Source organism: Schistocerca piceifrons, chromosome X, assembly GCF_021461385.2.
Source record: "Schistocerca piceifrons isolate TAMUIC-IGC-003096 chromosome X, iqSchPice1.1, whole genome shotgun sequence".
NCBI classification, from domain to species: Eukaryota; Metazoa; Arthropoda; class Insecta; order Orthoptera; family Acrididae; genus Schistocerca; species Schistocerca piceifrons.
Genome location: NC_060149.1, coordinates 287,341,908 through 287,413,996, shown reverse-complemented (window position 1 = coordinate 287,413,996; position 72,089 = coordinate 287,341,908).

Here is a 72,089-nt window from a genome sequence, read left to right as displayed (position 1 = left end):
TTTTACCTACACTGAGCATTTGTGAACATTCTGTTTAATATCCATACAAACTGTTACTTAGGTATTTGTGTGATTTGATTGATCCCAGTTATGGCTCACTGATACTGTAGTCACAGTGTACCATAAAATGGGGTGAAATAATCCAGTTTGCAAATTAAAAACATATTAACACATAATTTTTTTAAAATCTATTTATAGCAAAGGCTGATTGGTTCTGTGTTAGGAGTATCTGTTTATATAATCCTTTTTAATTTACTTATTTTCTCTGTCTTTTTTTTAACCCTTGTATCATTCACCTCAGATAAGGGGCTTGTAAAACCTAGGTATGCTTTTCTAGCAAAAAAATGAAGAAATTGAATTCTGTAGAATTTAGTTACAATGGGGTGAAGTGATACATGTACTGCTTCACCCTGGGTAAGACAATGTTTTAAAAATATTTATTTTTGAAGAAACCCTTTTTAAATGTGTAATAATAATAGCAAGTTAATGATATTAGATATATTCACTACCTTTTACAAGAAATTCAGCTGTATTCATATGTAGGATATGTCTTAGTTGAGTAAAGTTTTCAGTACCTTAAAAAAGCACAACATAACCTATCAAAGTAAAAAATACAACTGAGCAGCAAAATTGGCAGGAAAAAACAGTTGACTGTCACAGGCTTTAGAACAGACCAAATGGTCAGAGAAACATCATTGTTGCCAACATTTACTTTGAGTTGCTAATACAGAGACGTATTATAACAAACATTGTATTTTATATATAAAAACAAAGATGAGGTGACTTACCGAACAAAAGCGCTGGCAGGTCGATAGACACACAAACAAACACAAACATACACACAAAATTCAAGCTTTCGCAACAAACTGTTGCCTCATCAGGAAAGAGGGAAGGAGAGGGGAAGACGAAAGGAAGTGGGTTTTAAGGGAGAGGGTAAGGAGTCATTCCAATCCCGGGAGCGGAAAGACTTACCTTAGGGGGAAAAAAGGACAGGTATACACTCGCACACACGCACATATCCATCCACACATACAGACACAAGCAGACATATTTGTCTGCTTGTCTGCTTGTGTCTGTGTGTCTGTATGTGTGGATGGATATGTGCGTGTGTGCGAGTGTATACCTGTCCTTTTTTCTCCCTAAGGTAAGTCTTTCCGCTCCCGGGATTGGAATGACTCCTTACCCTCTCCCTTAAAACCCACTTCCTTTCGTCTTCCCCTCTCCTTCCCTCTTTCCTGATGAGGCAACAGTTTGTTGCGAAAGCTTGAATTTTGTGTGTATGTTTGTGTTTGTTTGTGTGTCTATCGACCTGCCAGCGCTTTTGTTCGGTAAGTCACCTCATCTTTGTTTTTATATATAATTTTTCCCACGTGGAATGTTTCCTTCCATTATATTGAAACATTGTATTTTGTCTCAGTTCACTCCATTGTGTCACTTCACTCCAGATTAAGGCTGCTTTGTCATATTTTTGAACATTTGAAGATAGATACCAATATTTGCACCACTTTGAAATCATACCAAGAGCTGACTGAATATTTGTACTGAATTTTTCAGGTAGTACTTCATTATCATCAACTGTAAAATGTCTGAGACTACTATTGATATAGACTGAATGTCGTCAATTTACAACAAGAACAGCAAGAGACACAAATACTTACCTGGAACTCACCTGTAACTACTTCTACATTTGTTGATTGTGCACCGTACATGGTAACATGCTGCAGCCTCCCTACCAAGAAATCAGAAATACAGTCACAAATTTGGCTTGATACCCCATGCAATTGTACTTGTGACAGCCAGTGTAAGTGTGGCATCAAAACACATTTTACCAGATGAACAGCAATACAGAGGCATTGGTGGTGTGCAGCCCTGGCATTAAAGTTCCTTGTGGGACAATATTTTTCACTTGCTCTACACATGTACCCTCTAAAATGCTATGTAATATTGATACTGCAAATGATTGTAGTGGTATACGTCTTACATTCATTAGTACTTTTAGTCCTTTCAAGTTCTAACTTGTAGACTAGTATTTCATTCAAGTATCACTAGTATGAGCTGCATTGTGTATATGGTCCAGTATTGATACCACCAAATTAGAAAAATAGAATCATTCCTGCCATGTGTGGAGAGATGCATCTGCTATCCTGGAGAACACATGATATCTTCCAACTCTTGACTGTCTCACAAGGGAACCTCCCCATCACACCCCCCTCAGATTTAGTTATAAGTTGGCACAGTGGATAGGTGTTGAAAAACTGAACACAGATTAATCGAGAAAACAGGAAGAAGTTGTGTGGAACTATGAAAAAAATTAGTAAAATATACAAACTGAGTAGTCCATGTGAAGATAGGCAACATCAAGGACACTCGGAGTCAAGGAGCGCCGTGGTTCTGTGATTAGCGTGAGCAGCTGCGGAATGAGAGGTCCTAGGTTCAAGTCTTCCCTCGAGTGAAGAGTTTAATTTTCTATTTTCAGTTTATGTGACAAACTCTTATGTTTTCATCACTTTTTTGGGAGTGATTATCACATCCACAAGAAAACCTAAATCGGGCAAGGTAGAAGAACCTTTTTACCCATTCACTAAGTGTCCAAGTTAGGTGGGTAGACAACATATTCCTGTCATGATATGAACATGCCATCACAAGTGTCATATAGAATATATCATATGTGTTTTCCTGTGGAGGAATTGGTTGACCAATGACCTTGCGATCAAATGTTTTCGGTTCCCATTGGAGAGGCACGTCCTTTCGTCTACTAATCGCGCGGTTTTGCAGTGCGGTCACAAAACACAGACACTAAACTTATTACAGTGAACAGAGATGTCAATGAACGAACGAACAGATCATAACTTTGCGAAAATAAAGAAAGTAAAATTTTCAGTCGAGGGAAGACTTGAACCAAGGACCTCTCCTTCCGCAGCTACTCTCGCTAACCACGGGACCAAGGCGCTCATGAGCTCACAGTTAAGTTGATGTTGCCTATCTTGCGCATGGACTACTCAGTTTGTATATTTTACTAATTTTTTTCATAGTTCCACACAATGTCTTCCTGTTTTCTTGATTGATCTGTGTTCAGTTTATCAAGGCCTATCCACTGTGCCAACTTATAACTAAATCTGAGGGGGGTGCGATGGGGAGGTTCCCTTGTCAGTATCAACCCACACTTTTTCTATGGTGCTTCAGGTCAGACACTTTTGACAGCCCATCAAGGATTCCAGCCCCAACCTGCAAAGACATACCTCAGCATGTGTATGGGTAAGCCATCTTGCAGAAATTAGATGACCTAGCAGCTGTCATAATCTCACAATGAGTAAGATTACCTGCTTTGTGACCAGAACATACTGATAAGCATTGAGTGTACTATCAATATGAAGAGCCATATGATCTCCCTTGGATGATACGACTTTGTACCAGACTAGTAATGAATTTCTAATGAGTAGAGCTTGTCTGAAGTATATTAATGTCAGAAATAAAGTCAAGTCAGTGACAGCCAAATATGTGAAGGCAGTTGTAGCTTAAAAGTGAAATTTGTGTTAATTTCAATAACAAAGTGCCTCTCAACTGGCATGTAAGTAATGACACTAGGTAAAGTGTTGTCTGTTGTGCAGTTTAACTTCATTTATAGACATACATAAGATAATATGCTGCATATTAACGAAGATGTTAGAAAGACACACAGTAATAAATTAGTACATCTATGTTTGAAAAGCAGTCAACATATAGTAGTGAAAGGGAATGGGAAGATAAACATTGTACTTTTAATTTTCTGGAGGCCTTTATCTTAACAGATGTAGAGTTCACACCTGTGGAAATGTAAGCTTTTAACAAAGTGTTAAAATTTAACTTAGCACCTAACTGTCTGAGCAGCATTGTAAATAAGCTCATAGCTAGTACAAAGACAGCTATAGTCAAACAAAATGGGACAGTGAGCAATATATTGTAAAACTAATAATGGGAGATAGGCAGACAGTGTCTGATGAAAATGATAACAGTATTTTATTCCACTCTTAGAGCACAACCTAAGATACGCAAAGAAAATAACTTTGTCTCTCCAAATGTAACCTTCATTGAAGGAACAGCTTATCTGCTGAGGAAGATACTGAATTCTTTAATTAGAGAATTTTGAGAATCATAAAGGAGTCATACAATCAGGAGGCCCTTGGATGTGCTCAATGAAATTAAAGGTATGTGTATCCTGAATGATGGTGAGCTTGTTTCATTTGGCATTGTGAAGTTGCATAATACTGTAATTGCATTTGAAAGAATTAAGATTTACAAAGATAATTTCTTGAAGTATGATAAAATTTGTGAAACTGAAAGAGATGAAATCATAGAATTACTGCCACTGATATTATATTTTGATTTTCAAAGTGATGTATTCATAGAATGACGGCATTGTGATACGTGGTTGTATACATAAATACCGGTTGACATATTTGGGAACTACACTGAAAATGACTTTTTTCAGAAGTATTAAAAAACTGTGAATAAAATTCTATGTTATAAATGTAGTAAGTCTGCTCATTCAACTACATAGATTTTATCAAGCACAACTGATTTACTATATTGGCGGAAAAAAAAACTGCAACACCAAGGAGGACTTGGGCAACATAAACAAAAGTTGGTAGGCATGTTTCTACATCTGAAAAATGGTCTTTATTAAAATGTTGTGCTATTTGTGTAAAAGAGGTGGTAGTAGAGCAGTTATAAGGATGCAAATCAGGTTTTCTTCAAATACATTCTGTAATGCTCATCAGTGTTAGTTATCTTTGAGATTTGATGTGCTGATTGATGTTAGTCAAGAATGCCTTTAAGGTGACAGACACCATTATCAACACCTCACTGAGTTTGAATGAGGTCATGTAATAGGGCTAGGAGAAGCTAGAAGTTCATTCTGCAATACTACAGAAAGACTTGCCAGGAAAGTAGCCACTATACATCATTGCTGGCAGTGGTGCTCATGGGAACATATGGTCACAAGATGATCAGGTTCAGGAAAGCCATGTGGCATTACCAAGAAGAAAGACCATTATGTTTGGTATATGGCTCTAGTGTATTGTACTGCATCTGCAGCAGCAGTTTTATCAGCAGTTGGCACCACAGTGACACAGTGAACTGTTACAAATTGGTTAAGGACAGCTCCAAGCAAGACACCATGTAGTGTGCATTTTAATGACCCCAAAACACCACCATTTGCAACTTCAGTGGTGTCAGGCATGATCTTGTTGGAGGACAGGATGGAGGTCTGTTGTATTTTCTGATAAAAGCTGGTTCTGCGCCAGTGGCAGTGATTGCCATGTGTTGCTTAGAAGGAAGCCAGTTGAGAACTGGAACCAGCCTGTCATAGTGCTACACACACTCGGCCTATACCTGGAGTTATGGTCTGGGGTGTGATTTTGAATGACAGCAAATTTGTATGTCAATCTGGTGATTAAATCTGTTGTGCTGCCAGTCATGAACAGTGTTCCAGGGGTTTTTTTCCAATGAGGTAACACTCACCCACATGTCACTGTTGTAATCCAACAAGCTCTACAGTGTGCTGACATGTGGCCTGGGCCTGCCCTGTCTCCAATCAAGCACATATGGGGCATCTCCAGATGACAACTCCAGCATCATCCACAACCAGCATTAAACCATCCCTGTATTGACCAACCAAGTACAACAGGTTTGGAGCTTCATCACTCAAACTGACATATGACACCTGTACAACATAATGCATGCACATTTGCATGCTTGTATTCAACATTTTGGTGGTTATGCTGGTTATTATTGTACAAGCATTTCACACTTGCAGTGGCCTATCTTGTGCTTACATTAACCTGTGACCTTACAATGTTAATCACTTAAATATGATACCTTAACAAATATATTCCTAGAATGTCATTATTCTACATCCTTTATTTATTTATTGTTTTGGTTTTCATCAGTGTATTAAATCACAGAAAGTAATCTTCTAGAAATACACTAAACAAATTACTTCTGGAAGTTGTATACTCCATAGGCAATACAGTACTCTGAGTGTTTGTTGAGTAACACACACATCCATGTTGAAGAATGTTGTTTGTAGGATTGACTGAGAAAGACTAAGATAGGAACCATGCTCTCAGTGCACCCATATGCAATCAGTTTATTTTCTGAAAACACAATGGCCAGTTGAAAAGTTGTTAGTCAAACAGACAAATCTATGCACTAGCCGAACATCATTGGTAGGTAACAAAAAAGTCCAAATCACAGTCCAGGGAAAAACCACCTAGTGGAGGGTAGTTGTCAATAGATACACCAGAGTGTGCTGTAAACATTGGCTGGATAAAAAGAAAGAGTATGGTAGTGTACTGTGCCCTTAAACTTGCTGCAGGTTTTTGCTATCTTACCTGGTGCCAACAGACATTTTCTTCAGTACTGCACCTAGAAATGTCAAGAGACATATGCACAATTATAGCAAGTCATCCATTGATACAGCCAGTGGGATTACTAGATCACTCCCCCCTTGAATTGATCCATAGGGCCAAAACCATACTGGGTAGTGCGGGAGCAGACAAGATGGGCATGGCACAGCCCTTTACAAAGGCTGGGGTGTTGTTTTGGATACTATTGGTGATAGAGGAGCCACTCCAGGTTTGGCAGCAGAATGGCAGGATGTAATGGTGGTTGTTTGGACTCATGGTTTGCTGCTGGTCCTATAGAAGTCTGTGGGTCTGACATCAGACCCAACACCAACTAGAGGGCCTCCTGCATAATTTCCAGTTCCAGATACGTAGAAGTTATCAGTAGTAGTTAAAAAAACTTGGATGCAAGGCGCACACCTCCTTCAATGTCATTCTGGAATCGGACCCCACATCTGCTGTTTGTCCTTGTGATGAGAGAGGCAGGCTGCCCCCACCAGTGTGGCAGATGTGGAGGCAGAGGCAGAGCTTGCTCTGGATGGCTGGTTCTGGTGTGGAAAGGATGATTTGAGGTCTAGCAGTCAGGCCCAACTGGCACCTCGCTGGGTGGTGATGGAGCCACATATAAAGCCTTGTGTATATACAAACAAACATGCATGCTCAGACAGGCACGCTCACAACAGATCTAATGAGAAATAAGAGCATCCATACAAGAGTTCCACCAAGATTTGGTCATGGATCCATGTCATCTTATAAGAGGGTATAAAGGAAAGCAGTGCAGAATTGATAGACCTGCATGTTAATACTTTTTCCATCTGCATTTTAAACCTTCGCATTAAATGTTTGGCCAAGCAATTAGAGGCAGCATCAAATGGAGGAACATCACATGGTGCAAAAGCTTTGAAAACCAATGGAAGCAAACTGGTCCATTACCAGTGACCAGAGCTCATTGGGCTCCATCAACAGGGAAAAAAGTGGCCCTGGCCTTAGTGATATTGTCCATCATGGTCTGTTGCATTTTTATGATGTATGGCATATAATAATATTACTTTTGAATGCATTACGGGAACAGCAGTGATCAATGTCTTGTAAATAATTACTATTAAAAACAGTCTTGATCACGATTTATTTTATAAGGTGACCGGTTTCGACCACTACTGTGGTCATCTTCAGACCATTGAGTGGAAACCCCTTTCTGTTGGAGAATCTCCAACAGAAAGGGGTTTCCACTCAATGGTCTGAAGATGACCACAGTAGTGGTCGAAACCGGTCACCTTATAAAATAAATCGTGATCAAGACTGTTTTTAATAGTAAATATAATAATATGCTTCCATAAAAAGTCAAACATATGGCCCCATGGAACAGACATACAAAGTCTGTATGAATCCAGTCCCACAATGCTGGACATACTCTCATACAGCACAAGGGCACCCAAATCATAGTTCGTAGAGGGGTGGGGGGGCTATACCTGCAGGTATAGAGTATTTTTAATATTTTGGAAGATGAAAGGTTATTTGTAAGCAGCTATAAAAAATTCAAGTTCTGATCCAGTTAAAAACCTGCATAATAGTGACTTCTAATTATTTTTTTTTTTTTTTTTTTTAAAGAAAACCACCTGGCTACGCTATATTTTTTTCCTTTCACTGCCACTGGGTATGGGCACCCTCGATATGGCAAGAGGTGAAAACATGTAATGCATCTAGGAGCACTGCTGAACATGATCATTTTGGTGGTGCAGGTGTTATGTTGGTGGGAGGCATGATGTTGCATGGGCATACAGAGCTCAAAATCTTTGAACATGGTACACTTACCAGCCAGCATTATTGTGACACTGTACATCTCCCTCTAGTGCCTCATTTGGCCATGACTTTATTTTCATGGACAGACAACCATATTGAACGGCGCAGGTGGAGTAGTTCTGGGAATGAGTGGGTATTCAATTAATGGACTGGCCTACCCATTCCCGTGGCTTAAATCCCACCAAGCACATGTGTAATGTGTTGGGAAGAAGTACTCCAGCATATTCACATGAACCATTGGCCATCCAGCAGTTCTCAACAGCATTTGAGGAGGAATGGAATGCCCTACCACAAGAGCTCCTTACCAACCTTGTGGCCAGCATGGGAACACATTTCAGAGCATGCATTACCATCTGGGGTGATCACATATCTATTATGAACCATCTCTCACCTTTTGCAATGTCCAGGGGACCCATCATAAATTGTGGTGCCTTCAGTTTAATTATTGTCTTTGAATAAAAGTCTCATTTCTGTTTATTTCATTACCTATTTCTATCAGCAATGTTCTTTAAAGTGCTATAACAGTTTTTCCTTATATATGGTCCAAGTTTTCAGGAGCTAAGCCATTTGCCATTGACACATAATTCAAAAGTTACTTTTATCCTTAAGTTTTGTACACCAGTGTACCCATAAATAAATTCATAGTAAGTCTCCAAATCTCTCCTTTAATCAGAGACAAGAGTTCCAGAGTGGATAATACTTAACAAAAATGTAACTTTCAACAATGTTATACTTACAATTGCAAACCTGAAACCAAAAAAGGAATCATTTATACAAATATTTGTCTATCTAATTTCTTAGTAGAAAAAAATTGATGCTGATCTCAAAATTCAATGTTACACACAATATTTCTCATATATTATCCCATCTGAACAGTGGTGTTTCATGTGCAATAATTGATACATTTCTTACAAAAAATCATTACCACCACACTCATAACATTCAATGAAACAAGACGCAAAATGACTCAATTAACTATTTACTAATCAAAACTGCATATAAAATACCAAAATATACTTGCCAAATTGATAAAAATATAAAGGCTCTAGAATAATATCACATTAATCAACATTTTTCCCTCAAAATATGTTACTGGACAGAAATATTTCACACAAATATTATTTTTCATTTATATGAAAACAATAAAATGTTTTTACATCTAACATCATTCTAAACACGATGCTCTTTGTGGTTGGCCAAAGATTTTAGCAGACTCAGAAGATGATCTCTTATAAAAAATACACATACTTATGACAGTAGCACAGGTATACAACTTGAACATCCCTACAACAAAGACCAAAATTGGAGTGATCCAATCTGGGCCTGTACAATTATCAACAACAGAACAATAGAGCAGGTCAATATACGACACTGCACTGTGATGTTATCTATACATCACATCATTATGTCACTATAAAGCTAAAAAAGTTTCAAAGTTTGTGTGGCCCAGTCAACTGGAACTTTCAGAATAGCAGACAGGAGACACTTGTACTATTTTACAAAGTAATGCAATTCCCAGTATTGTTTTGCAGAAGTCAATGCAACTAAACACCAGAAGGATGGAAAGGGCAGAAATGAGATCCCTTACAAACACAATGGGCAGCAAAAGAAGTGAAGACATCAGGAGTGAACTGAGGACATTTAACCTCAATGAGGAAATAATAAAATATGGAAGGAAATGGAAGGAGCCAGAATACTAAAGATGGTACTCAACTACAAGCTGAAACATCTAAGAAGCATTGTTGAATAACCAAAGAAGAGATGACTAATTCAATACTTTTGGGGATGGAACAAACCAAGAATATTTCCATTCTTGATAATGATGGTGCTTTGTGTCTGTTCTGTCATGGGCAGAGTTCATACAGGGTGTTTAAAAAATGACCGGTATATTTGAAATGGCAATAAAAACTAAACGAGCAGTGATAGAAATACACCGTTTGTTGCAATATGCTTGGGACAACAGTACATTTTCAGGCGGACAAACTTTTGAAATTACGGTAGTTACAATTTTCAACAACAGATGGCGCTGGGGTCTGGGAAACTCTATAGTGTGATATTTTCCACATATCCACCATGCGTAGCAATAATATGGCGTAGTCTCTGAATGAAATTACCTGAAACCTTTGACAACGTGTCTGGCGGAATGGCTTCACATGCAGATGAGATGTACTGCTTCAGCTGTTCAATTGTTTCTGGATTCTGGCGGTACACCTGGTCTTTCAAGTGTCCCTACAGAAAGACGTCACAGGGGTTCATGTCTGGCGAATAGGGAGGCCAATCCACGCCGCCTCCTGTATGTTTCGGATAGCCCAAAGCAATCACACGATCATCGAAATATTCATTCAGGAAATTAAAGACGTCGGCCGTGCGATGTGGCCGGGCACCATCTTGCATAAATCACGAGGTGTTCGCAGTGTCGTCTAAGGCAGTTTGTACCGCCACAAATTCACAAAGAATGTCCAGATAGCGTGATGCAGTAATCGTTTCGGATCTGAAAAATGGGCCAATGATTCCTTTGGAAGAAATGGCGGCCCAGACCAGTACTTTTTGAGGATGCAGGGACAATAGGACTGCAACATGGGGCTTTTCGGTTCCCCATATGTGCCAGTTCTGTTTATTGACGAAGCCGTCCAGGTAAAAATAAGCTTCGTCAGTAAACCAAATGCTGCCCACATGCATATCGCCGTCATCAGTCCCGTGCACTATATCGTTAGCAAATGTGTCTCGTGCAGCAATGGTAGCGGCGCTGAGGGGTTGCCGCGTTTGAATTTTGTATGGATAGAGGTGTAAACTCTGGCGCATGAGACGATACGTTGACGTTGGCATCATTTGGACTGCAGCTGCAACACGGCGAACGGAAACCCGAGGCCGCTGTTGGATCACCTGCTGCACTAGCTGCGCATTGCCCTCTGTGGTTGCCGTACACGGTCGCCCTACATTTCCAGCACGTTCATCCGTCACATTCCCAGTCCGTTGAAATTTTTCAAACAGATCCTTTATTGTATCGCTTTTCGGTCCTTTGGTTACATTAAACCTCCATTGAAAACTTCGTCTTGTTGCAACAACACTGTGTTCTAGGCGGTGGAATTCCAACACCAGAAAAATCCTCTGTTCTAAGGAATAAACCGTGTTGTCCACAGCACACTTGCACGTTGTGAACAGCACACGCTTACAGCAGAAAGACGACGTACAGAATGGCGCACCCACAGACTGCGTTGTCGTCTATATCTTTCACATCACTTGCAGCGCCATCTGTTGTTGAAAATTGTAACTACTGTAATTTCGAAAGTTTGTCCGCCTGAAAATGTACTGTTGTCCCAAGCATATTGCAACAAACGGTGTATTTCTATCGCTGCTCGTTTAGTTTTTATTGCCGTTTCAAATATACCAGTCATTTTTGAAGCACCCTGTAGCTGTCAAGCATGACAGACTGTCTAGTTTGAAAATACCATGACATTCCAGACACACATTTTACTTGATCATGCTGTATGAGAATTAAATCTTTTGCAGAATGTGTCCATCATTATTAATTTGCTTATTGCAAAACTTGCCTTCAAATTCTGTAGTTGAGCGACAGTGATGATAGTAATGCATTAGTTAAATTTTGACTACAAAATCTGAAAACTGACATGATTACATGAAATGTATTCAGTTGCAAATAGAAGCAAAAATCAACAGTATAAGGAAATGATGGCAATGTAAATTTGTGACAGACACTCAAACCCAGATTTCCTGTTTCACACAAGTGGTCGTCTTAATCACTTTGGCTATCTGTGCATGACTCATGACCAGACCCAAACTTCCATATGTCATCATTCCTGTGTCACAACCTGTAGTTGTGTACACATTATGTAATTCTCGTACAGAGAAGGACATTTAAATTGAGTCATTGCCCAGTATCAGCAGATAAATTAATATTGCAGTGCCTATGTTGTTAAGAAGAATTGTGCCATGTGCTTTCAGACATGCATGCAAGTCCAAAGAAACAGGTATTGCAGCAGTTATGTAATACGTGAAATGTATTGACAGTTGCGAATAAGAATAGTCATCAGTGACTTTCAATTAAAATGTCCTCCCCTCGCTGCAGGTATTATGTAATGTGTATGTGTGTACAGGTTGTGACAGAGGAATAATGACATATGGAAATTTGGGTCTGGCTGTAAGTCATACAGGTATAGCAAAAGCAGTTAAGGCAACCACTTGCCTAAAGCAGGAAATCTGGGTTCAAAATACTGGTCCAGCACAAATTTTCATTATAGTCATTCCCTTATACAGCTGATGCTTGTTCTTATTCACAAGTGTGATTACATTTCACATGTTTCATAACTGCTGTAGTTGCCATAGTACCTGTTCCTTTTGACACGCATGACTGTCCAAAGAAACATTGGGTCATTCTTCTTAACAGCACAGGCACTTCAATATCGGACATGATTATATCAAAATTTATAACTTTAAATGTTACCTGTAGAATTAAAAAGAAGCAATGATGGCGTCCATGCAGCATGCCATGCAATGCTAAGTCTGAAAATGGCACCAGACAGGATTTATTATGAACAAGTCAAAAAACATTCTGAAATGTGCCTGCCTCCCAGAAAATGTTTCAGAGGCCTACCAAATCAACCTGATACCTGCTGCAAGAGATTGACACATCATGTCGATCATGTGGAGGATTACTCCACCTGGACCTGCACATGCATCCCTACTGAGTGTCTGTTGTTATGTATTAAAACCCACAGATGCTTCTCAGTGCCTCCAGTTTTGTGAGCGGCTGTTCACTTAGGTAACAGTGAATGGCTTGGACTTGAATCTGTTAACGTCTGATGAAGCCTGGTTTCACCTAAGCGGTTATGTCAACTCACAGAATGACAGGTTCTGGGCAGCAGAGAATCCACGTAACTTCCATGAAACCATTGCATGATCAGAAGGTTGGCGTTTGTTGTGCAGTGTCTGCACATTGTGTCATTGGTCACATCTCCTATCATCAGATGCCAACTTGAGCGTGTTACATTGCCAACAATTTAAAACCATTTGTGGCAGCATCAACAGAGGAGGAAGAGACCTACAATTACTTTCAACAGGATGGAGTAACTGCCCACACAGCTGGCCGAAGGCTGGCCGTTGTGGCCAGGCCGTTCTAGGCGCTTCAGACTGGAACTGCGCTGCTGCTGCGGTCACAGGTTTGAATCCTGCCTCAGGCATGGATGTGTTAGGTTTAAGTAGTTCTAAGTTTTAGGGGCTGATAATCTCAGATGTTAAGTCTCAGATGTTAAGTCTCAGAGTGCTCAGAGCCATTTGAACAGCTGGCCGAAACTTGGAGCACATTTACACAATATTCATGCCTGACAGAGGTATTAGCAGAGGTCAGTTTGGTTGCAGCTCTAGCTACTCATCCAGGTCACCTGATCTGTCAGTGTGTGATAACTTTGTGTGGGGAGCCCTCAAGTATAAGGTTTATCGCAACAGCCCTCATAGTCTTCAAGATGCTCGTAGTCTTCAAGAACTGCAGCAGGACATTTCGAGTGCGACTGCACCAATTACAGCAGTCCAGCTTTGATCCACCTACAGCAACTTGTTGACCAGGATCAAAAAGTGCCAAGAGATGAATGGTGGTCACTTTCAACATCTGCCACAGTCAGGTTAGTACTGTATTTACTTTCATCTGCTGTGTTTCTTTGCGCCCTGGAACTATGTTCTCTGAGTCACTTTTATTTGCCTCACCCTGACTATTGTGATGAGAACATATGGCTATAGGTACAAGCATATGAATACATGAAGCTACCTTTGATATGCAGTGATGAGTGGCATAGCAAACATATCTGGTACCTGAGGTGTGACACTTTACTGGCGCCCCTTGCCCCACCACCGATTAGCAATCAGGGTACAACATGTTATTAGACTCACTCCTCCTCCTCCTCCTCCTCCTCGACACCTGGGGTATGACAGTGCACTTTCTCGGTACCCCCCCCCCCCCTCTTTCCAGTACCAGAAACACATATAGTAATATAATATATAGAATTTACTCTTACTGTTGTGCTTATACACACTATGTATTATGTGGTTTTTATATTATAGGTTCACTTATTGGTTAACATGTCATAATTGAACTAACAATGAGTAGTACTTTTGAAGTGTACTTATTATTAGGATGTGTTCATATGCATTGTAAGTAATCACGTAGATACCTCAATATATTTCTGTGATGATATTTCTTCCAGATCAGTTGTATGGGCTTTCTCTCTTTTGACTTCTGTCACGTTTTGAAAGTTGTCATAATGTTATAGATACCCTTATCAACTTTATTTCAACTGAATAACCTTAATGAAAATGATGCTGCTTTTACTGAATTTATCAAGGCTGTTGCACCTGACAAGATTAAATCAATCCATATAAACTATTACCACACATCACACTAAAATAATACTGTAATCTGTATATCACCAATATGCCTACACCATTATGTGTTTTAAGACAGGCTATGAAAATGAGGAGAATGTATGATAAGTAAAAACTTTAAGTCTGTATCCTTGAGCAAAGACCAGTCTATTACGAATAGTGCCCACAAGAATTAGGTTGTAGACAATATGATAAAGCACGACATGCATTCCATTGGTCCCATAAACTACCACTTAGGTTAGCTCTGGGCCATCTTGCATGCCAGAGTCTGACATCATCCCATCAAAGGGCATCCCTGAAGACCAGCACTATCTGATTTGTGGCACCACAGTGATCAATAATAACGTTGCACCAACTTCTCAGTTTCCGTGGTAACATCAGTGGCACTAGTACATTCCTACCCCCTAAACAGCAACCCCAGAATAATAAGAAAAAGACATTTATTTGTGGTCAAGAGGGAGCTGCAGCTGGGGAAGGCAGTGGTGTGATGTCCATGCAAATTGCTGCAGGAAGCTGAGGTGCAATGAGGCTGGATAGGAGATAATTGAGTTGCCATGGGACTGGAGAATTTGCCAGGGGCAGAGAAGCAGGTGCGTATAGATCAGGATGGGGAAGGCAATGTTGGTTTTGATGGTGCTGCAGAAGTAAGTGGACACAGGTCATGGGCTACAACAAGGATCCATGGTAGGCTTCCCATGAATGGTGTTCAAACTGATGGGCCCACAGTACAATTCCCATCCAGGAGGTAGGCCTTGGTGATGACATGGACTGATGTGGATGCAGCGTATCCTGTCAGGTGCATTGTAGGGAATCACGAAGCCATTACACTGTGCTGCATTTTTCAGTCAGGATGGTTCTGTAAGCTTCTAAAAAGCTACAGAGGGCATCATGTGCTGTGTTTGCTACCATTTCCATGAAGAGCTGGGTTTTTGATACACAGATAAAGTGTTCTGCATTATTGTTGGAGGCCAGGTGAAAAGGTGCAGTAAGGAGATTTTGCATCCATTATGGCTGTAAAACAGTTCAGATTCATCAGAGGTAAATACTGTCCCATTATCAGAAACTGAGGTGTGTTGGATGCCTTAAAGAGGAATTTCTTATTCCATGGCCATGATAGTGGTGGCAGTAGTGCTCTGAGGCTTGTAGAACACAAAAGGTAAATGAGAAATCAGTCTTCACCAACCTCATGGAGTCCAAAAATGGGAAAGCAAAATCTAAGTGGATTCTCAGGATTCACTATGGAATGAGGTGACTGACTGACTAACTGAATGAATCAATGAATCTCTCTCTCTCTCTCTCTCTCTCTCTCTCTCTCTCTCTCTCTCTCTCTCTCTATCTATCTATCTATCTATCTGCTGGCCACACCATGGAGATGGCATGAAACAAATGTCAAAATGAAGAATATGCATGCTTGAATATGCAGATCATTAGCATTTCAGAAGAATGACCAAAGTAGGTAGAAATAATACCATCCAAATTCTGTACATACCAAAAGATTATGTTGTGGATTTCATTTGTACATCGGTTATTTATAAAAAAAAGATCATGATATGTCCCATGTAAGAAGCAGAAATCTCTACTGGCACATGATAGAATTTAGAATTTGACAGTGGCAGGATAATGGCCTATTGATACTGTAGTTTTTATTCCATGATCTATCTGCTCAAATTGGCCATGATCACATGGGTGATGCAAATATGGAATTGATGGGTTCAGGAGGACGATACTCAAAGCCATGCAGGGTGTCAATGGCCCCACATGACTAACATCAGACATGACATATATAGTCTTCCTTGGCCATGCAGGATTGTGCAATGATATTATGTACTTTTATTTGGGAAATCAGCTTGTTTGTAGCAAAATAAATGTCCACATGGACAGTGTGATGGCATCTGGTGCATGACAGACTGTCAGCACAGCAACCATTGTTGTGAGTTTCCTTGATGTGGTAACAGAGAGAAGCATGCCAACATTGGTGCGCCCAGTGACAACACGGGGTTTGGGAGTGGCACCACATTATTTTTTCAGATGAGATCTCATTCTGCTTGTGAACTACCAATGTATCTATGTGTGAAGGCTCCAAGGATAATGAATATTACCACATTGCCACATTCATTACCATTATACACTGAGGAGAAAAAAGTCCCTACATATCTCCTAATATAGTGTAGGACCCCCTTTTACCCAGTTTACTGCAGCAGCTTATTCTGGCTTGGACTCAGCAAGTTGCTGGAAGTCCCCTGCAGAAATATTGAGCCATGCTGGCTCTATAGCTGTCCTATATTGTGAAAGTGTTGCTGGTGCAGGATTTCATGTGTGAACTGACCTCTTGATTATGTCCTATAAATGTTCGATGGGCTACATGTTGCATGATCTGAGTGGTCAAATCATTCATTCAAATTGTCCAGGATGCTCTTCAAATCAATTGCAAACAACTGTGGCCCAGTGACATGGCACATTGTCATCCAAGTTTTTTTTTCTTTTTTATACAGCTCACATCATTATGGAGCCACCACTAGATTGCACATTGACTTGCTGACGACTTGGGTCCATGGCTTTGTGGGGTCTGCAGCACACTCAATCCCTACCATCAGCTCTTACCAATTGAAATCAGGAGTCATCTGACCAGGGTTTTGCAGTCATCTAGGGTCCAATAAATTGGGTCACGAGCCCAGGAGATGTGCTGTTAACAAAGGCACTCATGTCGGTCAGCTGCTGTTGTAGCCCATTAATGCCAAATTTTGCTGCACTGTCCTTATGGTTATGTTTGTCGTACATCCCACTTTGATTTCTGTTGTTATTTCATGCAGTGTTGCTTGTCTATTAGCACTGACAACTCTACATAAATGCTGTTGCTCTTATTAAGTGAAGGCTGTCAGCCACTGCATTGTCCGTGTTGAGAGGTAATGCTGAAATTTGGTGTTTTCGGCACATTCTTACCACTATGGATCTCAGATTCCTCAAAGATTTCTGAAATGGGATGTATCATGCGGCTAATTCCAACTATCATTCTGTGTTCAAAATCTGTTAATTCCCATTTTGTGCCTATAATTGCATTGGAAACCTTTTCACATGAATCACCTGAGTACAAATGACAACTCCACCAATGCAGTGCCGTTTTATAACTTGTGTACAGCTGCATTTTTCCAGGCAATTAGCCATTTTGCTTTTATGCAAAGAATACTTCTGCCAACAGATGTGACCAGTGCTGCACAATAACAATACTGTAGCACTATCATAGTTCTTAACAACATAGACACCACAGTACCATATTTAACTGCTTATACCAGGCAGCGACTTTCAATTAAAATTGTAAACTCACCACTCTCTCCTCCCCTCCCCCATATTGGAATTACATGATGTGTAAAAGTACATATTGTGATGCATGAATGATGACATATGGAACCAAATCAGTTAAGGTGCCACTAACATAAAGTGGGAAATCTGAGTTCATGTTCCAATCCGGCACAAATTTTCATTGGGGTCATTCCATTATAAGTTGCAAATACATTTTATGTTCTGTACAATAAATTTACTCTCCCATGCATAAAAAATTCCAACAGCAATAACAGTATTAGTGGTAGAGATGGTAGAAGCTATCATCAGTGGTGACCTAAAAGGTAGAGGAATAAAAAAGCTGTACTTGCACTTAGGGAAGTCTTAGAAAGCAGAATGCATTACTGTGAAAATGCGTGTGTTATTTGTACTGACCTACAAAAAAACCTCTGTACCTAAATCTGTACTCTGCTAGCCACCTTATGGTAAGTATCAGAGAGTATCTCTGGAATCTAACTGATTTTCCACTTCCCTGTTCCATCCACGAGTGGTGTGTGTGCATAACATCTGTCAATTAACATCTGTATAATCTCTCATTTCTCTGATTTTCTCATCATGGCTATTTAGGGAGATGTTTGTGGCAGAATTTCAACAGTAAATTTCTCTGTGACCCACAGTGATTTCCTTGTATCATCTGCCACTGGAACTTGTTGAGCATCTAGATAGAACACTTGTGCTTACTAAATGGTTCTGTTATTCATTGGATCCTCTCTAACTCTTCTTGTATTAATACAATCTGGTAAAAGTACCTTACTGATGAGAAATACTCAAGAATAGCTTGAACAAATGTTTTACAAGCCTCTTCTTTCACAAATGAATTACATTTCTTTCAGATTCTTCCAATGAATCTCAGCCTGGCATCTTTTCCTGCAATCATTGTTTTGTGATCATTTCACTTCAGGTCACTGAAGACAGCTGCTCATAGGCATCATATGTTTGTATATGTTTACAGTGATTTATCACCAGTAATGTGATCAAACAGTACAGGATCTCTTTGCCTTTTTATGTACAGTACATTACATTTATTTGTGTTCATGGTCAACTGAGTCCCCATGCCAATCATTAAACTGTTATAACCTTTAATCACTAATAAATTGCGTGGATATACAAACGTAGCAACAATAGCTGGTTACATGCTACCAATTCCATATCGGTCATTCGACTGCCGTGCCATAACATACGGCCGGCGCCGTTCGTAGCTAGGTGGCGCTCCCGCACTCAGCCGAGTTGCGGAGCGCCTCTATTGCTGTTTGCGCGTACTGACGTAGCGGCACTCTTAAATGTCGTGGCACTGTCGCAATACTTTTCCACCCTTGAAAAAAAACACTCACTTCCTGGGAGACAAGGACAGCGCGGAGACATCCATGGCCTCTTGGGAGGCCCCGAGAAGATCCCGCGGAGAAACACGAGAGTACGGTCGAAAATGTCCAGGACGGAAGCCCATGCGTGGAATGTGCCTCCTGGACGAGATGATGGGTGAAAACTCCGGAGCAGCATCCATAGGTGTCGTGGACCTGGGGGTGTGCTCCAGCGAGATGGGTCCCGGAGAAGGCGGCGTCACGACTGGGGCCAGTTCCGGCGTACTCGGAAGTGGTAGCGACGTTGGCTGCAGCAACACGCACGGGAGATCGGCAGCAGCGACAGGACTGGCTTCTCGGGCTGGTGGAGGCGAAGGAAGGGGCGGTGGCACCGGCGTGGCCACCACTCGTGGGCGCATCTGGTCATAATGGCGAACAACCATGCCATCGTCCGTAGGTATTTCACAAAGCCGGCGGCCGCGAAAAGCCTTGACCATCCCTGGAATCCATTTAGGGCGAGATCCATACCCTCATGCCCACACGTCGGCGCCCACTGAGTATTTTCCCGCACGAGGGGACACAGTACAAGGCCTGACAGGGTGAAGCAGGTGCAGTAGAGTGCGTGGTTGGCAGCCATGCAAGAGTTCAGCAGGGCTGCGATCACCCAGAGGTGTGAAGCGATAAGAACTCAGAAAATGCAACAGAGCGTCATCTGTGGAAAAATCACTAAGGAATTTTTTCATCTGGCTTTTGAAAGTGCGGACAAGGTGCTCGACCTCCCCATTCGATTGCGGATGGAAGGGCGGTGCTGTAACATGATGAATCCCGTGTCCAGTACGAAAATCACGGAAGGCCTGTGAAGAGAACTGAGGGCCATTGACCGTGACAATCGTGGATGGAAGACCTTCTAGCGCAAAGATTTTGGACAAAGCCAGCATCGTCGCCGCAGTGGTGGGTGACGGACATCGAACAACAAACGGAAACTTCGAGAAGGCGTCAATCAACAGCAGCCAATAAGTGCCGAGGAAGGGGCAGGCAAAGTCAGCGTGCACCCGTTCCCATGGCTGCGCCAGGTCAGGCCACGGAGAGGGCTTTGTACGGGGTGCAGCCAGTTGTTGAGCACACTGACCACACGCAGCGACCATGTGGGCGATGTCCTAATCAATACCGGGCCAGTAAACGTACCTGCGGGTCAGGGACTTAGTCCGAGAAATCCCCCAATGGCCCTCATGCAACAGTTTGAGAACATCTTTGCGAAGAGAGGCTGGCACCACGACCCGTGGAGATGCGCCATCCATGGCCAGAAGAACAACACCATCACGAACAGACAGACGAAGGTGCAAGGCATGGTAGTTGCGAAGGGGATCCGATGCATGGCCCTTGGTCATGTCCGGCCAACCCCGTTGAATAAAACTGATCACCTGATGCAGGACCGGGTCCCGCGCAGTAGCCGACGCAACCTGCGAACCTGTAAGTGGAAAACCCTCGACCGCATGACGTTCTGCCTCATCAATGTGGAAACAGAGTAGTTCATCTCGATCGAAAACCGGGTTGGGGCCCATCGGCATACACAACGTGTCAGCGTTGGCGTGCTGGGCCATGGGGTGATCGTGAATCTCATAGTGAAAACGAGACAAGTATAAGGCCCAACATTGCAGGCGGTGAGCTGCCTTATCAGGAAGCGATGCCGATGGGCTGAACAGAGACACCAGCGGCTTGTGGTCGGTGATGAGGTGAAACTTAGAACCATACAAAAAAACGCGGAACTTTTTTAGAGCATAAATGATAGCAAGCGCCTCCTTTTCGATTTGAGAGTAACGCCGTTTGGTTTAGAAACCACCACGATTGGCGATGCCCATTTGCTGGAGGTAACAGGAAGGAGAATCCTTGAAGCTGTTAACCTATCTATCTCAGCCTTGACAGGTGCACACAACGCCACTGGAATAGGGCGTGCCAAGAAAAACTTAGGGCGAGCTGTAGGTTTAAGAGTAATGTGGGCTTCAAAATCCTTGGCACGACCCAGACCAGCAGAGAACACGGACGAGAATTCAGAACACAATCCATCCAGCTGTTGATAAGGAATATCCTCAGATATGAGGTGCACATCATCATCAACGGAGAACCCGAACAACTACAAAGCATCATAACCAAACAGGTTTTCAGTGCCCGCATGATCCACCACATAAAACGTGAGGGGCCTAACAACAGACTTGCAGGCAGTGGAAGCATCAAACTGGCCAAAGATAGGAATTTTCTGTTTATTATAAGTTCTCAGATTTCACGTAACTGGAGACAAGGGAGGGGAGCCCAACTCCAAATACGTGCGAGAATTAATGAGAGTTACTGGAGAGCCAGTGTCCACTTGCATGCGAATGCCTTTATCCAGAACACGAACAGTAACAAACAACTTATTTGTTTGAGAAAGCCATGTCCGATGCCTCATCCTCGTCGACAGGAACTTTAGGGGACTGACACACAGAAGCAATGTGGCCTTTTTTCCTACATGAATTACACGTGGCCCAATGTTTTGTACACGCAGCCCTGTCATGCTGTATGAAACAATGTGGACAAGAAGAAAGTGTGGAACAAACCTGCTTCTGTGGTTGCTGTTTTCGCTGAGAGCGTGGTGGCCCAACGTGACGTTGTTGACGTGAGTGAACCGCCGCCACATTGTTGGTCCCCTGTGAAACAGGCAAATTGCCCGTGTCGAAAGTGGTCTGTATAGTGCCTACATCACACCACGTGTCTATTTACGCACCAGAAGTGTGAGACACTTCAAAAGATTGAGCGATGCTTATAACTTCTGATGACGACGGGTTTGGCAGTTGTAAGGCACGTTGCCGAACTTCTTTATCAGGAGCAAGCCGTAGAATAGCATCCCTAACCATTGAATCAGCATAAGACTCATGATGAGTGTCCGTGACAAACTGACATTTCCTACTCAGACTGTGTAGTTCCGCCGCCCAAGCCCGGTAAGATTGATGGGGCTGTTTATGACACCAGTAGAACGCCATGCGGGCGGCAACGACGTGGGTGTTTTTTCGGTAATAGTTAGACAATAAGTCACACATTTCTTGGAAGGACAGAGAGGCAGGTTCCCGCAGCGGGGCTAAATGAGATAGCAGCTGATGGATCCATGGGGAAATCCAAGATAGAAATAACGACTTACACATAGGAGCATTGACAATGCCGAAAGCCAAGAAGTGTTGCCGCAAATGCTTCTCATAATCCTCCCAGTCTTCAGCGGCCTCATCATAAGGAGGGAATGGAGGTGGAGAAGAGGAAGACAGACGATGAGTAAGTGATGTCGACAACGCCTGAATAGCAGCTGTCAGCTGTGTTTGTCGTTCAATGAGCACTTGCATAAGCTGTTCCATGTCTGCCCCGACACGAACACACAAATCCACAATGCAGGAACAAAAATATCCCATCCTCGTTGCCAAAAAGTGTTATAACCTTTAATCACTAATAAATTGCGTGGATATACAAACGTAGCAACAATAGCTGGTTACATGCTACCAATTCCATATCGGTCATTCGACTGCCGTGCCGTGACATGGCTAGGTGGCGCTCCCGCGCTCAGCCGAGTTGCGGAGCACCTCTATCGCCGTTTGCGCGTACTGACGTGGTGGCACTCTTAAATGTCATGGCACTGTCACAACATAAACCTCCACAAGTCTTCTGGCATTTCTCTACAGTCTTCTTGCATTGCAACATTCACATAGACAACAGCATCATCTGCAAACGGTCTCCAAGATATAATGACAATATCCACTAGATCATTTTTGTACAATATGAACAGTGTACAGCCTTATAACACTCTTTTGGGGTATTCCTAAAGTTACCTTTACACCTGTCAATTTTGTCCATGAATAACAATGTTTTACGTTTTACATTCCGTGTGCTAGGAAGCAGTCAGTCCAGTCATAGTTCTGGTTTTATACCTTGTAAGCTCATGTTTTTGTTCTCTAAATGGTAGTGCAGAACTGCATCAATTGTCTTCAGGAAGACAAGAAACATGGTATCAACTTGGGTGCCGGCCGGTGTGGCCGTGCGGTTAAAGGCGCTTCAGTCTGGAACCGCGTGACCGCTACGGTCGCAGGTTCGAATCCTGCCTCGGGCATGGATGTGTGTGATGTCCTTAGGTTAGTTAGGTTTAATTAGTTCTAAGTTCTAGGCGACTGATGATCTCAGAAGTTAAGTCGCATAGTGCTCAGAGCCATTTGAACCATCAACTTGGGTGCCTTTGACCACAGCATACTGGATTTCAAGCATGAACAGAGTGCATTGTGTTTTACAAGATCTCATTTATAATAATAATAATAATAATAATAATAATCTCACAACAAGAAGTGATAGAGCAATTAGATGAAAAGAAGCAGAAATTACAAGCATTGACCAAACGACTTAGAAGATACAAAAAAAGTGAAAATAGAAGGAAACAAAACCAAACATTCAACACAAACCAGAAGAAATTTTACCAGACAATAGATAACACACACATTAAAATAGACAATCCACCAAACATAACAGACATGGAACACTTCTGGAGCAACATATGGTCAAACCCGGTACAACATAACAGACATGCACGGCGGATACAAGCAGAAACACACATACAAGACGATACCACAAATGCCTGAAGTGATAATTTTGCAACATGAAGTCACCCGTGCAATTAATTCTACACACAATTGGAAAGCCCCTGGAAAAGATAAAATAGTAAATTTGTGGCTAAAGTAGTCCACCTCAACACATTCACATCTAACTAAATTATTTGACAGTTACATTGCAGACCCGTACACATTCCCTGATACACTTACACATGAAATAACTTATCTGAAACCTAAAGATCAAGCAGACACAGCAAACCCAGCTAAATATCACCCCATAACATGCCTACCAACAATATACAAAATATTAACTTCAGTAATTACACAGAAATTAATGACGCATACAACACAGAACAAAATTATAAATGAAGGACAAAAAGGCTGCTGCAAAGGAACACGAGGATGTAAAGAGCAACTGATAATAGATGCAGAGGTGACATATCAAGCTAAAACTAAACAGAGATTGCTACATTATGCATATATTGATTACCAAAAAGCTTTTGATAGTGTACCCCACTCATGGTTACTACAAATATTTGAAATATACAAAGTAGATCCTAAATTGATACAGTTCCTAAACATAGTAATGAAAAATTGGAAAACCACACTTAATATCCAAGAAAATTCAAATAATATCACATCACAGCCAGTACAGATTAAGTGTGGAATATACCAAGGAGACTCATTAAGTCCTTTCTGGTTCTGCCTTGCTCTGAACCCACTGTCCAACATGCTAAATAATACAAATTATGGATATAATATTAATGGAACATACCAACACAAAATCACACATTTGCTATACATGGATGATCTAAAACTACTGGGAGCAACAAATCAACAACTCAACCAATTACTAAAGATAACAGAAGTATTCAGCAATGATATAAATATGGCTTTTGGAACAGACAAATGTAAGAAAAATAGCATAGTCAAGGGAAAACACACTAAACAAGAAGATTACTTACTGGATAACCACAGTGACTGCATAGAAGCGATGGAAAAAACAGATGCCTATAAATATCTAGGATACAGACAAAAAATAGGAATAGATAATACAAATATTAAAGAAGAACTAAAAGAAAAATATAGATGAAGGCTAACAAAAATACTGAAAACAGAATTGACAGCAAGAAACAAGACAAAAGCTATAAATACTTACGCTATATCAATATTGACCTACTCATTTGGAGTAGTGAAATGGAGTAACACAGACCTAGAAGCACTCAATACACTTATATGATCACAATGCCACAAATATAGAATACATCACATACATTCAGCAACAGAAAGATTCACATTAAGCAGAAAGGAAAGAGGAAGGGGATTTATCGACATAAAAAACATACATTATGGACAGGTAGACAATTTAAGAAAATTCTTTCTAGAACGAGCAGAAACTAGCAAAATACACAAAGCAATCACTCATATAAATACATCGGCTACACTATTGCAATTTCATAACCACTTCTACAACCCTTTAGATCACATAACATCAACAGATACAATGAAAGTAAATTGGAAAAAGAAAACACTACATAGCAAGCACCCATATCATTTAACACAGCCACACATCGATCAAGATGCATCCAACACATGGCTAAGAAAAGGCAATATATACAGTGACATGGAAGGATTCATGATTGCAATACAGGAACATACAATAAACACCAGATATTACAGCAAGCACATTATTAAAGATCCCAATACCACAACAGATAAATGCAGACTTTGCAAACAACAAATAGAAACAGTAGATCACATCACAAGCGGATGCACAATACTAGCAAATACAGAATACACCAGAAGACATGACAATGTAGCAAAAATAATACAACAACAACTTGCCATACAACATAAACTAATAAAACAACACATTCCCACATACAAGTAGGCACCACAAAATGTACTGGAGAATGATGAATACAAATTATACTGGAACAGAACCATTATAACAGATAAAACAACACCACATAACAAACCTGACATCATACTCACCAATAAAAAGAAGAAATTAACACAACTAATCGAAATATCCATCCCCAGTACAACAAATATACAGAAGAAAACAGGAGAAAAAATTGAAAAATACATCCAACTGGCTGAGGAAGTCAAGGACATGTGGCATCAGGATAAAGTTGACATTATACCAATTATACTATAAACTACAGGAGTCATACCACACAATATCCACCAGTATATCAACGCAATACAGCTACATCCAAACGTATATATACAACTACAGAAATCTGTAATTATTGATACATGTTCAATTACCCGAAAGTTCCTGAATGCAGTGTAACATATACTGTACAGTTAAAAGGAAGTCACGCTTGATCAAGGTCCGTGTCACTTTCCATTTTTAACCAGACATAACATCTGAGAAAGGAAAGAAATAATAATAATAATAATAATAATAATAATAATAGCTTTATTCAACATTCAATGGTACACTGCACATGTACAAAGAAACAGTAATGATTAAAGTTATTTGTACAATACACAAGACACATTCTTCAAAATATGTCATTAATTTACAACAAAATTACAATAAGATGTTTACTGATTTCTATTCACATAATTTCACAAAGCATTTGTTGTTCTTCATATAAGTATGGTACTCTTCTAACGTGTAGAAAGGGTGTTTTACTAAAAATTTCTTAAGCTGATGTTTCATTTTAATTGTAGGAAGAGCCATGACTGCACTAGGCAGTGCATTAGCTAATTTTATGCCTGCGTACTGAGGCCCCTTTCCGTAAAGTGCTGTTCTGTGGCTGCCAATGTAAAATCTTTCTTTATTTCTAGTGTTGTACTGGTGGAAATCTGAATAAGTGTTTGGGTGCAGTCTTTTCACAAGCAATATGGCTTTTAGAATGTATGTGTTTATAACAGTTAACACCTCTGTTTTTGGAAACAAGTTGTGACAAGATTCCCTATATTTGGCTCCACAGATTATTCTCGCACTCCTTTTTTGAAGAATGAGTAGCTTATCTAGATTAGCTTTGGTTGTTGCCCCCCAAATTTCAATACCGTAGTTCAAGTGAGAGGAGAAAAGAGCGTGGTATGCAGTCTTTAGGACTATAGTGTCTCTACAGAACTTGCTAATAGTACTGATTGCAAATATATTTTTTGACAACTTAGTTGCTAGGGAGTCAATATGTGTGTCCCATTTTAGGTTGCTTTGGATTGTTATGCCAAGGAATTTTACACTAGACTCTTTCTTTACCAATTTGTTGTCCATGTATAATTTAATTTCATTATTCAAACTACTTTTGTTAAACTCCATCAAACATGTTTTATTGGTGCTTACATTTAAGTGGCTTTCATTAAAAAACTGAACAATTTCTTTTGTCACATTATTACACTCAGCCCCTAGTTCATTACATGATTACTTTTTCCATACAATGGACGTGTCAATGCATACAGAACAAGTTTGGAATTTATAGCAGAGTATTTTATATCATTTACATAGATCAAGAACAGAAGGGGGCCCAACACCGAGCCCTGGGGCACGCCATATTTTATGCAAGTGATCTCTGATTTGTAGACACCACTCTCCATTTTAAGTAGAACAAACTGTTTTCTATTGCTCATATAACACTTTATTAGGTCATAAGCAGCGCCTCTAATGCCCATGTTCCATAGCTTGTCTAATAGGATGTCAACGTTCGCACAATCAAAGGCTTTTTCCAGGTCTAGGCATACACCTGCCACATGTTCCTTGCTTTCGATACCCCCAACACCTCTTCAATTAGTTGAGCAGCTGCAGTGCTAGTTGATTTACCTTTTAGGAATCCATTTTGATTTTCGAACATCAGGTTGTGTTTAAGAAAGTTTATAATCCTGTTGTATATAACTTTCTCAACTATTTTGGAAAAGACAGGAAGGATTGCGACTGGTCTGTAGTTTTCTATTTTGTTGTTGTCACCTTTCTTAAAAATGGGTGTTACCTGTGCTATTTTTAGTCTGTCTGGAAAGGTGCCTGATTCTATTATATTGTTGACTGCTGCAGACAGAGGTACAGAGACATTTTGGCCACAGGCTTTTAAAACATTAGTATGTAGGCCATCATGCCCATTTTAATTTTCCTTGAATCTGTGATGAAGCTCTGTTTGCTTTTGTAGAAACTTCCTAACATATTTATGAACAATGATGGGTCTTTCCCATCGCTCCCAACCATGCTTGGCACATACTTTTCAAAGATGTATTGTACAATACTTTTGACTTTTATTCATCTGTCCTCCACATGTTTCCCCTTAGAGATGAATTTTGTATATTACCTTATCAGACACTCTGCAAATTTGTTTCTTGCTAAGCAAAAATATTTTTCTCCCTTTCTCAATATTTTTTTGTAATGCCATAATAGCCTTACCATCACTGATGCACTCCTCTGCTTTCACGGATTCAAAAAATTTGGGTCTCTAAATTACTAAGAGGTCTAATACATTGTCCTCACAAGTCAGATATCTAAATATCTGCTTGAAGTTATTTTCAGAAAAGCATCTGGTTACCAAGTTTCACCCACTTTTGATGCTTATCTTCACCCAGATTGTTTCACATACAGAGTCTTTGATATCCTCACTAAATATTATAGACTATTTTTAATGCAATAAATATGCTGCCACCATTGACATTTGGCCCATTTTTGTTGTACTGTGTATATTCTATACTGAATTTAACATTTTTCTGCTGTTCTTTTCTGGCTTTAACTAGCATACTGTTGACAACATGGGCATCCACAGAAATTTTTCCAGGGATGCAGGCAAAACCCTAAAATTGCCATTTATTAGTTTGGCACATAAGTTCATAGTGTTTCTGTTTTGCATGTTGGCATTTTCGTTGCTTTGGGTTTATGTATCAATCACCATTTTTTATTGTAGTTCACTGTTTGCGATATGATTTTAAATACTATCATGTTGCCATTTGGAGATAGTGATTGTAGCTATGGATACTAGAAAATGGAGTGTCAAGTGGATAAATTGGAACATTTCTGACATATTCTTCTGTTTGAGTCCAATATAGGAGTGACAGCAGCAGAGGCAGCCAGAAACATTTTGCCTTGTGTGGGGATAATGGTCAAATGTGATCATTCCCCTATCAAGTGACATTTTCATGCAATAGGGAAGGTTAAAAAATCATGTGTATGGGTACTGCATGCTATAAGTCAAAATAACAAAAATCAGTGGGCAGTTATACAGGCTGTTACAAAAAGGTACGGCTAAACTTTCAGGAAACATTCCTCACACACAAATAAAGAAAAGATGTTATGTGGACATGTGTCCGGAAACGCTTAATTTCCATGTTAGAGCTCATTTTAGTTTCGTCAGTATGTACTATACTTCCTCAATTCACCACCAGTTGGCCCAATTGAAGGGAGGTAATGTTGACTTCGGTGCTTGTGTTGACATGCGACTCATTGCTCTACAGTACTAGCATCAAGCACATCAGTATGTAGCATCAACAGGTTAGTCTTCATCATGAACGTGGTTTTGCAGTCAGTGCAATGTTTACAAATTCGGAGTTGGCAGATATCCCTTTTGATGTATGGATTAGCACGGGGCAATAGCCGTGGCGCGGTACGTTTGTATCGAGACAGATTTCCAGAACGAAGGTGTCCCGACAGGAAGACGTTCGAAGCAATTGATCAGTGTCTTAGGGAGCACGGAACCTTCCAGCCTATGACTCACAACTGGGGAAGACCTAGAATGACAAGGACACCTGCAATGGACGAGGAAATTCTTCATGCAGTTGACAATAACCCTAATGCCAGCATCAGAGAAGTTGCTGCTGTACAAGGTAAAGTTGACGATGTCACTGTATGGAGAGTGCTACAGGAGAACCAGTTGTTTCCGTACCATGTACAGCGTGTGCAGGCACTATCAGCAGCTGATTGGCCTCCATGGGTACACTTCTGCGAATGGTTCATCCACGAATGTGTCAATCCTCATTTCAGTGCAAATGTTCTCTTTCCGGATGAGGCTTCATTCCAACGTGATCAAATTGTAAATTTTCACAGTCAACATGTGTGGGCTGACGAGAATCTGCACGCAATTGTGCAATCACGTCATCAACACAGATTTTCTGTGAACATTTGGGCAGGTATTGTTGGTGATGTCTTGATTGGGCCCCATGTTCTTCCACCTATGCTTAATGGAGCATGTTATCATGATTTCATATGGGACACTCTACCTGTGCTGCTAGAACATGTGCCTTTACAAGTACGACACAACATGTGGTTCATGCATGATGGAGCTCCTGCGCATTTCAGTCAAAGTATACGTACGCTTCTCAACAACAGATTCGGTGGCCGATGGATTGGTAGAGGCGGACCAATTCCATGGCCTCCATGCTCTCCTGACCTCAACCCTCTTGACTTTCATTTATGGGAGCATTTGAAAGCTCTTATCTACACAACCCCAGTACCAAGTGTAGAGACTCTTCGTGCTCGTATCGTGGATGGCTGTGATACAATACGCCATTCTCCAGGGCTGCATCAGTGCATCAGGGATTCCATGCGATGGAGGGTGGATGCATGTATCCTTGCTAACGGAGGACATTTTGAACATTTCCTGTAACAGTGTTTGAAGTCATGCTGGTATGTTCTGTTGCTGTGTGTTTCCATTCCATGATTGATGTAATTTGAAGAGAAGTAATAAAATGAGCTCTAACATGGAAAGTAAGTGTTTCCGGACACATGTCCACATAACATATTTTCTTTCTTTGTGTGTGAGGAATGTTTCCTGAAAGTTTGGCCGTACCGTTTTGTAACACTCTGTATATGCACCTCTGCTTACACGTCATCAATTGGTTCACAAATGACACTGACCATTCCTATCCTGTATTATTTACTGGTGATGAAAAATGGTGTCTTTAGGCTAACACAAGGAAAAGAAAGGAATAGATGAGCCCAAAAAAACAGCAACACCCCACACAAACACCTGTGCACATCCACAAAAGATAATGTTATGCATTTGGTGGAACAGCAATGGTGTTGTGTACTATGAATAGCTTCCCCATGGTGTAACCATCACTGCTGACATTTATTGTCAACTACAGATGCAGTCCAAGACCAAGAACCAGGAAGACTGTGTGAAGTGATGCTACTCCATGACATTGCTCACCCGCATTCTGGTAGACTGACAAAAAACACTACACAGGAATTCGGTTGGGAAGCCATTCCACACCCACCTTATTCTCTTGTTCTTATGCCCTCAGATTTTCATCTTTTCCAGTCTCTACCAAACAACCTGCAAGGAACTTTCTTCCTGGATGCGAATGTGTTCCAAACATGGTTCAATGAGTTCTTTGCCTCAAAACCGTGTGATGTATACAGTTTCGGAACTGAAAAGTTACCCCAGTGGTGGTAACTGTTGTAAATAGTGTATGAAAATATATTATTGATGACTAAAGTCTCTGTTATGTTCATTATATGCATCTGTTGTGGTTATTAAACTTATCGAATCATGCTACAAACATATGCACCAACCTAATATTATTGCATCTCAGGGAAGCAACAGTTACCCACTCGATATTTTTTTAGGTAGATTACATTGACACTTGGAAGGTAAGTATGATTTCATGCTTATCTTCATAGTAGACATTTTCGTCATCCTAGGCCAAATCAAGAATATTGGAAGTGAATGTTTTTACTAATGAGAAAGGGCTGCTGCAGAGAGAGTAAACCTGACTGGTCTGCCACCTTCTCATGCTAGAAGTATACATCCCTGTCCCTCAAAGCCCAAATTATTTGGAAATGGGTTCAGCTGATGACTTGTAAAAAATGTTTACTATTTAAAACATCAGTTGCTGACTCACACCTGGCCAAGCCAGCTCTGAAAAATGTGAATGATCATTGTTACTGACTTCCTGACTTAAGCCTGCTGAAGTCCACAGGATTAGCCTTATTTTTAGTCTGAATGTCCACACCTGGAAATAGTGTTATCTTGTTGTTAAATAAACATAATTCACTAAACTAACTCAACAAGCATCCTTATGGTGGTAACACTACCTACCAGCACTAAGAAAGGGTAAAATGTACTTTTGAATGTCTTCTCGTGATGGAGATAACAAAGATTCTGTGAAAGCAATCAATAATGCATAGCACACTGTGCACGGTGCTACATGTGGTGTTCTGTGTAACCAAGCAGTGTTCCAGGAAACACTGTGTTTAGCTGTTGTTGATGACCATGACAGGAAATTTGACTCTCCTATGGTTGGAGTATGCTTTGTGGCCAAATTGACAACAATACTTTGAGGAAGTCAATAAAGGAAGATGGCATGGCACACATGAGCACCTCTTTTTGCCCTCCATTTGATCCACAGCACAGCATCATGCTCATTATCATGAAAGATAGTGACTCACAAATAAATGAAGCCCTTGTTTCAAAATCAAGTATCTGGTGTTACACTTGTCTCACCGTGATCAATAACATAATGCTACAATTGAAAAGTGTAGCAGAATCACATGAAATTACTTCTAGAAATGTATGAGAATTCTGTAATGAATAAAAACTCTGTATTCCAGATTATGGGACAGGGGTCTGGTATGTACCCTGTCTTGGCCCCCTTGCGCCCCCCCCCCCCCCCCCGCCACCCCTCGCCCCTCTCTCTCTCTTCATGGAGGCCTATCATTGACATTGACACTACTATGAAAATCGAAAATCTACTACAGAGAGAGAGAGAGAGAGAGAGAGAGAGAGAGAGAGAGAGAGAGAGAGAGAGAGAGAGAGAGAGAGAGAGAGGGGGGGGGGGGGGGGGGGGGGAATTATAATTTTTTTATTGGTCCTGTTGACTGCAAAGCAGCTTATGCATAAGACATTGGACAAATCAGTTTATAAGTATATAGGTGGAAGTGATTTAAGATTACAATAACATATTTCATAAATTAAGTACTTACGTAGAACATGTTATAAATTTAAATATTATTCCATCAAGTAAAAACAGTGGTGCTGTAAGTATGACATTCTACATCTACATCTACATGATTACTCTGCAATTCACATTTAAGTGCCTGGCAGAGGGTTCATCGAACCACAATCATACTCACTCTCTACCATTCCACTCCCGAACAGCGCGCGGGAAAAACGAACACCTAAACCTTTCTGTTCGAGCTCTGATTTCTTTTATTTTATTTTGATGATCATTCCTACTTGTGTAGGTTGGGCTCAACAAAATATTTTCGCATTCGGAAGAGAAAATTGGTGACTGAAATTTCGTAAGTAGATCTCGCTGCGATGAAAAACGTCTTTGCTTTAATGACTTCCAACCCAACTCGCGTATCATATCTGCCACACTCTCCCCCTATTACATGATAATACAAAACGAGCTGCCCTTTTTTGCACCGTTTCGATGTCCTCCGTCAATCCCACCTGGTAAGGATCCCACGCGCAGCAATATTCTAACAGAGGACGAACGAGTGTAGTGTAAGCTGTCTCTTTAGTGGACTTGTTGCATCTTCTAAGTGTCCTGCCAATGAAACGCAACCTTTGGATCACCTTCCCCACAACATTATCTATGTGGTCTTTCCAACTGAAGTTGTTCGTATTTTTAACACCCAGGTACTTAATTGAAATGACAGCCTTGAGAATTGTACTATTTATCGAGTAATCAAATTCCAACGGATTTCTTTTGGAACTAATGTGGATCACCTCACACTTTCCGTTATTTAGCGTCAACTGCCACCTGCCACACCATACAGCAATCTTTTCTAAATCGCTTTGCAACTGATACTGGTCTTCGGATGACCTTACTAGACGGTAAATTACAGCATCATCTGCGAACAACCTAAGAGAACTGCTCAGATTGTCACCCAGGTCATTTATGTAGATCAGGAACAGCAGAGGTCCCAGGACGCTTCCCTGGGGAACACCTGATATCACTTCAGTTTTACTCGATGATTTGCCATCTATTACTATGAACTGCGACCTTCCTGACAGGAAATCACGAATCCAGTCACACAACTGAGACGATACCCCATAGGCCTGCAGCTTGATTAGAAGTCGCTCATGAGGAATGGTGTCAAAAGCTTTCCGGAAATCTAGAAATATGGAATCAACTTGAGATCCCCTATCGATAGCGGCCATTACTTCATGCGAATAAAGAGCTAGCTGCGTTGCACAAGAACGATGTTTTTTGAAACCATGCTGATTACGTATCAATAGATCGTTCCCTTCAAGGTGATTCATAATGTTTGAATACAGTATATGCTCCAAAACTCTACTGCAAACTGACATCAATGATATAGGTCTGTAGTTAGATGGATTACTCCTACTACCCTTCTTAAACACTGGTGCGACCTGCACAATTTTCCAATCTGTAGGTACAGATCTATCGGTGAGCGAGCGGTTGTATATGATTGCTAAGTAGGGAGCTATTGTATCAGCGTAATCTGAAAGGAACCTAATCGGTATACAATCTGGACCTGAAGACTTGACTGTATCAAGCGATTTGAGTTGCTTCGCAACCCCTAAGGTATCTACTTCTAAGAAACTCATGCTAGCAGCTGAGTTTTCAAATGTTTTGACCTCAGTAATTGCTTACATGTTGTCAGGAAGTTCATTATGAAGTTTAAGTCCCACGTGGAAAGTACTATTTTGGCAGAGGGATTTGCTGATTTGTGTCAGATGTAAGTTTGTTTTGTCTGCTAAAATTATCATCTATATCACAGTTTTTTTCAGTCTGCAGTCCTTACCTATTATAGTTGTCTTAAAGAATATAATGGTTTCCACAATGTAGATACATGGTAAAGGAGAAATACCAGAGATCTTAAATAGAGGTTTACACGAGTCTCTAGATTTACACCCAAACATTATTTAATGGCTCTTTTTTGCAGTTTGAATGTGCTGATAGCTGCTTTAGAGTTTCCCAGAAAGTGACTCCATATTTAAAACAAGAATGAATGTAAGCATCATATTCTCTTATTTCTGTTTTCTCACAGCAGCAGGATTCCAGTGAGCAACGGAGGTAGCCTGTCCTCTTGAATTTTGCAATAAGATATTCTATGTGTTTATTCCATGTTATATTGCTTTGCAGGCTAAGAGTTTGATTTCTGTATGGTTACCAACTGTTTCATTATTTATAGAGAAAGTTGGGATAGACATATCCTTGTTTTCAGCTTTGAAAAGTTTTGGTGCAATATTTTTTTTACTATTTATTACAAGCTGATTATTCTGTGCCATGCTGCTAAGTTGTTTTGTGACAGTGCTTACTGATTGCTGTAATTCTCAATTGAGGTGTCATCTGCATATATGATTGTTTTATGCACATCCACATTTAAGCTTAGATCATTAATGTACAGAGGGAACAGAAGGGGTACCATTACTGATCCTTGGGGTACACAATATTTTATTGGTTTATGGTCTGAGAAGTGTTCAGAGATAGTTTTTAGGTTGAAAATATTTTTCAGTCTTTGACAACAGAATCTTGTGATTCAATATGTCAAATACTTTCAGTATATCAATAAATACTCCTGTTGAATCCTGTTTCTTGTCTGTTAGGCTTAGCATCCTGCTGATGTACTCATAAATGCCAGTTGTTATTTCTGAACCCATGTTGTTGATTACATAGGATATTGTTTTTATTTACAAATTCCATAAGTTTGTACCACATGATGTATCTGTTACTATATCAGCATTGTTTTATTTTATCAATATAATAGAAGGAAACATTCCACGTGGGAAAAATTATATATAAAAACAAAGATGAGGTGACTTACCGAACGAAAGCGCTGGCAGGTCGATAGACACACAAACAAACACAAACATACACACAAAATTCAAGCTTTCGTAACAAACTGTTGCCTCATCAGGAAAGAGGGAAGGAGGGGGGAAGACGAAAGGAAGTGGGTTTTAAGGGAGAGGGTAAGGAGTCATTCCAATCCCGGGAGCGGAAAGACTTACCTTAGGGGGAAAAAAGGACAGGTATACACTCGCACACACGCACATATCCATCCACACATACAGACACAAGCAGACATATTTAAAGACCGTCTGCTTGTGTCTGTATGTGTGGATGGATATGTGCGTGTGTGCGAGTGTATACCTGTCCTTTTTTCCCCCTAAGGTAAGTCTTTCCGCTCCCGGGATTGGAATGACTCCTTACCCTCTCCCTTAAAACCCACTTCCTTTCGTCTTCCCCCCTCCTTCCCTCTTTCCTGATGAGGCAACAGTTTGTTGCGAAAGCTTGAATTTTGTGTGTATGTTTGTGTTTGTTTGTGTGTCTATTGACCTGCCAGCGCTTTCGTTCGGTAAGTCACCTCATCTTTGTTTTTATATATTGTTTTATTTTATTTTATTTTTGAAATGCAAGAGAACATTTTCATAGGTCTGTAGTTATTTACATTATCTCTCTCACCTTTTTTATGTTCTGGAATAACCTTAGATGTTTTCAGTACATCAGGGAAAGTCCAGCCTGAAGAGAGCAGTTACCTAAGTATTTCAATTATCTTTGAATCACTTTTCTTTAAAATTATTGCAGGGAAATCATCAATATATGCACAGTTGGAGTTTTTAGTCCTTTTTATGCTTTTGCTAATTCGTCTTGTGAGACAAGCCCTCTACATGCATTTACTTTATATTAATTGGCTTGGGTATCCTTATTTAAGTTTGATTTTGTCATATAATCAATAACACCTGGGAAAAGTTGATAAATGTGTTGGCTTCTTTTAAGGGTTTTGTTACTTTGCTATTTTCTTGTGATAGTGTTATATTTCTGCATGATGCTCTTTTTACACCAGATTCTCCTTTTATAGCACTCCATGTGTCCTTTGCTTTATTGGATGAATTATAAATTATTAATCATTGTGCGTTATTTTTGCTGCTCTTATTACTTTGCTTAGTATTTTGAAGTATCTTTTATTATCAAAATTTTATTTCTGTGGGTGTTCATTGTCTCAACATGTTTCGAGAAAGCAAACATGGTTCAAGTATGCTGTATTCTTTTTATTATCTATGCAATTTGCCAATTTTATTATCCACACATTTGGCCAATTTCAACCATGACTCATCTTCAAGCACTTGTAATACACTCAGAAATGGTGACGTTGGTTTGTACAGCAATTGTCTATAAGCTCTTACATATACATATCCTTTATAACCCAAGTTACTTACTTACATTAAGCTCCCAGCTTCATTTCACACTGTAATACATGGCTGGTAGATGTGGACAGGTTGTTGTTGTTGTTGTTGTGGTTGTGGTCTTCAGTCCAGAGACTGTTTTGATGCAGCTTTCCATGCTACTCTATCCTGTGCAAGCTTCATCTCCCAGTACCTACTGCAATCTACATCCTTCTGAATCTGCTTAATGTATTCATCTCATGGTCTCCCTCTACGATTTTTACCCTCCACACTGCCCTCCAATACTAAATTGGTGATCCCTTGATGCCTCAGAACATGTCCTACCAGCCGATCCCTTCTTCTAGTCAAGTTGTGCCACAAATTTCTCTTCTCCCCAATTCTAGTCAATACCTCCTCATTAGTTATGTGATCTAACCATCTAACCTTCAGCATTCTTCTGTAGCACCACATTTCAAAAGCTTCTACTCTCTTCTTGTCCAAACTATTTATCATCCATGTTTCACTCCCATACATGGCTACACTCCATACAAATACTTTCAGAAACGACTTCCTAACACTTAAATCTATACTCGATGTTAACAAATTTCTCTTCTTCAGAAATGCTTTCCTTGCCATTGCCAGTCTACATTTTATATCCTCTCTTCTTCAATAATCATCAGTTATTTTGCTCCCCAAATAGCAAAACTCCTTTACTACTTTAAGTGTCTCATTTCCTAATCTGATTCCCTCAGCATCACGTGATTTAATTTGATTCATTCCATTATCCTTGTTTTGTCTTTGTTGATGTTCATCTTATATCCTCCTTTCAAGACTCTGTCCATTCCATTCAACTGCTCTTCCAGGTCCTTTGCTGTCTCTGACAGAATTACAATGTCATTAGCGAGCCTTAAACTTTTTATTTCTTCTTCATGGATTTTAATACCTACTCCGAAATTTTCTTTTTGTTTCCTTTACTGCTTGCTCAATATACAGATTGAATAACATCGGGGATAGGCTACAACCCTTTCTCACTCCCTTCCCAACCACTGCTTCTCTTTCATGTCCCTCGACTCTTATAACTGCCATCTGGTTTCTGTACAAAATGTTAATAGCCTTTCGCACCCTGTATTTTTCCCCTGCCACCTTCAGAATTTGAAAGAGAGTATTCCAGTCAACATTGTCAAAAGCTTACTCTAAGTCTACAAATGCTAGAAACATATGTTTGCCTTTCCTTAATCTATGTGTAAGATAAGTTGTAGGGTCAGTATTGTCTCACGTGTTCCAATATTTTCACGGAATCCAAACTGATCTTTCCCGAGGTTGGCTTCTACCAGTTTTTCTATTCATCTGTAAAGAATTCGCATTAGTATTTTGCAGCTGTGCCTTATTAAACTGATAGTTCGGTAATTTTCACATCTGTCAACACCTGCTTTCTTTGGGATTGGAATTATTGTATTCTTCTTGAAGTCTGAGGGTATTTCACCTGTTTCATACACCTTGCTCACCAGATGGTAGAGTTTTGTCAGCACTGGCTCTCCCAAGGCTGTCAGTAGTTTTAATGGAATGTTGTCTACTCCCGGGGCCTTGTTTCAACTTAGGTCTTTCAGTGCTCTGTCAGACTCTTCACGCAGTATCATATCTCCCATTTCATCTTCATCTACATCCTCTTCCATTTCCATAATATTTACCTCAAGTACATCGCCCTTCTATAGACCTTCTATATACTCCTTCCACCTTTCTCCATTCCCCTCTTTGCTTAGAACTGGGTTTCCATCTGAGCTATTGATATACATACAAGTGGTTTCACTTCTCTCCAAAGGTCTCTTTAATTTTCCTGTAGGCAGTATCTATCTTACCCTAGTGAGATAAGCATCTACATCCTTACATTTGTCCTCTAGTCATCCCTGCATTGACAGGTATGCATCATTTCTCTGCAGGACAAAAGCAATACAATAATGTACATGGTCATTAACATTATCTGACACAAACAGAAAGCTGCCATATCACAGTGTAGGTACAGGTGTAACAGTACAACTTAAGATGCTTAGAATTCTATATGTGGATGGTCAATAACATTAAGTAACTTACTGGTGCAATGTTCACCGAGACATTATGTTCATTGTTCTGACATGTTATCTTTTAAAAAGTATTGGATTGAAACTCGTACATCACATGTCATGCCACATGTAATTTAAAAAATTAAGCACACAGTCCAAACTTCGAAAGATTATGTTGGGCCTTTTAGTGAGGTATATCAGTCAGTCTATAAAATAAAACAATGCTGATATAGTAAAACATACAACATGTGGTACATTAGAACCAATTACATATTATATGCACTGTTCCAGCGTGACGATAAGTGCTGGCAAGATGATGATGAAGGGAAGAGCAAAGAGGGTTGTGAGATGACGTCAGCCAATAGTACGCTGACTAGGATGAATCCACGACTGGAACAGCATCTATACAAAGAGAATATAAGTGCTGTGTCACTTAGCTGTGGCTACAGTTGAATACAAGTCTTCATACAAACACTATAACAGTGACTTATGAACTGAACTGTTTTGATTGCATTGAAATTGTATATACTGAAGGACATTGATTATCCGCATGTTACCATTTGCTTGCAACACACCTTTGTGAATATGCAAAGTTCAGTATTGTCAATTTACCTTACTGTAATAAATTTAATTAATATGATTAGAGAAAACAGCTTCCTTGGCACCCTACATTAGACGAGTGTGCAGAATACTAAAATGGAAATGAGTTATAAGAAGAACTCAGTGCCTGGCAGCCATGGAATTTTCTTTTGTGTTTTGGTGGTGCCGTAATTCTCACTTGTCTTTTCTTTGCAGAGGTGTTTACTTGCTTTAACAGTCTCTCATCATGTTTTTGCTAATCAGTGTTTTCAGATGGATGTTGCAGAAATTTTCTTTGCTTTGGTACTTATTTCTCTTGCTTGCCTTGTCTGTTTCTTGCATTTGTCTCTTCCAACATGCCCATCCCACCTATCCCACCTGCTGCTCAGGCTCCACAGATTCCTGTGTTCGATGCAACGCAGCTAATGCAGGTGTTTCAGTTTCAGAGCCAGCAAATATCCTCGCTGCTAAACACAGTACAGCAGCTCCTGGCAAAACAAACTACTAATGCAGCACAAACAACACCTACTGCTGCTGCTCCTGGTGCTGCCTTTTTGTCAGTTTCACGAACAAGAAGAGGAATGGCTCAAGTGGTTGTAACAGTTTGAAGCCCACATAATCACTCAAAACATACCAGGTACTGTGAAACTACACTATTTTTTGGCTACAGTAGGAAGTGCTGTGTTCCACCTCCTACAGAAGTTATTTCCTAATGCCACTCCAAGTGAACTTCTGTATGATGGTTGTAGATTCACTAACTATCTATTATAACCAACAAGTGAATGTGGTAGCAGCTAGGTATCAATTCTTTAATTGCCAAAAATGGTCAGAATCTGTTGCGAGTGGGTAACAGATTTGCAGGGTATGACGAGGAACTGCAAATTCAAATGCGCTTGTGGTGTTTTATATTCAGATGTTATGTTCTGTGATGTGATCGTGTACAATGTAACTGATGTCACTCAGAGAACAGATTTTGAAACAGCCTGATCCATCATTTCAGCAAGTAGTGCAAATACTAGATCAGCATTATTCAGGTGCCCTGTCGGCCAATAAATTTGAGCAGTCAACAATTTGTTGGGTTGACTCCCTTGTTTGTGACCAGCCCATTTGGCAGTGGCAGCTTGCACTCGCCATGCTACATAAACATCTGTCTGTGTCACGTAAGCAGCTCAATAAACAGGCAGCTGCTCAGGCGAACAGAATTAAGTCATGCCCTTGGTGTTATTTATGGTGCAAATGCCAAGACTGGCCCCTCCAGAGAAGCACAGTGTTATACTTGTGGCAAGAAAGGACATGTACAATCTGTATGTTTGCAATGGATCAAACACATGAATTTGGCTCACTCACAAAAATTTAGTCACAAGGCCCATATCATTAATGCAGTATATTTAAAGCCTGCAACAGGTATTAGCAAAACTATCAAGCAAGCAGTTCCTTCAGTGATATGCCAGTCCAACAAACGTTTTGTTCACTTGCTTCATTGTGTGAAATTTCAGATGGACATGGGAGACTCTGTTACATTGCTGAATCATCACACATATGAAATGCTAGGCTTCCCACGCCTGTCTAAAGCTATCAGGCATGTGACAGCTTATAATGGACATGACATTCCCATTCTCGTAAAATGTACTTTGCCTGCCATGTATTGCTCGCATACATGAACCTTGTGACTTTTACAGTGCTTCAATCATGCAATTGTGAGAACATATTTTGTCTTGATTCATTTGATTTGTTTGGCTTTAACATTCAGGACAATGTGCCGTCTCTGTCTGCATTCCACGCAAAAGACAGTGTAGCTAGCTTGCTGAGAGAATTCCCGGAACTCTCTTCTGAAGGTTAAGGCAAGGCTAACAATATTGTTGCACATATTACTCTGAAAGACAATGCTCAGCCAAAATTTTTCCAGGCCAGAGCTGTTTCCATTGCATTATGGGACAAAGTCACTGCTGAATTGCAAGATAGCGGAGCTATTGCACCCATATGAGCTAGTCAATGGGCAAATCCACTGGTTTTGCTTCCCAAACGTTCAGGTCACATTCACCTCTGTGTTGACTTTGTCTATGGTCAACCCACAAACTGTGATTGATGCTTATCCATTGCCACGCCCAGAGGCTGCTTTTCAAAAATTGATTTGGGCAATGTGTATCTTCAAATACCGCTCAATGAAGAATCTCAAAATGTGTGTAGTGAATACTCATTTGGACTTAGTTAAATATTTGTGTTTGCCTTTTGTCAGTGCTTCTGCACCCGCCATTTTTCAATGGTTTTTTTAGCAGCTGACTGCTCAAGTATCAAACTGTTCAATCTATTTGGACAATAATGTTGTAGCAGGTCATACACCTGAAGATCATACTGCAGATTTGTGTGCTTTATTTCATGCGTTATCTGATGCAGGACTGAAGTGTAGAATGGACAAGTGTGATTTTTTTAAACCTGAGTTGCAGTATTTTGGTCATGTCATAAACAGTCAAAGTGTACATCCTCTTCAGTCACATTTGTTAGCCATTCAAGATTTGCCAGTTCCTCACAGTGTCACAGAATTGCAATCAGTCTTAGGGAAAATGAACTATTATATTCGGTTCATACCAAATACTGCACAAATTGCAGCTCCATTGCATCACTTGCATCACAAGAATGTCCCCTTTGTTTGGACAGATGAATGCCAAGTAGCTTTTCAAAAACTTAAAGATGCATTGCTCAGTGACCAATGCTTAGTTCACTTTGATGCCGACAAACCAGTTGCATTGCAACTTGGCACTCCCTCTTACAGAATCGGTGCAGTGCTTTTCCACAGAATTGGTGATCAGGGCAGGCCTATCGCTTTCACATCAAAAGTGTTGTCCAAAGCTCAGTGTAACTATTCACAAACTGAGAAAGAGGCTTTAGCTATTGTGTATGGTGTCACCAAATTCCACCACTTTTTGTGTGGCAGAAAATTCTACTTAGTAACGGGTCACAAGCCATTGCAGTCCTTGTTTCATCTGACCGGTTTCTGTACAAACTGCCCCAAAATTGCAAAGATGGGCTTTCTTGTTGTCTCCATACAAGTACCAGATTGTGTATTGTCCGACAGCTCAAAATGGTAATGCGGATGCACTTTAACATCTTTGGATTGGCCCTGATACAGACTTTGATGCTTCAGCTGCATCTTGTTGTCACATCAATGCTCAGGATTCTGAGCTGCTTCAATCTTTTCTGCTGAACTATAGGAAAATTGCACAGACCATGGAAGCTGATTCAGATTTGAACATTTTGCTAACATACATCTGCACATCTTGGCATTGTTCCTTGCATGGCATGAAGAACTCTGTAGTGTGCTGATGCTTTACACTTCTGCATAGCCTTGCTATATGGAAGTGATTCTTGTTCAGAATGACAGTGGACAGTCATGTGTGTTGATCCCTAAAGCTTTGCACAAAGAAGCATTGCAATTACTTCACCAAGGACACTGGGGGATTGTTCATATGAAACAGTTAGCATGTCAACACTGTACTTGACAGGATATGGACACCCAAATAGAACAGATGACATCACAGAGTCATGCATATGCAGAAAATCAGTCCACTCCACCACAAAAATTCTCTGCTTGGCCTAAGTCGCAATGTGTGCACATAGGGTTTGCGGACCTTTTTGGAACATTCGTTGGTTGATTGTGGTTGACTCATATAGTAAGTTTCCTTTTGCTGTGCCAATGGACTCGACAACATCATGTACCACAATTCAAGTGTTGTCCTCTATTTTTTGCCTCGAAGGCTTACCTGAAGACATAGTGTCAGACAGTGGCCCTCAGTTCACGTCAAAGGAATATGAAACATTCTGTGGACGCAATGGCATACAGCACCTCACTAGTGCACCATTCCATCCAGAGTCAAATGGTGAAGCGGAACATTTTGTCAGAACCTTCAAGCAGCAGGTGTCCAAACTTCACTTCACACATACCAGGGATCAAGCATTGCAACTGTTTCTTGCCTCCTATTGTTTGCACCCATGAGATGGACCTTCACCGGCAGGACTACTACACGGCTGCCACCATCGGACACTGCTACACCTGCTCCACCCATGTGGTTCTATCATTTAATGTTGAAAATGTGTTGAGTCAAAAGCATAACAAATGAAAAACTGCTGAGGCAAACAAGATTAAAATATATCAGTTGAATATAAAAAGAAAGCAAAAAAAATAATAGTGGAGGAAAACCCAAGCAGACTGATGAAAGATGAAGAATGCAACAGCTACTACCACCACCTGAAGAGACTGCCTACAGGCAGAAAACAGTTGCAAATGGCTACTGCTAACCAATCCATAGACTGAAAGCAGATGGAGGAGAAAAGTGCAGCTCATGCAATGCAACCTCTATAGCTGATTGGACCACCTAGGACTTTGCATTGTGCATTTTGGAAATTATTACAAACCACTTTCCCTCGTCTGTTATTATATACATAAATTTAAAAATATGAGAGACTTAAAGATTATTTTATCATAGTTTAAAGTGATTTTGAAGCAGCATCAAGAATGAATGGAAGTCCTGTAACAAGTGATTATGTTTTTGGTTTCCCAGTTTGTACATTTAAGAGCTTCCAGAACTCTAACAAATTTTGTTATTACAACATTTCTCGCCTTAACATTTGTGAAACAGGCTGCATTTTCTGCTTGTACCCTTTCTCTGATGCACTATCTAAAATTATCATCACTGTCTGAAAGATCATCTAGGTAAGTGATGCATCTGGAACTTTTAAAATGCCTTTAGGATGCCTTTAGGTCATGTTTGTCATCTTCTGATCTTCGGTTTGAGCATTATCGTACACTTTCTTATTTTCATCTACAATGAGTTCACTTTTTGTTACTTCTACTTCTGTTATTTCAAATATTTCTTTAAGCATATTTATAGATCTTCCAATAATTATTGGAACATCATCGGCAGTATGCCTCTTTCTGGGTGGATATCATAATTATTTTGCCCTCTGGCTTATTTTCTGAATAACAGCATGCAGTTTAGAAACGTGTTCTCTCATTAAATGGAAAACTATAAACTTATGTGCAATTGAATTACCAGCAGTGATAGTTGCTGTGTTTGAGATAGAGCAATTCTGTTATCATGGTGAATGAAATAGTTCAATTTATTGTGTGAAAAAAGTTGCAGAACTTTGTACTGGCAATTGACATGATAGTGAACCATGGGGTGGGAAAGACATGTAATATCAACATGTTTCAAGACCAAATCATGGGTGTTGGTATGTCGAAAAATCCACTAAGTACCAACACCACATGGCAACACACTGCCATCGGGTTGGTTGCCAGTTCACTCCCTGTGACTACATGACATCCCAGCTCTGTCATCTGCAACCTGCAGAGGGCCTTCATGTACACCAGACAACAGTACAGAGGGTGTGTAAGTCAGCAAGAGAGGTTGCTCATACCACAAACCATTTTCTGCATCTGCCAATGTCACGGGCAGCCAATCAGGAAGGAGTGTACCTCTGCCATGTGGGTATTTAGCACCACATTTGCAATGATCATGGCAGTTACAGTTGGCCAGTCAAGTGAGAAAGTCTGCTCCAGATCCAGCATCGCTGAATGCTGTTGCTGCCAAGAGGCCTCAGAACTGGCTCACAGGCCTGTTAGTGTTCTGTCAGACTCATTTGGCCAGACTGTAGAAATTGTGAACTCGTGCAGACTGCAACTTAAGTGTTAATCTGTTCCAATTAGCTCCACTCAAGGAGAGTAAGGACTTAACATTTGATAAGCAAATAGGAGAGAACGAACTCTGACTGTGAAAGCCTTCCTTTTGTTGTTCCAAATACTTGCATTTGGTTTGATCTTATTTCCCTGTTAGGAGAGATTTAAAAAGTTGGTTACTTGTTCCATTTGACAGTCAACAAAGACCATTAGTGTTGAATTCATTGTGTTCTTAAATATAGAGGATGAACTACGTGCTCGTGTGCTCTCATAGAAGTGTTCAAAGTTCAGGAGACTTCAGGTGCCTTATGCAAGAAACATTGTCTCTCAAAGGTCTGTGCAAGCACTGAGCTTTACTCATTCCCTTGTGACAATTGTGTACCATGAATACCTCAGCTCAGGAAAAACCACCACTTTCACCAGAGTCAACTTCTGTGAATATCAATGTGCTGATAACAGGGTGCACTGTTTACTGTTGTGGACTATAAGGGTGGACAGAAAACCCACTGCATAGGAGGTCTCTCACCAGTACAATGTGGCTCAACAGAAACAGTTAGTACTTACACAGCCTAGAACTGCTGACATGCTATGGGTTATAGAAGCCACTGACCCACACATGCACATCTGTTTCTCACATGCCAGAGAGAGAGAGAGAGAGAGAGAGAGAGAGAGAGAGAGAGAGAGAGAGAGAGAGAGAGAGAGAGAGAGAGATTGAGAGAGATTGAGAGATTGAGATTGGCTTATGTTTAGGAATACTATCACCAAACACTCAAAGTACCAAGAAAGGTCACCTGGACTGATGAGCCATGGCACACATTGGCGCACACCAATGGCAGGGTATGGGAACATTGTAAAGTGCATGAGGTAAAGTGTCCTGCTTGCCAGCAGAATGCCACACAGTGACATGGTGGAGGTATTCTCATATGAATTTATATGGTGTGAAATGGGAGTACTGACAAATTTACCATCATCCATCACTTTCACATGATACAAGAATCTACTGCCAATAATACACATCTGTCAATTCACTTACAGCAGCCTACAGGAAACTGGACACTAAGCTTAATAATTCTTTACTACATCATTTCAAAATTGCTTCACATGTCACCTGAATTCAGTCCCATCAGAGACATCCAGGATGCTATCAAGTGAGATGTGTGTACATTGGACTCGTCTATCACCAGTCTTCATTAATTTTGGGCAGTGGATGAGTAATCTGAGATCAGGATGACTCTCCAATACTTTCATCATTTCATGGAATCCATATCATGACATGTCATCATTGCCATTAGGGCTGTTAGGTAGGAGTCTGTAATTCAGTTGCTCATGAGTGTATATGGATCAACAGTTTGGCGAATGAAATTATTTTATTTTCACCAGAACAACTGTCCCATGCAGTCAACATCACACATGTACCAGTGGGAGTTGTAGCTGGCTTCAATTTCCATCAGTAACTGATGCTGACATCAAAACATACAGCCAGAACATCATGATTGTAAGTGTAATAGTTCTGCCAGCCACTGCTTCTGCAATACTGTTCCTAACTCTGATATTTAAATATCATTCAGTGATGAGCTAGAAAATGCAGATAAATAAATAAATAAAATAATAAAATAAAAATAAAAATAACAGGCAGTAATTATGTGCACAGGCACTATTACAGACTCTGTGTTGCTTAGGGAGCAACTATCCTGGTAACTATATAAAAAATCAATTGTGCTAAAAACTAGAAGCAAATTGTAATGACTGTTACTGCAAATTGCCGAAAATGTGGCTCATTGCTGGAAAACTCTGAATTATTATCAAGCAAAACTCTTTGTGGAAATTTTTGCACATACAACTCTGGAGATGTGTATGTATGTTGCAATTCCTTGAAAATTGCATCTGCTGAAGATGTAGTTCACATTTACACGGTTATATAGTTGGAATACATCACAAAGTCAGAGCTTGGAACATTAATTCAATAATTTGATAAAATCAGATCTAAAACAGTCATAATTGAAAAAGATGGTAATGAAATACATTAAATGAACTGTGTTCATTGAGCTGAAAGCTTTATGAACACTGGAGACACAAAGACACTGTTTCAAAAATGAATTCTCACTGAGGAATATGTGTTACAATCCAGCTTCAAGCATCAATTAGTTTGTTGCTGTGAAGGACTTAATAATGTCTCATTCAGTAAGTACAGGTAAGAATGAAACATAATCAGGGCAAAAACAGCAGTCAGATGTTTTTGTCACCCACCTCTGTCACATATAGCATTGCAAAACTATCACAGACTACTGTAAACTATCATAAGGAAGTGCAGACTTTGGTAGTTTTTCTAAGAGCTTTCGTCAGTTAAGATCATACCCACATTACCTGTACATTAGGTGTGTTGCATATCTGTCAGGCTTGACCTCATATCGACTGCTTTGTTTACATATGCGATCAGTGTCTTACTAGATTCCCCTAGGAATGGGAAGTGGTGAATGGTCTAAAAACTGAGTAAGGACATACAGAGCACTGCATAACCTACAGAAAATTTTTGTTATACACTGTTATCCTCCTGTCTGTTACTCAAGAATAAACAGTGTTTATAGCAAAATTGAAATTGCCAATGTTTAATTCAGGTTTCATTCAAACATTTTTGACTTGTAATGTGAAACAGAGGAATGTTCTAGTAAAAATAAAAAAACAGAAGCAATACAAATTTATCACTTAGCAGTAGAAAATGTAATTTCCTCAAAATATTAACTAAAATAAAATAAGTAAATAAATAAAATTAAAATAAAACAAAAAATAAAAAGCCTCAAAACAAAAATATATCAGACCTCACTTCAGTATGCTGTCAAGCTTATATAAAATATGTTTCCGTTATAGGTAAGAAGCTTTCAAATTTATCAATAATAACAGGAAACTCTTGCTGATGATGATGATGATGATGATGATGATTATGATGATGACAAATGTTCCAATGAGATAAAATAAAAAAAATAATTATACAGATTTTTTAATGTTTGTGCAGTTAAAGTGTACTTGCATTGAAAAAAATTGCTTTAGTTACTTAAAAGTGCAGAAGTTATCTGCTCAACTAATTTTTATTACTTATAAAATGCAATTAATATCTTGTAAGGATATAAAATACACAATGGACTAACACTGAATGAAGTGTGGTTCTAATTAAGTGCAAAACAAACACAAAAACAGAGATGTCTTTGGCTCCATGTTACTCTCTTACACATTCGTTTATGTTTCTTTCTCTACCAATGCTACCTTTAATCCTACCATTTACTGTGTTATTTATGTACTGTACCAAAATTACCAAACCGTAGTTTTGGTAGATTACAACTCTAGCCAAATATCATTGTGGTTGAATGCTTCAAAGAAATTTTAACACATTTCATGTATAAATTGCCTGATCAAGCCAAAGTGATAGGAGATCTCAAACTGGCAGTTATAGTGTTACATATGTAAAATTGAAGGCAAGGATCAAGAGTACAGCAGCAATATACTAAATGCACTTTTCCAAAAGATATCTTTGGCAGTTGGTTACACATCCCACTCATGGTGGAAAAGTTTGCAATATACAAGCCCATAATTTGCAATACAATGAATACAGATATAGGACTCAGGTACTAAAAGATTTTTACATTATCATTGATCACTAGCATTGATCGAAAACTCATGAGAGGTAGGAAGAACTTGATTTTATCAAGGATGACAAGAAAATGATTTGAAACTAGCCTGAGCAACCAATACCAAATATTAAAATGTCCTAAGGCACAAGTATAGAAATATTGTAGGACATGTAGTGGATATATTTATACCTGTAAGGTAGTGAGGAATAGAAAGTATCTGCAATGATTCAATAACAATACTGGAAAGTTACTTAAACAAAAAAAGGAAAAAAACAATGTTGCACATCAGAGTCAATTGAAACCAAATCCTTGTTAACAAAACCTGAATTAAATACACACCTAAGGCAGTAAATCAAAGTTGCCTACTCATATGATCGTTGATAATGATTGTACCAAAGCAGAAGATGGTAAATCAAGGCTGAATACTAAACCCTGTCTTCAATTGCTTTACTAAAGAAGATCACAACATAGTTCCTACTTTTGATGATACCACAGATGTAAAAATGGCAAATATACACTGAACAGCCAGAACATTATGGCTATTGACCTATTACTGATATAAACCTGTCTAGGCAATAGCAGCATCACCTAGCAAGAAATGTCTGCTAGTCAGACATGTGTATTGTGCATGTAGTATCAGTGAGCGTGCTGCCCATATGTAGAATGGGGAAGACAGACAATCTATCTGAATTTGGCTGATGCCAGATTGTGATGGCCCAGAGGCTTGGCATGAGCATTTTGGAAACTGCATGATTTATCAGGTGTTTGAGGAGTGCTGTGGCTAGTGTCTTCAATGCATGGTGAAACTGAGATGAAACCAGACATCACGAGGTTTGGCGGCCACCCCTCGTTACAGATGTTGGACATTGTAGGCTGGGCAGACTGGTAAAATGGGATAGATGGTGAACTGTGGCAGAACTAACATCAAACTTTAGTTCTGGACAAACTACAAGTGTGTCTGAACACACAGTGCACCAAATACTCCTAATGGTGGGCCTCTACAGCCAAAGAGGCATGAAAGTTCCAACGTTAACACCATGACATTCACAGCTACAACTGAAATGGGCATGTGACCACTGGCACTGGATGTTGGCACAGTGGCAGAACAATGTATGGTCTGATGAATCCCGATAGCTTCTTCATCATGCCACTGGGAGTGTGTGAATCCATCATCTTCCAGGGGAACAGCTCCTTGAAACCTATTCTGTGGGATGGAGACAAGTTGATGGCAGCTCCGTTTGCGCAAGGGAACATTCACATTGGCATCCATCGGTCCAGTGGAGCTCATGCAAGGCACCATGATGGACAAGGAGTATCATACACTGGTTGCAGACCACATACACCCCTTCATGATGATCATGTTTCTTGATGGCAGTGGCATTATTCAACAAGATAATGCACCATGTCACAAGACCCGGAGTGTGATGGAGTGGACTGAGGAACACAGTGGCATGTTCAAATTGATGTGTGCTGACCCCCTGGTTGAACACATCTGGGATATGATTGAAAATTGTGTCAGAGTTCATGACCCCCCCTCCCCCCTCCCCATAATTTACAGGAATTAGGTGACTTGTGCACAGATGTGGTACCAACCTCCTCCAGTGACCTACCAAGGCCTCGTTGGTTCCATACCATGATGTTTTGCCCTTGCTATCCATGCCAAATGTGGACATATTGGCTATTAAGTAAATGGCCATAACAATCTAGCTGATAAGTGTAGAAATAAGTGGGTGCAGAACTGAAAAATGACTTACTAAGTCTGGTAGGAGACAGACCACTGGATTTGAGGGCATACGAATTAAATTTTACATTGAATTTTCAGAAGAACTGATCCCTCTTTTAACAACAGTTTATAGAAGCTCACTAAAAAAATAGATGAATGGAGTAAGACACATGCTGTTTCATTCCTTAAGAAGGTTCTTAGTATAGATCCTCAGAACTACAGACCTGTTTCATTGAAACCAATTTGCTGCAAATTGTGGAACAAATATTATGTTAACGCAGTTATTTTGATACTGAAGAACTCCACTGTAGGAACCAATATAGTCTCTGCAAATCCTGATCATGAAAAACTCAGCTTTTTCTGTTCATTTATGAGATACAGGAGGCTGTACATAATAGAACACAGGTTGGTGTCATATACCGAGTCCCAGAATGCCTTCAGTGTAGTTCTCCACTGTAATGTAGTAAATTAAATACACGCATATACAGTACCAAAACAGATATGCAACTGAGCTAAATATGTCCTACTTAACAGAACCCAGTAAGTTATTGTTAATGAGGAAGCATTTTCAAAAGAGAGAGCAGCATCCAGTGTACCTCAATGACGTCTGACAGAGCAGTTACTGTACTCAACTGTACTCAATACACAATGTGTCTACACTGAAATGCCCTATTTTTCAGTTGGCTCCCAACACAAAATTGAATTAAATAAATTTATTTCCTTCTCAAAAATTAGTTGTATGTCAAGTTAAGCTCAAAAAAATTACAACATCAAATCAAAAAACTTCCACATATGAGTGCATGTGGTGACATGAAGAATGTCTAGCTGTACTCAGTTTCCATCCAGGTCCACTACGGCATGTCTGGGAGGGGGGATGGTACTTCCTTAATCTGGGTATGGAGGTCTTATATGTCCTGCACTGCAGTTATGAACACCTTGTCCTTCACATAGCCCCTGATGAAAAAATTCAATGGTGTAATGTCAGGAGAACATGATGACCAATGAAGCATGAAAATGATTGATTCAGAGTTTTCCATACATACAATGACCAATGAGGTGGAGAACCATCTTGTTGAAACCAAGGTTTAGTTGCAGGTTTTCAACCTGGGGAAAAACAAACATCGCCAACATATTTAAGTACGTTATTCTTGTGACAATTTCCTCAGCAAGGAAGAATGATCCAATAATCTTGTCACATATGAGGTCCCACCACTGATACTGTTTGGAATCTGTGACCTCCAGATGTGAATGTTATGCTTATTTGGTGATCCAGAGAGATGGAATGTGACCTCATCAGAAGACATTGCACGTGACAATAAATGGGATTCTGGTTGATCAAGTTAACCATTTCACATGCAAATCCATATCTCCATTGCTTGTCATCAGGCTTTGTGGTCTGCAGAATCTAAACCATGTACAAATAGAGATACCACTTTTTGAGGGCCTTATGAATAGTTGCACATGGCATCTGATGTTCCTGTGGGGCCTGATGAATTGATTTGTGTGGACTTGTTGGAATGCTTGGCAGACATTCTCACCTTGTTCTTCAGAGACATGCACACCCCCTGAATGCCACTTCAGAATTCCTCCAGTCAAAAGGATGGACATACAGAAAGTTCAGAATTCTGTCAGTATCCAAAAAATGCCTATGCAGTGCTTTTATGCTCTTGGCCTCTGGTGCTACTTTCCTGTAAACAGAATGAAACTGCATTTGCACCACAAAAATTGATTAAAAGTCTGTGTACCAAATAACAGTTTGTGTCTTCTCCTGAGCATACACCATTTTCACTTGGATGGATGACAATGAATCAGTGAAGAAGTGTCAGATTTTGACAAAATTAAGAGGCAACTTTAGGTCCTTCTGCAATTAATGGACAAGTTAGAACTGAAACAAAAAAAATTACTATTTTTAAATCACATCAGAAAATGGCATTTTGGTATCGATACACTGTATATTAATGACCTGGCAGACAATATTTTCAGCTCATTGAGACTGTTAATAGATAATGCAGTTGTGTTCAGGAAGGTCATATAATTTTAAAATTTGCAGGAAGATTTGAAGGTGATCGGAATTTGAAACAAAGACTGGAAACTGACCCTCATGATGAACGAATGTAATGTAAGTGTGAAAATAGTCAGGTGCACAATGTAGCTGCATGATCAGTAATGCTATTGGAATAAGTCATAACTTTCAAGTATCTAGGAGAATGGAGTGATTTAAAAGGGAACAACCACATCAATTTAACTGCAAAGAAAGTAAGTTATAGACAGATTTAGCAAAAGAATCCTAAAGATGTGTGATTAACCCACGAAAGAAGTCACCAGAAAATCCTCATTCTGAAGTCTTGTTTAGCTTCCTGGATCCCTAATCAAGTAGGATTAAAAATGTATATCGAGAAGATTCAAAGAAGACCTGTACCTTTTATCTCAAGTGTGTTTGATCAGAATAAATCACAGAAGCTCAACAAACACCAACAAGAGACAGTACATGATGGGTGTTGTGCTTTGAGTAGAGTCTTACTCTCAAAACTCTGAATCCTCTATTCCAACAAATATCAAGAAATATAATATGTCGTCCAACTTGTATCTCATATAATTGGTCCAGGCTTACTACACTACTCTTCCAGCATGTCTTCACCCTGCGGGTTGCTTACTCGCTGCCCACAGGCATCTCTCCTCCAGAGACTATTTACTGATACCACATGAGCACTACATGTTATAGACATAATACTGTATACAAACACTCTGTTGATACACAGTCTGTTACAGGTGCCACCAATGGGCACCAGCCATGCTTCAAAGCAGGGCATGCATCAGGAAACCTGTGGTGCTCATATCGAGGAAACAAGTACCATCCATAAGTAATGTGGTCATGGATGTACTTCCTCCTGTTTCCTTCGTTCATCACAAGACTAAACCTGATTTAAAGAGCCCCCAGGGGCTCAGCATTCATTTGCTGGGTACGGGCTTGGCGACCCCGGGGTTCCTGAGCTGGGGACTGGTAAGCGCCGCCAGTCCCCTGTCACCGTAACCTCTGAGCATACTTCAGCAACCACCGTGCGACGCGGCGGTGGAACATTGTGTGTCTCAGGGAATGGGGATCTTGGCTTGATCGCCCGGATCGCGAGGATGGAATAAACCTCTATAAAAACCCCTCAATCTCAAGGTGTGCTGCGCGCTGATGAGATGCATGGCTGTTGAGGTGGAACAGTTGATAGCGGGCAACCTCTGGGAAACCTGCCGCACCTCAGTTGTATAAGGCTTACCTAGGCATGCGGGGCTCTGTCTAGGTGGACTTCTAGTTCCCTAGCTGCTTGTGGGACTGCGATGGATCCTTCAAAATCCTCTTTTCTTCCTCCCAGCAGAAAGGGTGGGCCGCTGGAAGGTTCTAACACCCAGTCTCTTAAGAGGGCCCGTGCAGTCAGTCCCCCTGACTCCGGCGCTTCTTTAAAAAGTCCAGTCTTAGGTAACAGAATGCATTCTGGTAATCCGAATGTGTTTCTCATTGTGAAACGGAAGGAGAGTAGTTTTGAGAAGGTTTCACCCTTCTATATACAAAAGGGATTGGAGGGAATCTGTGGCTCCTTAAAATAGGTGAAGCGCTTATGTAATGGGACCTTGCTAGTGGAAACTTCCATTTCCCAGCAAGTAACTAACCTCCAATCTGCTGAATGCCTTGGAGAGTATGCCATAGACACTGAACTGCACAGCACCTTGAACTACAGCAAAGGTGTTGTGACATGCCGGGATCTAGTTGATATTCCCAAGGAAGAACTGCAACGTGAGTGGGCTCCAGAAGGTATCGTTGATGTCCAACACATCATGAAGAGGGTTGATGGCACTCTTGTCAAATCCAACTCCTTTATTCTGACCTTCAGTAGCACAAAACTTCCTGAACATGTTAAAGCTGGCTTCCTTCGCCTTAGTGTGAGGCCTTATTTCCCAACACCAATGCGCTGTTTTAAATGCCAGCATTTTGGGCATACCACCTTAGGCTGTAAAGGCAAAGCGACTTGTGGAAACTGTGGTCAGGCTGCTCATGAAGGAGTTGGTTGCTCGTCTCTGGCTAAATGTATTAATTGCTCTGGGAAGCACCCTGTTTGGAGTAGGGACTGCTGCATATTTTTAGAGGAACGCAAGGTCCAGGAAATAAAAACAACCAAGCGTATCCCCTATGGTGAGGCCAAGAAGATTTATAAGTCGATGCAACCTCCCACATTTGCTACATCTTTTGCATCCCTGGTACAGAAGCCTACTCCAAAAGTCGATGCCTCAACGCAGACTGAGGTGGTGAGTGTTGGCACTAACACCTGCAGCTGTCAGTGCACTTGCAACGCAGCCAGTGTTTCAGAGCCAGTAGCCCCTACTCGAACGGCAGACAAAGGTACAGTGGCAAACTTGGTCCAGCCCCTCGCGCCTCCAACAGCTGAGGTTGTTCCCAAGCCCAGTGCGCCAATTACCACTCCCACATCAGCTCCCCCAAAGTCCACCAAACCACAGAAAGCTACTGTACAGCAGCAACAGCGGGTCAAATCCCATGGTAAACCATCTGACCATGCAGATGTTGTTTTACGTGAGGCTTCATCTGACTCTTCCCCAGAGTTGATGGAGTGCGATGTATGTGTGGGGCAATCATCTCGTCCCACGCCTGCCCCTCCACCTGCTGCGGTCTCTCCGCCCCGTCAGAGAGACAGGATGAAGGTGCTACCCCCGACATAGATGGCTCCCATACTCCAGTGGAACTTGCAAGGGTTCAGGACGCATGTGGAGGAACTTCGTCTACTCTCTCAGGGTAGACCACTGTGTCTCTGTCTCCAGGAGACGTATTTCCATCCATCATATTCCCCTGAGATACGAGGCTATACACTCCACAAAAAGGACGACCTGTGTGGAGAGAGAGCTAGAGGAGGCGTAGGTATTTTTGTCAGGACTGACTACCACTCCTCGCCTCTCTCACTTACGATGACTTTACAGGCCGTCACTGTGTCCGTGCACGTGCGTCATCCATTGACTGTATGTTCACTTTACTTGCTCCCACATGATGCTCTTGATGTAGCGGCCCTCACCGATCTTCTTACACAGCTCCCCCAGCCATTCATTATTTGTGGTGATTTTAATGCCCACAATGTGCTTTGGGGCTCTGCAATTACCTGCCCCAGGGGTAGAGCGATTGAGAGGCTTCTCCTGTCATCCTGTGCCCACTTGCTCAATGGAGGACAGAGTACTCATTTCTGCATGGCGACTGGGTCGTTCTCTGCCATTGATCTCTTGCTTTGCTCTCCAGCTCTTGCCGCCAGTGCTCACTGGGAAGTGGTTGCTGACTTGCATGGCAGTGATCATTTCCCAATCTGGATTCACCTGCCAGATGGCGTGGGGCCCGAAAGGAGACCACCACGATGGGTGCTCAGTGGAGCTGACTGGACAATTTATAGCCAGTTGGCCCAATTCAAACACTGTGCGAATGTTGAGGTGTGGGTGGATCATATTACCAAAACGGTCCACCACGCCGCTGCAGCATCCATTCCACAGTCCACAGGCCACCGGAAGAGGCCACCTGTGCCTTGGTGGACTGCCGAATGCCTCTCTGCAATCAGAACCAGGTGTGCGGCTCCGTGTCGGTTCAAGTGTCGGCCGACTGCTGAGAATCTTGCAGCCTTTTGGGTGGCAAGGGCAAGATGTCGCCGCATTATTCATGAGAGCAAGAAGAGGTCAAGGCAAACGTTCCTGAACACCACTAATCGTTCCACCAAAAGTTCCATTGTGTGGGAGACCATCAGGAGAATTTCTGGCAGAGGAGAGAGGTGCCCCATAGCTGCTGTAATGACTAATGGCACTCTCCACACAGATCCGCGAGACATTGCCCAGACTTTGGCAGCGTATTTTGCCACAGTTACTGCAACAACCAGTCAGGATCCAGGTTTCCAGCGCCATAGAGCGGTTGCTGAGAGATGTAGTCTGAACTTCCAGTCCACCTCTCATGAAGTTTACAACTGCCCATATTCTATGTGGGAGCTGGATTCTGCATTGTCTGGAGCTCGTGACACATCCCCTGGTCACGACAGGATCCATTACAGTATGCTATGGCACCTCACAATGCGCAATAGAGAACTCCTCATCACACTTTTTAATGACATTTGGGCGTCGGGTCACTTTCCTGATGCGTGGCGTGAGGCAGTTTTAATCCCTTTTTTAAAACCTGGGAAAGACCGCACGAGCCCAAGTAGCTACCGTAGTATTGCCCTCACTAGTGGCATAGGGAAGACCTTGGAGCAGATGGTCAACCGCCGCCTTGTCTGGATGTTAGAATCCCGGCAACTCCTTAGTCGCTTTCAGTGTGGGTTCAGGAGGTTTCGTTCCACCTTCGATAACCTTGCCCTCCTGGAGGCAGCTATACAACAAGCTTTCCTCCGCCATCATCACCTTCTAGGTGTATTTTTCGACATCGAGAAGGCCTATGATACCACTTGGAGGCGTCTCATCCTGGAGCGGCTTCACAAATGGGGTTTTCATGGTTGTCTTCCTCTTTTTATTCAGTCTTTCCTCTCGCCACAATATTTTAGATACCGAATTGGTGATGTCCTGTCTGATCGCTTTGCACAGGAGAACAGTGTCCCTCAGGATAGCGTTTTAAGTGTGACTCTCTTTGCCATCGCTATTAATAGCATTATGTCCATAGTGAAAAGTCCTGTCCAGTGTTCTTTGTTTGTGGATGATTTCTCTTTGTTTTGCTCTTCTTCAAGCCTTGCAATGACAACTCGTCAGTTGCAACTTACGATTAGGCGTTTGGATGACTGGGCGCAGAAGAGTGGTTTTAAGTTTTCCACCGAGAAGTCTGTATGTGTTCTTTTTAACTGTTCTCGTTCGATTTTAACCTTTCCTGAGTTGAGGATGAGGGACACTATTCTTACTTTTAAAGACACGGTGAGATTTCTGGGGCTCATTTTTGACTCGAAGCTCCCGTGGTTACCTCATCTTAAAGACCTGAAATGGCGGTCACTTAAGGCTTTAAGTATTTTAAAATGTCTTAGCCACAGTACATGGGGAGCTGACAGGACTTGTCTGCTCCAGTTTTACAGGGCGTTTGTGTGATCTCGGCTCGATTATGGGTGCATGGAGTATGGGTCTGCGAGGCCTTCTTACTTAAAGTTGTTGGACGTTGTGCACCATGAAGGGCTTCAGTTGGCCACTGGGGCATTCCGAACTAGCCCCATACCAAGCCTCTGTGCAGAGGCTGGTGAACCGCCACTTCATATGCGGCGACGGCTACTTGCAGTGCACCAGGCATATAAAACTTTGTCCACACCATACACCCCTGCATACCATACCGTTGCTCAGCCTCCTCTGGCACGATAGTTTCATAACCGGCAACGTGCGACGCAGCCCTATGGGATTCGTGCACAGGATTGCCTCGGTGCGATGTCTATGGCTGGTCTTCGTGTTTTACGTTGCGGTTGGAGCAGATCTCCACCTTGGCTCCTCCGGAGACCCAAACTTATTTTAGATTTGACTACTTTTAAGAAAGATGGCACACCAGATTTTACGTTCCAATCTCTGTTTTTTAACATTTTAGATATGCATCACGGTTTCACTGTCGTTTATACTGATGGCTCCAAACAGGAGACTTTCCTTGGCTGTTCTGTGGTGTTCCCTGATCATGTTACCCGGATTCGCCTCCCTGCTGAATTTACCGTTTTTTCAGCAGAGCTCCACGCGATCCTGAAGGCACTGGAGCAGATGCATCGTGTTCGGGGCGATCGATTTCTTCTCTGCTCCGATTCTCTTAGTGCCTTACAATCACTGCAGAACCTATACCCGACTGAGGAGATGGTCCAGCTGATACATGACCAACTGTACTTGCTCCAACAGCGGGGTAAAGAGGTATCCTTCTGCTGGGTGCCTGGTCATGTCGGCATATGGGGCAATGAACAGGCTGATCGGGCTGCCAAGGAGGCCTGCAGAGAGCAGGATGTGGTCCAGTGTCCTATCCCCTTGCAGTCAGTCATTGCTGCACTCCACAGGAAGTGCATGGAGTTGTGGGAGGACGAATGGCTGGCGGTGACGGCCTGGTCATGTCGGCATATGGGGCAATGAACAGGCTGATCGGGCTGCCAAGGAGGCCTGCAGAGAGCAGGATGTGGTCCAGTGTCCTATCCCCTTGCAGTCAGTCATCGCTGCACTCCACAGCAAGTGCATGGAGTTGTGGGAGGACGAATGGCTGGCGGTGATGGCCAATAAACTGTAGTCGGTAAAGTCAACCACTCGGCCGTGGCGTTCCTCCTGCTGATTGCTCAGGCGGGAAGAGGTGGCCCTCACACGTCTTCAGATCGGGCACTGTCCTCTGACGCACAGCTATGTATTACAGCGGGAGGATCCTCCGTTTTGTGATGCTTGTGGTGTGCACATCTCTGTCCAGCATATTTTAACAGACTGCATTTTATACCGTGATGCAAGGGCAGAAGCACAAGTTGATGGGGATCTGCCTTGTGTTTTAGCTAACGATGAGATGTGTGTGTCTAGGGTTTTTAAGTTTTGTGATGTGTCTCGACTCTGGCCTAAACTTTTAGGCTGGAGGTTTTAGTGTGTTGCAGAGTGGCTGACTCCTCCCTTTTTTCCTTGCGGTCAGCCAGCCACTTCCATGTTTTACTGCTGACGCCCTGCTTCATCCCACGCTTCGGTGTGGGTGAGCACTTATTTTTCAATGATTGTTCCCCGTGTTTTATGTTCCGTTTTATGTCAATGTTCTGAGTTTTTTTTCTTGACACCCATCTCACTATGATACTGAACGGGCGCTGAAGACCTTGCTGTCGTGCGCCCACAAACCCCTCTACTACTACTACTACTACTACTACTACTGATTTAAAGAAACACAAGTGCAATGATTGGTCAGCAGCCATAACTCTTGTATGCTGGTGTCATTGTGCTCTTGGAAGTATGTCCAAATAATGTATTAGATATCTTATTACTGTGTCATTGTAAATGAAACTTCAAGACAAAACTTTAAGACATTCTGATTTATTAACAGCCATCAATATTCTTAATCATACTTTAGCTACATAATTTTTATTTAAAAAATCATGTACTGTTGCAGTTTCCATTAACACTACTTGTGCTCTGTCTGTCTGTGAAAATGGATGACACTGCTTCCTGCTTTGTAGTGAAACATGTGCATGGAACACTCTTAATGGCATAAAACAAACTGTTCTTAATGTTTTACACAAGCTTAGAGAGAAAAACCAGCTGTGACATCTTTTCAAGAAATAGTATGTAATAGTCAATCGTAACCAAATTATATGTACTGCATAATGGGTAGCATCATAGAACAGACAAGAGTTAATTTGAAGCAGCAGTTAGTCTCACTGTGGCCCATAATATTTATTTATTTATTTTCAGTTTGAATACCTAGATAATTTAAATATGAAATTCATCAAAGATATGTTAACTCATATTTAACCATAATTTTTCAAGAAAAATGTAGTCTTCTAGTTTCTAATTACACACTGAATACAGAATTCTGGTTCTCATTGCAAATATAAATGATTAAGTATCGATATTTTATAATAGATTGGTAAAGGTCGCTGAAGTTAAAAAAAATTACAAAATCTTTATTTGGAGAAAAATGAAAAATCAAATACTCTTTATTTGAATATGCCTATTAATTTGTAGGACAGCTGTGGTCTCACAAGAGCTGTAGTTATAAGCATTGTAGAAACATGGAAAACAATAATTTTCACAGTGTCGAGCACACTGTATGGATGGTGCATTTTTACAGTTGTCATCATACCACTGCTATCTGAACCAAATAGAACTGATCTAGAAACAAGTTAAGAGATTTGTCATGAGAATTAAAAAGATATTTAAGCTGCCAAATGTACTGGAACTAATGCGTAAAGCTTCACGACATGTCACTGCCAAACGTTAGCGAAATGTAGAACAGAACATCGTGAAAGAAGAGGAGGAGGACATTTGGATTTTTTGGTGGCTTGAGATTCAGCTGCTGATTGCTTCATTATCAGTGTAGCAGTACTGAAATGTATTCCTCAGAGTCTGATATGGAAGGAGTTCAGAGATTACCGGACCATTGACTACAATACCTTCCGTGGCTTCAATATTTAACTATAAGGGAAATCAGCAATGCAGAAAAATTACCCTTGTTAATGCCAGAAATTTTCATCACTCTTGTTTTTAATTACAATACTATGTTAGCTAAGACTGAGGGCATGTCATGTTTTCTGTCAGGTCATCTAAGAAGCATTTTGCCCGAGTTTTGCCACATATAATTTCCTTCTGTTTAAAAATTAAATGACATTGAAAGCTATATTGTTCTCTGCTCAACTCTTTTTAAGTCTTTACTGGAACTGTTCACATCATTGCAGATTAGTCGGATCATTTGCCTGGTCAGTGCTACCCAAGTTAAATGTTCTGGTAAAGCTGTTGCCCTGTATCATTGCTGAGTTGATGTACAAATAACGCACAGCATAAAATGTACCCTTGTTATCATACTTGACTGTACTCAAGACAAGTTAGCTTCCACTCTGCATGAAATGAAATCAAATGAGGTTCCAGCAAACGTGGAAGAATACATAGTGTAATGTTTACATGTATGATGATGAACGGGGTATAGATACTTAAGGCCAAGCACAGCCTCCAGCAACAGCATTCAACTGCTTACTCAGTTCCAGGCCAGGAGCTGGCTACACTCATAGCTTATTGACTGGAATTTACGAAGACCAGCCCAGACTCTCTGCTTTACACAGCACCATCTCCGCACTGCTTTGCGGTACTCCATATCATGCAGCCCCCATAGACACCAGTCCTACAGCCACTCAGAATGAAGCTTCCCTTGGAATTGACATTACACCAGTAAACTTTGTTTCCATTATTTTCAAGTTATCATGAACAATCTTTCGGTTATTAGAACTAAACTTGCCTGTGAATCTGCATCATGAATGAAGTGTTCTTTACTTCAACCTGGGAATCACCATCCACTGCTGTGTGGAACACCCACTACAGGTCTTAACTGTAATGACAAAGACAGACTCTTGGTATAAGACTTGTGATGAGCATTAAGGACATATTTTTTGCTATGCTCTCATCTCATTATCGGAGACATTGCTTTACTGTTTGTGTGTGCAATGACTTTTCATGCCTTGTGTCCATTTGGCATTTTTGTATACTTGAATACCATGTGTTGTTTAGTATGTCTTACCCACTGCCTATTCGCCCCCACTGCCAGCCATGCCCAATGGTTCTCTGGCCGTTGCAGCCATGTCAGCCCCTCTTCTAAGATTTGAGTCCATTCTTCAGTCATTGTTATCCTGCCTGACCACCACACATGCTCCATTTGGCCATTTCAGCCACCATCATGCCACTTCACACTTCTGCAACAGAGGTGCAGCCATGGCCAGCCTCCTTCACATGGGTGGTGCGCCGTGTCTTCTGGCACAGTTGTCGCTTCTTAGATTCTCTCCCCCTATGCCCAATGCTGAATCCACAATGATGATGCCATGGCTGGGTCTCTGCACATAGCACTCTAGCTTCACTACCGCCTGGCTGCTGCCCTTTACCGCCCATGCCCAATGCAGCTTCTTTGCCACACCTTTTCCTTGCTCCAGCAATGCCTGGTCTCCATTTCCAGGGTGATACTACATCTTCACTGCTGCTGGGCATGCAGTCTGTTGCCCAAATGTCACTCCTGTTTCCTTTATAGCTGAATCCAATGCTGTCCTCAAATGGTGAAGTGCGATGCTGCCCATTAACACGTACCACTGCTTCTGGCTGGCACAGGCATGGTTGACCTCCTTTTCTCAAGAACAACACAGCACTATGTGCCTCAGCTTTTCAGAAATGCATATCATTCTCAATGAGGTAGATTATTTCTGTGCACTTAAGCATCCTGTGGCAGTGACTTTTCTTCCATTCCTGGGGTCCTTCCAGCCAGCTTCTTTTTGTACTTTTATGCAACCTGTTATGATGTTCCTCCCGCCACCTTCTGGTCTCCTCCTGTTTAGTTGTTCCTGTGCTCCATCACATGCTGTGGTGACGGTTTTGTTTCCACTTGGACCTCCCTTTGGCAACATTTTTCCTATGCACCTGTGCCCATTGTGGTGATGACCTCCCTGTCAGCCCTTGCCTCCCTCCAGCCAGCTTCTTCCTGTGCCACTGAGCACTCCATATTCAGTGATGACCTTTCCACCACTATGGTTTCTCCTCTCATTTTGCCATTTCTGTGTCATTCATTTTCATAGCATCTCTCCACTCTCAGGCTGTATCCTGACCCAGACTAATTCACTCCTAACATGCACCAATCCACCTCTAATACACACCATTATGCTCTTTGTGGACATCACTGCACTTCTGCTGTGCCTTCCGGACCCCTCATACTTCCTCTACTCTCTCTCAGCTGGTGGCCACTGCCCACAACTTTCGTCAGTGCCTGCTGACTACTTCTGTCATCAGCATCACCATCACTATACTCCTGGCACCCATATTGGTTGAGCCCAGCCTCCCAATGCTATCAGTGCCTGCCAGTGCCATGTCTGTTGTCGGCAGTTTCACTCATATGGTGTCCCCATTGGCTGAGTCCAGTCTCCCAGTGCTCCTAGCACCCTGAGCCACTGTAACCCCTTTGGCCATTGGCTTCTTCACTCGTCACAGCATAGAACACCCAATCACCAGGCCTGTCTCTGGATCATTGGTCAGCTCATGACAGTTTGCAGTCCATGCCATCACTAATCTCTTGCATTTTCTTTTTGCAGTGCTGCCTGGTTCACCCACACCCTTAGTAACAACTACTTCAGAACCTTTGGTACTGGGCTCCTGGGACTGGATTGCAGCAGTTATGAGCTCCTCACCCTTCTGGACCACCTCCATCTCCCAGAAGAAGCACTGCTCTTCTCGATGTATGTTGATACTGTTCTCCCTCACTGGCTTTGCTGTCTCCCCTCATGGGAGAAGGGATGCAGGATCTGCATTCTTCATCAGCATGGTTTCACTATCTCCTCCTTAAGGGGAAAGGGGTGCAGCATATCAACAGCAGGTTGACCACATTATGCTTCCAATGCAATGTCTTCATTCTGCGGGTTGCTTACCCACAGCCCACAGGCATCTTTCGTCCAGAGACTATGACTAATACTACATTACATTTTACAGACACAGTACTGTACACAAATAATCTGTTGATACACTGTCTATTACAGGCGCCACCCCAGGGCACCAGACATGCTTCTGAGCAGTGCATGCATCAGGAAACTGGAAGCACTGCTATTGAGGAAGCTAATACCTTCAGCACACCACATGGTCACAGACGTATTTCCACCTACTGAATACTTAATGCCAAGCACAGTCTCTATCAACGGCAAACAACTGCTCACTCAGTTCTGGGCCAGGAGCCAGTTTTGTCATAGCTCATCAATTGGAACTTGCCGAGACCAGCTGAGACACTCCACTTCACAGTACTCCAGACAGTGCAATCCCTGTGGATATCGCTACTACAAGCACTCGTGATAAGGTTTCCCTTGGAACTGGTATTACACCATTGAATTTTGTTTCTATTATTTTCAAGTGATCACAAATGATCTTTCAGTTACTAGATGTGAACTTATCTGTGAACTTGTGCCAAAATAAAAAGTTCATTACTTCAACCTGGGAATCACCATGCTCTACAGCGTGAAATACCCACGACAGGTCTTCATAGTAATGATGAGTACAAGCTCTTATCATCAGACTGACAATGAGCATATGGGACGTATTTTCTGCATTGCTCTCACCATGTTACAGGAGACATTGCTTTATTGTTCAGGTTGGCTACTTTGTGTGTACAATGATTTTCACACTATGCATGCATTTGGCACTTTTGTGACTACCATGTGTTGTTTGCTATGACTCGTCCTCTGCATGTCCCCTCCACCTCCAGCAGTAGCCGATGCTGATCTGTCCATTGCAGCCATGATTGGTCCTTCTCCCAAGGTTGGTGTCATCTGGACATCCATTGGTGATGGGGTTTGATTCCACCAACTGTAGCTCTTGGAGTCATCAGCTGCTGTTGTCCTATCTTGCTGCCATGCCTCCTCAATTCACCCATGCCCACCACTACCCTGCCACTTTGCGCCTTTGTTGCAAGGGTGCAGCCATGGTTGGCCTCCTTCATGTGGATGGTGCACCATGTCTTCTGGCACAGAGATCACCACATACATTCTCTCCCGCTGTGTCTGACACAGCATTCACAATGATGACACATTGCCAACTCTCTGCACACAGCCCCTGACTCCACTGCTGCTAAGCTGCTGCCATTTACTGACCACACCCGATGCTGCTCATTTTCCATGCCTTCACCTTCATGCAGTCATGGCTGGCCTCCCTTTCCCAGGTAACATTACATCTTCACTGCAGTCGGCAGTCTACAGTCTGAGTCTTGTCCTCCATTTACACTGCAGCTGAACCCGATGGTCATCATTGAGCCAATTCTGTTCATCAGCACACACCTGCTTCCATAGGCATAACCATTATTGACCTCCTTCTCTCAAGAACATAACAGTACTATGTGCTTCAGCTTCTCGATAACACATATCATTCTCTGTGATGTAGATTCTTCTATGATCTTAAGCACCCTGTGGCAATGATCCTTCTGCTACATCTGGCCTTCCTCCAACCTGTTTCTTTTCGTTCTCTTATGCACACCGTGACAATGTTCTTCCCACTCCCCACTGGTCTCTCTCCATTCAGTTGTTCACATGCTCCAGTGCACACTGTGGTGATGGCCTTACCACCACGCCAGGTCTCCCTATGCCCCGCGTTTTTTCTTTTTTTTTTCTGGACTCCTGTGTATATCATGTGGATGACCTCCCTGTCACCTCCTGGGCTCTCTTAAGCCACTTCTTCCCATGCAGTTGTGCACTCCATATTCGGAGCTGACCTTTCTGTCACTCTGGTTTCTACTCTCATTTTGCCATTTCTGTTCCATTTTCATGGCATCTTTCCGCCCTCCAGGCTACATATTAATGTGCACAAAAATGCTACCAACACATGTCAATGTGTACCATTATGTTCCCTCACATGCACCACTGCACTTCTACTGTGCCTTTCGTACCCATCATGTTTCCCCTACTTTCTCTCAGTTGTTGACCACTGCCCACAGGTTTTTTCAGTGCCCGCCAGTACTGCTTCTGTTGTTGGCACCACCACAGTCCTGGTACCCACATTGCCCCAGCCAAGTCTCCCAATGCCTCCAGCACCCACTGACACTATGTCTGTCATTGGCACTTTTGTTGTTATTGTGGTGTCACCACCAGACACCACACTTGCTAGGTGGTAGCCTTTAAATTGGCCGCGGTCCGTTAGTATACGTCGGACCCGCGTGTCGCCACTGTCAGTGATTGCAGACCGAGCGCCGCCACACGGCAGGTCTAGAGAGACTTCCTAGCACTCGCCCCAGTTGTACAGCCGAATTTGCTAGCGATGGTTCACTGACAAATTACGCTCTCATTTGCCGAGACGATAGTTAGCATAGCCTTCAGCTACGTCATTTGCTACGACCTAGCAAGGCGCCATTATCATTTGCTATTTATCTTGTGATGCATGTACCGTCAGGCAGATGTTTACCAATTATGGATTAAAGTTAAGTATTCCAGAAGCTACGTACCTTTTTTTGCTTGTATAATTACTTTACCTGTTCCAGACCTCACGCCAGCCTGCGTGAGCTTAAACGCGTGCCTTTCGGCTTCCTCTCCTAGTGGCTTGGCTGTCTTGCCAAGTCACAACAGTTATGGTGCCCAAATTGGTTGAGCCCAGTCTCCTGATGCCCTGAATGTACCATCCCTTTGGCCACTTGCATCGTCACACCTGGAGCATGACAGCACCTGATCTTTTGGCCTGCCACCATGGGCCACTGGTGGGTCACAAAAGTTTGCAGGCCATGACACCACTAACTCTCCTGCATTTTCTCTTTTCAGTACTGCACAGTTCATCCACACCTTTGGTAGCAACCACTTCATAACCTCAGTTTCAGGGCTCCAGGGACTGGATCACAGCCACCCTGCAATCCCTGCCCTCTTGGACCATCCCCTTCACCCAGGGGGAGCACTGCTCCTGCTCTTCCTTGCTGGCTTCACCATCTCCCATCCCACGAGAAGGTGAGCAGTATTCACAGTCTTCAAGATGGCTTCATCAGCTCCTCCTTAAGGGGAAGAAGTGTAGTATATTAGCAGTAATGCTTCCAGCACAATGTCTTTGCCCTACCAGTTGCTTACCCATGACCCACAGGTGACTCTCCTCCAGCGACTATTTACTAGTACTACAGGAGGGGAGGGGGGGAGGGATGGCGGGGCATCACACATTATGGACACAATACTGTATACAAACAGTCTGTTGATACACAGTCTGTTACAGGCACCAGCAGTGAGCACCAACCACACTTCCCAGCAGTGCGCGTAGCAGGAAATACACTCCTGGAAATGGAAAAAAGAACACATTGACACCGGTGTGTCAGACCCACCATACTTGCTCCGGACACTGCGAGAGGGCTGTACAAGCAATGATCACACGCACGGCACAGCGGACACACCAGGAACCGCGGTGTTGGCCGTCGAATGGCGCTAGCTGCGCAGCATTTGTGCACCGCCGCCGTCAGTGTCAGCCAGTTTGCCGTGGCATACGGAGCTCCATCGCAGTCTTTAACACTGGTAGCATGCCCCGACAGCGTGGACGTGAACCGTATGTGCAGTTGACGGACTTTGAGCGAGGGCGTATAGTGGGCATGCGGGAGGCCGGTTGGACGTACCACCGAATTGCTCAACACGTGGGGCGTGAGGTCTCCACAGTATATCGATGTTGTCGCCAGTGGTCGGCGGAAGGTGCACGTGCCCGTCGACCTGGGACCGGACCGCAGTGACGCACGGATGCACGCCAAGACCGTAGGATCCTACGCAGTGCCGTAGGGGACCGCACCGCCACTTCCCAGCAAATTAGGGACACTGTTGCTCCTGGGGTATCGGCGAGGACCATTCGCAACCGTCTCCATGAAGCTGGGCTACGGTCCCGCACACCGTTAGGCCATCTTCCGCTCACGCCCCAACATCGTGCAGCCCGCCTCCAGTGGTGTCGCGACAGGCGTGAATGGAGGGACGAATGGAGACGTGTCGTCTTCAGCGATGAGAGTCGCTTCTGCCTTGGTGCCAATGATGGTTGTATGCGTGTTTGGCGCCGTGCAGGTGAGCGCCACAATCAGGACTGCATACGACCGAGGCACACAGGGCCAACACCCGGCATCATGGTGTGGGGAGCGATCTTCTACACTGGCCGTACACCACTGGTGATCGTCGAGGGGACACTGAATAGTGCACGGTACATCCAAACCGTCATCGAACCCATCGTTCTACCATTCCTAGACCGGCAAGGGAACTTGCAGTTCCAACAGGACAATGCACGTCCACATGTATCCCGTGCCACCCAACGTGCTCTAGAAGGTGTAAGTCAACTACCCTGGCCAGCAAGATCTCCGGATCTGTCCCCCATTGAGCATGTTTGGGACTGGATGAAGCGTCGTCTCACGCGGTCTGCACGTCCAGCACGAACGCTGGTCCAACTGAGGCACCAGGTGTAAATGGCATGGCAAGCCGTTCCACAGGACTACATCCAGCATCTCTACGATCGTCTCCATGGGAGAATAGCAGCCTGCATTGCTGCGAAAGGTGGATATACACTGTACTAGTGCCGACATTGTGCATGCTCTGTTGCCTGTGTCTATGTGCCTGTGGTTCTGTCAGTGTGATCATGTGATGTATCTGACCCCAGGAATGTGTCAATAAAGTTTCCCCTTTCTGGGACAATGAATTCACGGTGTTCTTATTTCAATTTCCAGGAGTGTAGGTGGCACTACTATCAAGGAAACAAGCACCATCCTAATGTCATATGGTTGTAGAGATACTTCCACCTGTTGCATACTTAAGGCCAAGCACAACTTCCAGCAACAGTATTCAACTGATCACTCAGTTCTAGGCAACGAGCCGGCTACACTCATAGCTCATAAATTGGAACTTGCTGAGACCAGTCAGGATGCTGTGCTCTACACTGCACGATATCTTTACTGCTTCGTGGCACTCCAAATGGCATGGTTCCCCCGGATGCCACACCTACAGTCACTTGGGATGAGGCTTCCCTTGGAATTGAGATTATGCCACTGAACTTTGTTTTTGTTATTATCAAGTGATCATGAACAATCCTTCATTATTAGAACTAAACTTACCTGTGAACTTATGCCATGAATACAGTGTTCTTTACTTTAACCTGGGAATCTCATTTACTGCAGTGTGCATCATCCAGTTATGATGAAGACACTCTCATTATGAAAATCATGAAGGAAAAATTAGAGAAATTTGAGCACATATAGAGTGATACAAACAATGTTTATGCCTGCACTCCATGAAACAATGGAATGGGAAGAGACAAAATGGAATGGCATCAGAAAGGGGAGAGAGATGGTTTTGGCACAACATGTAATATCTAGTGTGGTTTGTGCAGTACAGATGTAGACAAAGAATTTCTCATTACTTCCTTTTACTTTCCAAATGCCAAAGAAACTCTCCCGTAAACCTCACAACAATAGCATCATTGGAAAAACAAAACAAGGAGGTGAGTGCCTGTGATAGCTTATATATGGCACATTGGTTCTTGACAGAATGAATCATTCCTTCTGAAATTTAGTTTATCCTCCAGTGAAACATTCAGTTCAATTAAAACTATATTTGGCTGAGTCATAAACATGCACTCATGCAATTAGTGTGGGAGGGAAAGTGGGAGTGAGATGCGGATGGATTTAAATTACAAGCTGGGTCATGAGACACAACAGGATAGCTGATCATATGTCCCCACGTGCATTTACATCTACGTACATACTCCACAAGCTGCCTGATAGTGCATGGCGGATGGTACCCTGTACCACAACTAGTCACCTCCTTTTCCGTTCTGCTCACAATGAGTGAGGGAAAAATGAATGGCTATATGCCTCCATATGAGCCTAATTTCTCTTGTCTTCATTGCCCTTATGCAAAATGTATGTTGGTGGCAGTATAATTGTTCTGCAGCCATTTTCCAATGGCATTTCTCTAAATTTTCTCAATAGTGCTCCTCAAAAATGCCAGTGACCTTGCCACAGTGGTAACACCAGTTCCTCTCAGATTGCCCAAGATAAGTGCTGTCATGCTTGGCAATTTCTCAGATGGGTCACTGCCTGGGTGTGCTGAGTGCTGTTGGCAAGCAGGATGCACTCAGCCCTTGTGAGGCCAATTGAGGAGCTACTTGATTGAGGAGTAGTGGCGCGAATCAGGAAAACTGACAATGGCCAGGAGAGTGGTGTGCTGACCACATGTCCTTCTGTATTCACATCTGGTGACACCTAACAGCTGAATGGCCTGCTGGTACCATTGGGCCTTCATGGCCTGTTTGAACGGTTTTTGTTCTTCAGAAACAACATTGGCTTGCCCACAACAACTCCCATTTGACTTCCCGAAGCATGTCCACACTCCTTGCATGTTGTTCAAACTTACCAGAAACAAATGTAGCAGCCCACCTCTGAATGACTTTGATATTGTCCTTTTTATGACCTGATACAGATCCCAAGCACTTAAGCAGTACTCAAGAATGGGTTGCACTAGTATCCAGTAAGTGGTCTCCTTTACTGATGAACCACACTTTCCTAAAATTCTCCCAATAAACCAAAGTTAACCATTTGCCTTCTCTATCAGTCCTTATATGCTCATTCCATTTCATATCACTTTGCAACATTAGGCTTAGATATTAATCAATGTGACTGTTAAGCGGCGCACTACTAATGCTGTATTCAAACATTATGGGTTGTTTTTCCTACACATCTATATTAACCTACATTTTTCTACATTTAGAGCTGGCTGTCATTCATCACAGAAGCTAGATATTTTGTCTTAGTCATCTTGTACCCTCCTACAGTCACGCAACAATGACAATTTCTGCAGACTGCTGTTAATTCCATCTGCCAGATCATTCATGTACATCTAAAATAATAACAATCCTATCAAACTTCCTTGGGGCATTCCTGGTGATACCCTTGTCTCTGATTAACACTCACCATTGAGGGCAACATACTAGGTTCCATCTGCTGATACGTTCATTAACAGCCTGCAGTGGGGCACTGTGTCAAATGCCTGTCAGAAATCTGGGAATATGAATCAGCCTGCTGTCCTTGATCCATAGTTCACAGAATATCATCTGTGAAAAGGGCAAGCTGAGTTTTGCATAGGTGATGCTTTCTAAAACATGATGATTCATGGACAGAAGCTTCTGCCTCAAGGAAATTTATTGTATTCAAACTGAGAATATGTTTAAGAACTCTGAGCAAAATGATGTTTAGGGTATTGGTCTATAATTTTGTGGATCATTTCTTTTACCCTTCTTATATACAGAAGTCACCTGAACTTTTTACAATTGCTTGGAACTTTGTGCTGGATAAGAGATTCATAATAAATGCAAGCTACATGAGGAGCTAATGCAATAGACTAATGTTTGTAAAACCAAACTGGGATTCCATCCAGACCTGATTAGTTATTTGCTTTCAACTTTTTCAGTTGTTTCTCTATGAGAAGGAAGCTTATTACTGTCTCCTCCAGTCAAGAGCCTGCGTGATTGTCAAATGAAATTACATTTTTACAATTCTCCTGCCTGAACAGTTTCTTAAATGTGAAATTTAGGAGCCTGGCTTTCCTTTTGCTGTCTTCTAGTGGTACATCAGACTGGTCAACAAGTGACTGGGTAGATGCCTTAGACCAACTTAGGAATTTTACTCAGGATCATAATTTGCTTGGATTCTCAGCAAAATCTTGTGCTAAGATATGATGACTGTAATTGTTGTATGCTTTCTGCATTGATCATTGTACAGCTGCATGAATTTCTATTAATTTTTCCCAGCCATCATTTGTGCATTCTCTTTTGAACCAGGAGTCTTGATTCCTCAGCATTTTCCAAATTTTGTTGTTGAACTACTGTGGGGCTTTTCTGTCCTTAACCCAATTACTCAGCATATACTTCTCCAGAGCATAATTTACAATCTGTTTGGACTTTGCTCACAATTCCTCTACATCTACCATACTGGAACTAAGCACTGTCAAATTCATTATCTAAGAGGGATGCTAAAGACTGCTTGTCTGATCTCTGTAACAGAAATACTCTCGTAGGCTCCTTGATTGATTTATTATCTATAGTAATCATAGTCACTATGATGATGTCAGTCACTAATACCTCTCTCTGTAGTGACACTGTTGATCAAGTCAGGCCTGTTTGTAACTACAAGATCAACAATACTTCCACTGTGTGTGGACTAGCTGCTCAAGGCAGTTTTCAGAAAACATGTTCAAAACTACATCACAAGAATGTCTGTCTGTACCTCCAGCAATGAATTGATAAATGTGCCCATTTATTCTCAGTAGGCTGAAGTGGCATCCAAATAATACTGAAAGATATTGTTGTTTCTGTGCTACTGACTGTAGACTTTCTTTGAATGACTCTAACACTGTCACAGTGGTATCAGGTGGCCAGTGG